Source organism: Oryx dammah, unplaced genomic scaffold, assembly GCF_014754425.2.
Source record: "Oryx dammah isolate SB20612 unplaced genomic scaffold, SCBI_Odam_1.1 HiC_scaffold_5, whole genome shotgun sequence".
Lineage (NCBI taxonomy): Eukaryota > Metazoa > Chordata > Mammalia > Artiodactyla > Bovidae > Oryx > Oryx dammah.
This window is the reverse complement of record NW_024070189.1, coordinates 69,005,327-69,077,415: the sequence shown is the minus strand read 5'-3', so window position 1 is coordinate 69,077,415 and position 72,089 is coordinate 69,005,327. Positions and strand designations below refer to the sequence as shown.

The 72,089-nt window shown below is 39.9% G+C and overlaps 2 protein-coding genes across 3 annotated transcripts; one reads left to right on the top strand and one right to left on the bottom strand.

The window, feature by feature from the left end:
* Positions 1–12,129: 12,129 nt before the first annotated feature.
* On the top strand, positions 12,130–58,342 carry NLRP3 (NLR family pyrin domain containing 3). Of its 2 annotated transcripts, XM_040240363.1 has the most exons (10): positions 12,130–12,511; positions 12,697–12,999; positions 14,940–15,044; positions 15,552–17,307; positions 22,947–23,114; positions 30,077–30,247; positions 31,284–31,454; positions 52,362–52,532; positions 53,003–53,173; positions 56,064–58,342. In XM_040240363.1, exons 2-10 carry the CDS (start codon positions 12,717–12,719, stop codon positions 56,161–56,163), a joined length of 3,096 nt encoding a protein of 1,031 aa, XP_040096297.1. In that variant the 5' UTR covers positions 12,130–12,511; positions 12,697–12,716; the 3' UTR covers positions 56,164–58,342. The 2 variants fall into 2 exon arrangements, with proteins under 2 accessions (XP_040096297.1, XP_040096296.1); XM_040240362.1 differs by having other exon boundaries at positions 12,130–12,999.
* A 7,824-nt stretch (positions 58,343–66,166) lies between these two features.
* Positions 66,167–67,054, bottom strand: LOC120863797 (olfactory receptor 2H2-like). Its single transcript, XM_040240361.1, has one exon. The coding sequence runs from the start codon at positions 67,037–67,039 to the stop codon at positions 66,167–66,169; it is 873 nt and encodes a 290-aa protein (XP_040096295.1). The 5' UTR covers positions 67,040–67,054.
* Positions 67,055–72,089: the final 5,035 nt, after the last annotated feature.

Below are 72,089 nucleotides of genomic sequence, written 5' to 3'. Positions count from 1 at the left end.
AAGGTCCTCTTACCTGAGGATTTTATGACGTGCTTTGAGGAAAGGTCAGAAAGTCCTTCCTGCACATCCCATTTCTAAATTACTTCAGCTCAAAATATTCAACATACCAAGGTGCTACATTCTGGGGAGGATGAACTGAGTTTCATCACAGGAGTCTTTAGTGCCCTTCCTGGATATGTAGGAGGTGATAAGGAAACCCAGGAGCCTTTCATGGCTCAATGAAACTATGAGCCATGCCATATAGGGCCACCCAAGTCGGACAGGTTATGGTGGAGAGTTCTGACAAAACATAGTCCACTAGAGAAGGAATTGACAAACCACTTTAGCATTCTTGCCTTGAGAACTCCATGAACAGTATGAAAAGGCAAAGAGTTAGGACACTGAGAGATGCACCCCCAAGTTTGGTAGGTGTCCAATATGCTACTGGAGAAGAATAGAGAAATAGCTCCAGAAGGAATGAAGAGGCTGAACCAAAGTGGAAAGCTTATTGTGGTGGCTTCTCTTGTTGCAGAGTATGGGTCTAGGGTGAGTGGGCTCAGCAGTTGCAGTTCCTAGGCTGTAGAGCACAGGCTACATAATTGTGGCACATGGGCTTAGTTGCTTTGTGACATGTGGGATCTGCTCAGACCAGGGATTGAACTTGTGTCTCGTGCATTGGCAGGTGGAGTCTTTGCCACTGGCCATCTGAGAAACTCGAAATCATGTCTTATATTTAAGACTTTTGGCCGTTTTGAGTTTATTTTTTATATGATGTGACGAAGTGTTCTAACATCATTGATTTACATGCAGTTGCCCATTTTTCCCACACTGCTTGCTGAAGTGACTGTTTTCTCCACGTTATATTCTTACCTCCTTTGTTGAAGATGCATTTTTAAAATTAATTAGTTAATTAATTTTAAATTTTTATTTATTTGACTGCACCAGGTCTTAGTTGCAGCATGTAGAATCTAGTTCCCTGGCCAAGGATCGAACCTAAGCCCCCTGCATTGAGAGCCTGGAGTCTTAGTCACTGAACCACCAGGGAAATCCCCAAAGATTAATTGATATGTGGGTTTATTTATATGTGATATGTGAGTAATTGGTATGTGGGTTTATTTCTCTATTCTGGGAGAATTAGAGGTTATCTATTTATTCATTTATTTTTGGCTGTGCTGGGTCTTCATTGCTGCGCATGGGCTTTCTCTAGTTGCAATGAGTGGGGATTACTCTTCATTGTGTTACACGGGCTTCTCATCATGGTGGCTTCTCTTGTTGGGGAGCACAGGCCCTAGAGCACACAGGCTTCAGCAGTTGTGGTATGTGGGTTCTAGATTGAGGGCTCAATAGTTGTGGTGCAGGGGCTTAATTGTTCCACATCATGTGGAATCTTCCCAAACCAGGGTTCAAACCTGTGTCCCCTGCATTGGCAAGGTGGAGTCTTATCCACCGTACTATCAGGGAAGTCCCAGAAGTAGGGGTTCTTAATTGTATTCATTTTCTATGGCTACCATAACAACTTGGCACAAATTTATTGACTTGTAACAATAAAAAATGATTATCTTATGGTTCTGCAGGTCTGAATTCAAATATGGGTCTCGCAGTGTTAAAATCATGGTGTCAGCAAGGCTGCCTTCCTTTCTAGAGATTCTAGGGAAGAATCTGTTTCTTTGCCTTTTCTAGCTTCTAGATGTCTCTTTTTCCATGTGTCCTTGTATCAGATCACTTTGAACTTTTCTTCATTCCTCTTCCACTTATAAGGACCCTTGTGATGATATTAGTCCCACCTGGATGATCAAGGATACTCTCCTCAATTTTGTCACCTCATTAGAAAACTTGATTTATTCGCTGCCTTAATTCCCTTTTGTCATATAAGGTTATATACTCATGATTTATGGGGATTAGCATGTGGATATGCTGGGAGGGAGTGCATTATTGTGCCTGCCTCACTAACTTCCCTTCCTTTGGAATGCTACTAACTTCTACCATGCTACTATATTCAAGTGTTTGCCATTATCTTTTATTTGCCAGATGCCTTTACTTCTTTTGTTTTTCCCTCCTGCATTTTCTTTACATAGTTTTCATGATCATTCTTTTTAAAAAAAATTATCACTTTTCTTTAAAATAATGGAGTTTTTCCTGGACAGCTTTTTTTTGGAAAAACTGAATGCGCTGCAACGCAGGAGACCTGAGTTTGATCCCTGGGTTGGGAAGATCTCCTGGAGAAAGGAAAGACTACCCACTCCAGTATTCTGGCCTAGAGAATTCCATGGACCACAGTCCATAGGGTCTCAAAGAGTTGGACATGACTGAACGACTTTCACTTCACTTCACTTCACTTCACTTCAATTGGAGGAAGAGGTAGCATATATCCCTGAGGCTTCTGTGGTTGTCATCCGGGGGGTCTGTTAACTTGGATGGGAAAAATTTTGATCTTGATTTTTCTCTAATGCAGGCAACACACTCCATGTATCCTATACATTTGTCACCAGTGGAAATTAGAGTTATTTTCATATCACTTTACAGAAAGGCCGACATATCAGTTACTCTCATCATTTTTTCAAATTATGAATTATTGGGCATAAATACCACAAACTTAAAAAGTATTTTGGTACCTCTATTTCAACGTCTTCCTTTGTCATCTTATGTGCTTTATTTTATGCATTTGAATATATTCTTCTAAGAAGGGACCCATGCACATCAGCAGGCTTGCAGCATGGGTACAACCTTCCTGCTTTTTGTCCCATTCTTGCTGTTCCTCTCAGCTGGGTGTGGGTCCCTTTCAAAAAACAGGAAGTTCCTTGACATGTGTCAAAACTCTGCACATCACAGATTTTGGGTGGTTTAGCTTGGATTTCTCCTTAGCTGACCAGTGTCAGCAAGAATCAGTCTTCTATTAGCTCACTCACAATTTCTCCCCACACTAGTAGCAGATAACCACTCACTCTTGAAAATGTATGTCCCCATTATATCCCAACATCCTGCCACTACTGTGGTCCACAGGATTCAAAGATGTTTGGTGATTTGCCCAAACACTCAGACCTTGAAATTGCAAGGAGGGTGGGACTGGGGTTGCTGTTTCCCACTCGGGTGTCTTCCCTACTCTAGAAAACTCTGGATTCTCTTTATTTTCCTGAAGATGGTCTCTCTCATTATGTCTTTCTCACTCCAGTTCTAGGCTTCAAGAGCCCTGGGCCCTCTCGTGATTGGTGACTTCATAGAAGTAGAAGTTCTTTTTTTGTTTCTCTCTTGTTCTGGATTAATTTCAGAGGAGACAAGAGTTAGAGGTTTCTCTTCCTCCTCTCTTTAATAAGAAATCTTTTTAGCTTTTTTCCATAACTTTTAAAAGGTTACTAAGGTTCATCATGTCCTTGCTTTCTATGGACAATGTGCTCAGTTGCTCAGTCTTGTCCAACTCTGTGACCCCATGGGCTGTAGCCTGCCAGGCTCCTTGGTCCATGGGGGCTTTATCATAATAGAAACAATACAGAACTGCATGAAGCAGAAATGTCTTCTTCTTCCCACACAGTAACCTTTTGAGGGATGATCTCAGAAGCAAAAATGTGGTGTGTGTCTGTTTTTGTCTTTTCTCTGTCTCTATATAAACATTTTAAGTATTGTAGCTGATCCACAATTGCAATATACCAGCTATAGAGGTAGCTGGTATAGCGAAATATAATTGCTTATTTTAAACTGAGTGCTAGGAGTAGAGTTTATACTTCTTTATTCTTCTGGGTTAAATGAGAGAGAAAGAAAATGAGGAGTGGAAATGTATAACATAATTGATATTCTTTTTTATTGTAGAAAGTATATATAGCACATAATTTTCCATTTTAATGATTTTTTAAATTTAAATTTATTTATTTTAATTGGAGGCTAATTACTTTACAATATTGTATTGGTTTTGCCATACATCAACATGAATCTACCTCTGGTGTACACATGTTCCCCATCCTGAACCCCCCTCCCACCTCCCTCCTCGTACCATCCCTCTGGGTCATTCCAGTGCACCAGCCCCAATCATCCTGTATCCTGCATCAAACTTGGACTGGTGCTTCATTTCTTATATGATATTATACGTGTTTCAATGCCATTCTCCAAAATTATCCCACCCTCTCCCTCTCCCACAGAGTCCAAAAGACTTACCATACATCTGTGTCTCTTTTGCTGTCTTGCATACAAGATTATCATTACCATCTTTCTAAATTCCATATATATGCATTATATAGTATACTGTATTGGTGTTTTTCTTTCTGGCTTACTTCACTCTGTATGATAGGCTCCAGTTTCATCCACCTCATTAGAACTGATTCAAATGTATTCTTTTTAATGGCTGAGTAATACTCCATTGTGTATATGTACCACAGCTTTCTTATCCGTTCATCTGCTGATGGACATCTAGGTTGCTTCCATGTCCTGGCTATTATAAACAGTGCTGTGATGAACATTGGGGGACACATGTCTCTTTCAATTCTGGTTTCCTCGGTGTGTATGCCCAGCAGTGGTATTGCTGGGTCATAAGACAGTTCTATTTCCAGTTTTTTAAGGAATCTCCACACTGTTCTCCATAGTGGCTGTACTAGTTTGCATTCCCACCAACAGTGTAAGAGGGTTCCCTTTTCTCCACACCCTCTCCAGCACTTATTGCTTGTAGACTTTTGGATCACAGCCATTCTGACTGGCATGAAATGGTACCTCATTGTGGGTTTGATTTGCATTTCTCTGATAATGAGTGATGTTGAGCATCTTTTCATGTATTTGTTAGCCATCTGTATGTCTTCTTTGGAGAAATGTCTATTTAGTCCTTTGGCCCATTTTTTGATTGGGTCGTTTATTTTTCTGGAATTGAGCTGCAGGAGTTGCTTGTATATTTTTGAGATTAGTTGTTTGTCAGTTGCTTCATTTGCTATTATTTTCTCCCATTCTGAAGGCTGTCTTTTCACCTTGCTTATAGTTTCCTTTGTTGTGCAGAAGCTTTTAAGTTTAATTAGGTCCCAGTTGTTTATTTTGCTTTTATTTCCAGTATTCTAGGAGGTGGGTCATAGAGGATCCTGCTGTGATTTATGTCGGAGAGTGTTTTGCCTATGTTCTCCTCTAGGAGTTTTATAGTTTCTGGTCTTACGTTTAGATCTTTAATCCATTTTGAGTTTATTTTTGTGTATGGTGTTAGAAAGTGTTCTAGTTTCATTCTTTTACAAGTGGTTGACCAGTTTTCCCAGCACCACTTGTTAAAGAGATTGTCTTTAATCCACTGTATATTCTTTCCTCCTTTGTCAAAGATAAAGTGTCCATAGGTGCATGGATTTATCTCTGGGCTTTCTATTTTGTTCCATTGATCTATATTTCTGTCTTTGTGCCAGTACCACACTGTCTTGATGACTGTGGCTTTGTAGTAGAGCCTGAAGTCAGGCAGGTTGATTCCTCCAGTTCTATTCTTTCTCAAGATTGCTTTGGCTCTTCGAGGTTTTTTGTATTTCCATACATATTGTGAAATTATTTGTTCTAGCTTTGTGAAAAATACCGCTGGTAGCTTGACAGGGATTGCATTGAATCTGTAGATTGCTTTGGGTAGTGTACTCATTTTTACTATATTGATTCTTCTGATCCATGAACATGGTATATTTCTCCATCTATTAGTGTCCTCTTTGATTTCTTTCACCAGTGTTTTATAGTTTTCTATATATAGGTCTTTAGTTTCTTTAGGTAGATATATTCCTAAGTATTTTATTCTTTTTTGTTGCAATGGTGAATGGAATTGTTTCCTTAATTTCTTTTTCTACTTTCTCATTATTAGTGTATAGGAATGCATGAGATTTCTGTGTGTTGATTTTATGTCCTGCAATTTTACTATATTCATTGATTAGCTCTAGTAATTTTCTGGTGGAGTCTTTAGGGCTTTCTATGTAGAGGATCATGTCATCTGCAAACAGTGAGAGTTTTATTTCTTCTTCTCCAATTTGGATTCTATTGCAACGAAAAGAATGAAATACTTAGGAATATGTCTACCTAAAGAAACTAAAGACACTTTGAAAATAAAGTATTGCAACCATCTGGCATTGCTGCATGTGTTTCTCTGCTGCTGCTGCTGCTGCTGCTAAGTCGCTTCAGTCGTGTCCGACTCTGTGTGACCCCATAGACAGCAGCCCACCAGGCTCCCCCATCCCTGGGATTCTCCAGGCAAGAACACTGGAGTGGGTTGCCATTTCCTTCTCCAATGCATGAAAGTGAAAAGTAAAAGTGAAGTCGCTTAGTCGTGTCCAACTCTTAGCGACCCCATGGACTGCAGCCTTCCAGGCTCCCCCGTCCCTGGGATTCTCCAGGCAAGAGGACTGGAGTGGGGTGCCATCGCCTTCCCCGTGTGTTTCTCTAGTTGCAAATCCCACAAGCTGTGGAAATACTAAGCCCATACTCCACAACTATTGAGTCTGTGCTCTAGAGACCAGGAGGCACAACTACTGAGCACACGTGCTGCAACTACTGAAGCCTGTTACCAGCTTCTCATTGTGGTGGCTTCTCTTGTACTGCACAGGCTTCAGTAGTTGCAGCACGTGTGCTCAGTAGTTGTGCCTCCTGGTCTCTAGAGCACAGACTCAATAGTTGTGGAGTATGGGCTTAGTATTTCCACAGCCTGTGGGATTTTCCCTCATCAAGGATCAAACCCATGTCTCCTGCATCAGCAGGTGGATTTTTTACCACTGAGTCACCAGGGAAGCCTCATGCAAACTCTTAGTTGTGGCATTTGGGATCTAGTTCCCAAATCAGTTCTCTCTGATCAAGGAGCAAACCCCCTGCTTTGGGGGTGTGGAGTCTTAGCCACTGGACCACCAAGGAAGCCCCCCTGAATCATTAATTTTAATTAATTTAAGTTTACATTTCACTAGCCATGCGTGACTAGACTAGTAGCTACTCTATTGGTTAGTGCAGAGTTGACGACTGGAAAGTGATAACAATGCCTGCAGCCTAAAAGAGTATCTTTGCCAGGAAAGCAATGTGCCTTCTGGCTTCTGTAGAACTGAAACTACTTTCCCCACAGGCTCAGGAAGGGCGATTAGCATATCGCGTTAACTGTGTGGAGGTCAAGGGAAGGGCAAGATGGGTGAAGACTTGGAGGCATTCAGGCCCAGAGATACATGCAGTATTTGGGGTAACTTGAAATGGCAACCCACCCACTCCAGTACTCTTGCCTGGAAAATTCCATGGATGGAGGAGCATGGTAAGCTACAGTCCATGGGGTTGCAGAGTCGGACATGACTGAGCAACTTCGCTTTCACTTTTCACACTGTTATTGCTGTTTTGCTTTGGACTTTTCAATAGAATCTTGAGTTTAAATGTTTTAGATCTTTGTCACAATGCCTATACTTTCATGTCTCATGTCTGGATTTTTTTTTTTTGGTTCAGAAAATCCCTTATCTCATTTCCTCATTTTGCTCCCACCTGTACAATCAGGGATGGCTCATATGTACTTGGAAGTGGGTTGGGGCAATATGTGGATTTACTTTCATTTAGGTTTGGTTTCCTGTAGATTATTCAATTAGAAAGAGTTTGTGGCAAATTTGGGTTTGGAACCCAATACCCAGAACTCCAGTCAACTCTGCTTTACAGAAGTGAGTTGCAGGTGTTTCGTGGGTATAATTGTTTTTCTTTGGTACACAGTATTTCATTGTTATTCACCAAGGTTTTAGGAGGGAGTGATGAATAGATAAGAAGAGAAGTGTTGTATTCTATTTTTATGGCCTTCTTTGTTTATTATTGGTATTGATTTTGATAGTTCCATATCTGAAACAATGTTTTCAAAATGCAGAATAACGGGCAGGCAAAGCATTTTTTTTTTTCTTGATTAGTTTTTATACATGATTAGAGTATCGTTTCAAAATTCTGGAATGACATTTGAACTCTGCTTTCTACTTTGTATTTCCCTCTCAGATATTGGTTGATTGATTTGCTATCTCTCTCTGTAGCCTCAGCATCTGGAGTCCTCACAGTTCCTGCATGCACCCTGGCCTTTAACAACGTGCAGAGCTTGAGACTCAGGTCTGCTATCCTGCCCTTGCTTTAGTGGGAGTAGATGTCTCTCTTTTGTCTCTCAGAGTGATAGCTTACTGTGAACGATGTTGGATTCGTGATCTCCAAAGAAGATTTAGCTTCAGGACCAGGGACCAGCCTTGATCACTCAAAAGCTTTTGTATAGCAGAGTTTTATTAAAGTAAAAGGTACAGAGAAAGCTTCTGACATAGACATCAGAAGGGGGATGGAGAGTGCCCCCTCCCTAGTCTTAGCAAGGGAGTTAAATACTTTTTAAGTTGATTATTACAGTAAATCAGAAGAACGTATCAAGCTTTTAAGGGTCTTACTAGACCCATTCTCACAATTTACATTTTAAGATGACAGAATTAGAACCAACAATAAAAAGGTCTTACCAGACCCCCTCCCATTATATACATTTTAGGATAACAGGATTAGTCAGAAGGTATTCAAGAAGGAGAAACTGTCCTCAAGCTGGATATATTGTTATATAATCCTTAGTACAGAGTTTAAGCTGAGCTGTTTTATTACATAATCATCAGCTCTGGGCTTAAAGAAAAAATGTTTTATATGACTAAGGAATGTAGAAAAAATGTCCTTTTCTCCTCCTTGGGAACTCCAGATCTCTATCTACTCTTTGAGAGCCCCAGACCCCTCTCTCCTCCTAGGGGACCCTGGACTTCTTATCAACCTGCCTAGGAACTGACTCGCTCAAGAGCATTTTGCACACCATTCTGTAATAGCAGTAGGAGGAGGAGCTAACCACTGATACCAGTTTCTGTGATTCAGGCTCTGTTCCAAAGGCCTCACATTTACCCATTTGCTCAATTTTTATGACAACCATCTCTGATTGGTGCTATTGTTATCCCCATTTTACAGATGAGGAAACTGAGACACAAAGAGACAAAGTCATCCACCAATGCCCCAGTATCCTTATGTTAGACTTGAATGCTTTTCCTTCTTGCTCCAAGTTTCCTGCACTCTCTGGGGTGCTGAGTGCCTCTCACTTACCATGTTCCATGGAACTTATGCTATTATTGCACTGTGGTCCTGCAGACATGGTAACAGTTAGAAAAGCAGGTCTGGGTGTATCTATCTTCTCTAGCTCTTCTTGGGTAAGGCAAGCTGCTATTCAGCTTTGTGTTCATGCTTGACACACACTCAGTACTCCATAAATTTTAGTTGAACAAATAAATCAGTGAGTCAGAGAGCAGAGTTTGTGCCTATCCAAAGGAATTGAAATCAAGATCTGTTCTTGAAGAGATAAGTGCTTCCATGTTCACTGTGGCTTTATTCACAAAATCCAAGACACAGAAACAGCATAAGTGTTCATAATCAGAAGAATGAATAAAGACCACTAAAGCATCCATCAGTAAATGAATGAATAAGAAGACGTGATATATATATACATACATATATATTTAGAATGTTGGAATATACGTATATATATTGGAATATATTCTGGACTATATATATTATATATATATGGAATATTTCATATATTCATATGAATATTTCATATGTATATTAGCATATACATATATGAAAAATATCACAATGGAATGTTATTCAGCCATGATAGATAAGGAAATCCTACCATTTGCAACAACATGAATGGATTTTGATGACAAAATGAAATAAACGAGGGGAAAGATGAACATCAAATGAAATCACTCATGTAGGATCTAAAATAGTCAAACTCATTGAAACAGAGTAGAATGACAGTTTCCAGGGGCTGGGGAGAGACAGAAAGAGGGAAATGTTAGTCAGAGAGTGGGCAGTTTCTATTATGCAAGATGGATAAGTCCTGGAGATCTGCTCTACAGCACATATCCTGTAGCTGATAATACTAAATTGTGTGCTTAATATTTGTTTATGGTAGATCTTATATTGTGTTCCCACCACACACATAAAGTCAATTTTCCTCATATAATAGGGTGGGGAGAAACTTTGGGAGGTGATAAACATGCATATAGCCTTGATGGTGGTGATGGTTTCACAGGTATATACTTACCTCAATTAAGTGGTGAAGAAAAATAACAGTCAGTGGTTACTGTATTGTCTACTGACCTCCTCCATGTGACAGCTTGGAAATGAATGGGATCTGCAGTTTGATAGCCAGGTTATGCTTTCGATTATCTGTTTATGCTGCTATGGTATTCTCCATCACAGCCCCCTCTGTGTCATCAAAACACTCACATGGCTGCTATCAGAGTCAGAGGGAACATTCATTGAGCAGCAGTTGAATTTCCTCCCCTTTTCTACCCGAGTGGCCATCGAGGGGAGGCCAGGTATCTCTGGCTGCAAGCAGGCTCAGCTTTGAGAGCTTCAGTTTGGAAAATCCAGTGATGTGAGTAACCGTTAGTCTCTGCTTTTGCCTGTGATGCAAGCCTGTTTGTTCCAAACTGAGACCACATCCTTCCTGCTGGGTTGTGACTGCTATAAATTCGTCTAGTTTCTTCTCCGGCTGTTCCCGAGGCTGACGTCTGGGTGAGTCCAGCTCTGGAGCCGGGTGGCTGAAATAGCCTGGGGAAGAGTGGGGAGATTGTTTCAAGGGGCAGAATTTGACTAGAGGTTCCTTCTGCCAGCCTTCAAGTCTATCCCTCAACAATGTTTCTGGAATGTTTCTTTTATGTTTATCAATATTTGGTTGCTGTGTGTGCCAGTGCATGTGTGTGGGGAGTGGGGGTCAGGAACAGTGGTCATGGGTCACACTCACTCCCCTAGAAAGTGGATAGATGGGATGCATATAAAGAAATGAGCATATTTAGAAACCAAGGGACAGAGGAGGTAAAGGTTAGGGTGGGGGTGTGCTAAGGTTAGGGATAGGGTAGCACAGAGGAGAGGCAGAGTCCTGATGTGGATGGAAAGATTGATGCAGTGGTACCTGAGAGGGTTGGCAAAGCTGGTGGATCTGTCTGGAGTAGCCCCTCTCCTCCTGCCCGCTGCCAAATGCATAGGGGGTGGACTTGACAGGGGACGGCAGGGGCTGGGCAATGCGTGATGCGAGGAGTGGAGAGGCAGGAATGGAGACAGGAGTGTTGAACATGTTTAAAATGTCTTGAACATTAATCTGGGTTTTTATGAATTCCAGTTTGGAGAGTTCAAAACTTCATAAGCTTTCCCTGGTGGCTCAAATGGCAAAGATCCGCCTGCAATGCAGGAGTCCTGGGCTCATAGGGCTTGTCCCTTCCTATGATCATTTTCTAAATTCAATAATATGAAGAGATCAATTCCAAACAAAGCCAATGTGCTCATCCATCCAAAATCTAGAAATTGTGTATGATCAAGAGATATAGCAGCTGATTTCAAGTCTTTGTGGAACTTGAAGTCTAGTTAGGAAACCGAGACATTGAACGTTACAATGTGATTGAACACTACTCTGTGTGATAAAACCTGGGAAAGTGCTTTTGTTTAACAATCTGATTTTTGGTTTTCCCTGGTGGCTCAGACGGTTAAGAATCTGCCTGCAGTGCAGGATGGGTTTGATCCCTGGATCAGGAAGATCCCCTGGAGAAGGAAATTGCAAACCACTCCAGTATTCTTGCCTGGAGAATTATAAAAGAGCCTGGTGGGCTACAGTCCATGGGGTCACAAAGAGTCGGACACAACTGAGCAACTAACACTTTCACTTTCATCAATATTTTGTTATCATCTTCAACCATTTTTTCCTCCTACTTGAGTGAGATACCTACTTAAATGGTGGAAGAAATGTTCTCACACTTTTAGTGCCGAATAAAATGCAGTTAGGGGCATGACTCAGAAATCAGTGACCCTAGTGTAAATCCTGGCTGTGAAACTCTGGGCAAGTCACTTAGCCTAAGACTCAGTTTCTACTTCCATACCATGGAACTAGGAATATAATTATTCAGTTTTGTGCAACAGTATAGCACCTAACTCATGAGAAGCTCTCAATAAATGTGAGTTCTAATAATTACTGTAACTGTGAATTTTGCAAGGAGACATTAAAGAAATGTATATATTTATCATTCTTCCTTATCACCCCAAGTTCCATCCCATTTCAGTTTTAATCAGTCAATGTGTTGATAAAGGGTTTGTGGCAGATTATGCCTTCTTCTGCATGCTTCTATGTTCTCTTTCCTTCTCTCTAGACATATGCTGTTCTGTTATCACCATAATTACTCATTCCTGGCATCCTTTCTTCTCTTGTCCCTCATTCATCTTTCCTTGGTTCAAAACAGAAACAAGAAACCAGAGTCTTTCAGGTGGAAGGTGGAAGGAAGATGAAAAAATCTTTTTCACTCTGCCATTTTATAGATGAGGAACCTGAAGTTGAAAAATAGTGGAGAGACTGCCCAGGGTCACACATAGCCAGTAATCAGTGGGATCAAAGTTCTCTTGGTGATACATCAAGAAAGCATCAGGAAGCGGTTTAAGACTAGATTGCACTGTTAATGTGATTGTGTTGGTGGTTTTATTTTTCTCCATAGGGGCACCTTTCTTCCATGGCTCAGGACACACACCTGGGTCGAGCCAATAGGAAAACTTTCTGGTAAGAATTTGACTCACTTTTAAAGGCTAAAGATGGCAACTTGTTAGAATCCAGTGATATTTTTTTCCTTTCAATTTTCTGGGTTTTTGATACTTTAGTTCTCTCTGAGGGTAAATTTCTGAAAAGGCTTCTTAGCCATATGCTGTTTGTACCACCTAACTTGCAAGTGTGGATTTATGCCCAAGGACTCTGAGCAGGTCTGCAGATGAGCATGGCAAGTGTCCGCTGCAAGCTGGCTCGTTACCTGGAGGACCTGGAAGACATAGACTTTAAGAAATTCAAGATGCATTTAGAAGACTATCCCAGTCAGAAGGGCTGCACCTCAATTCCTCGGGGTCAGACAGAAAAAGCAGATCACGTGGATATAGCCACCCTGATGATTGATTTCAACGGGGAAGAGAAGGCATGGGCCATGGCCAAGTGGATTTTTGCTGCAATCAACAGGAGAGACCTTTATGAGAAAGCTAAGAGGGATGAGCCAGAATGGGGTGAGTGGAATGAAGACAATACTTTTTAAAAATCGTGATAAAATATACATAAGATAAAATTTACTATCAGCCATTTTTAGTGTATGATGCAGTGGTGGTAAGCTCATTCACAGTTGTTCAATCAATCTCCAGAACTCTTTTTCATCTTGCAAAACCCTGTACCCAAGAAACAATTCTACCCTCCCCTCAGCCCCTGACAACCACTTTCTGTCTCTATGAATTTGACTATTCTAGTACCTTTTATAAGTGAAATCATAGAATATTTGTCTTTTTGTGTAGCAGCATAAACTTCCTCAAGCTTCACACACCTTGTCTCATATGGCAGGATTTCATTCTTTTTTAAGGTGGAATAATATTTTGTAGTATGTGTATACCACAGTTTGTTCTTTCATTCATCCATCAATGGACTTTTTAATTGCTTTTAGCTTTTGACTATTGTGAATAATGCTTCTATGAACATGTTTTCTTTTTTTGATAGTAGCCGTCCTAATGGGCATGAGATGGTATCTCATTTGTATTTCCCTATTGACTAGTGATATTGAACCTCTTCTCATATGCTTGTTAGTCATTTGCTTATCTTTGGAGAGATGTCTATTCAATTCCTTTCCCATGTTTTAAATGGGTTGTTTGTCTTTTGCTGTTGACCTTTAGGAGTCCTTTATAGATATCCTAGATATTAATCTCTTATCAAATGTATGATTTGCAAATATTTTCTCCCATTCTGAGGGTTGTCTTTTCACTCTGTTGGTGGTATCCTTTGACAAATCAAAGCTGATATGTTTGTTTTTTAATCACTTATTATCTTGGCTTTATCATCTAATTTTTCTTCTCATGATAGTGCTATGAGAAGATGGAGGAAAGCAGTTTTCTTTTTTCTAACTCCTTTAAGGGCTCACATACCCATAAGAACCTTCTTTAATTAGTTACACTTTATTCACATCTCCCCTGGGCCTGGACTTCTTCCAAGTCTTCATCTAGCATCTAAGTATCTACCTTCATGGTCAACAGACTTGGATCTCTGCTTCCCATGGCTTGGGGGCAATCTCTCAGCTTATAGAAGTATGTAATTTCTGCAGAAAAGCTTTTCCTATGGCCATTAATTTGGGCATTGGAATTGGTGAAAGAAATCCTCTTCATCTCTGCAGACATATGGTGAGGTTCTTCCTTCTGGCTTGGTGTTCTTTGATGCCTCATATGTTTGCCTTCTGATTTCCAGGCTTGGGAGATAGATTCCAAGACTGGATACAATGAGGACACAATATTAGTTGGTATCCATTGCTTTGAAATTAGGAGTACAGGAATGCCTCCAACTGGACATTCAACTGAGCTGTATTTTGGTTTGGGAGATGTTCAGGGCAGGTGGCTTTGACCTGTGCCAGGTGTTGGCTATTGGATTTCAATTGTTTTTGTTGTTCAGTCCCTCAGTTGCGTCTGACTCAGACTCCATGGACTGTAGCACTCCAGGCTTCCCTGTCCTTCACCATCTTCCGGAGCTTGCTCAATTTCATGTCCATTGAGTCCGTGATACCATCCAATCATCTTGTCCTCTGTCATCTCGTTCTCCTCCCGCCTTCAATCTTTCCCAGCATCAGAGTCTTTTCTAATGAGTTGGCTCTTTGCATCAGGTGACAAAAGTATTGGAGTTTCAGCTTCAGAATCAGTCCTTCCAATGAATATTCAGGGTTAATTTCCTTGAGGATTAACTGGTTTGAACTTCTTGCAGTCCACAAGACTCTCAAGGGTCTTCTCCAATACCACAGTTCAAGAGCCTCAGTTCTTTGGTGCTCAGCCTTCTTTATGGTCTAACTCTCACATCCATACATGACGAGTGGAAAAACCATCTTTGACTAGATGGAACTTTGTCATTGGGTGTCAATGACATAACCTTAATCAGGAGTCCTGGTTTTTAACACTTTGTATTTTCTTCCTTTGTTTCTCAGAAAATGCAAATGTTTCTGTGCTAAGTCAGGAAGAAAGCCTTGAAGAAGAATGGATGGGTTTACTGGGATACCTTTCCAGAATCTCTATTTGTAGAAAAAAAAAAGGTAAACAATCTAGTTGGTACTTCTGATTGGGTTTAGAGACCTGGTTCTATAGGTACTCGAAGCTCAGAAGGTGGATAACTTGGTGATCCTAACATGTTCCTTGGGGTGAAAAGGTCTGTCTTAGGAAATCCACTTTAGCTTAAGAAATAGATGCATGTTTCACTGCTTGCAGTCCCAGAACCATGGGTGGGCAACTGAATGTTTCAGGTTTTATAGGGCATGAGCTGCAGACTACGTAAAGTAGTAAGATTGAATGAAAAAAGACTTTCTGGCCAGGGCCAATGCATATGGCACTTTGCTGTTCTTCTGTTCAACTGTGTCTAGGAAGATTTTGACACCCTACATTTTCTAGGGCTATCCATACCCCAGGCAGTGGCGAGAAATTGCAACTCCCATTCTTCAATATCAGTTTCCATTCCTTAAAGACCACCAGCCCCCTCTTGATAGCTTGTCTCTGTTGATGTTATCAAGCTTCTTCTGAAGTCTAACTTTCTGTCTCTGACATAGATTACTGTAAGAAGTACAGAAAATATGTGAGAAGCAAATTCCAGTGTATTGAAGACAGGAATGCCCGTCTGGGTGAGAGCGTGAACCTCAACAAACGCTTCACCAGGCTGCGTCTCATCAAGGAACACAGGAGCCAACAGGAGAGGGAGCATGAGCTCCTGGCCATTGGTAGGACCTGGGCCAAGATACAGGATAGCCCCGTGAGTTCTGTGAACTTGGAATTGCTGTTTGATCCTGAGGACCAGCACTCTGAGCCTGTGCACACGGTGGTATTCCAGGGAGCAGCAGGCATTGGGAAAACAATACTGGCCAGGAAGATCATGTTGGACTGGGCATCAGAGAAACTTTACCAGGATAGATTTGACTATTTGTTTTACATTCACTGCCGGGAGGTGAGCCTTGGAACTCAGAGGAGCCTGGGGGACCTGATCGCCAGCTGCTGCCCTGGCCCAAACCCACCCATAGGCAAGATTGTAAGCAAGTCTTCCAGGATCCTCTTCCTCATGGACGGCTTTGATGAGCTGCAAGGTGCCTTTGATGAGCACACAGAAGCACTCTGCACAAACTGGCAGAAGGTGGTGCGGGGAGACATTCTCCTGAGCAGCCTCATCAGAAAAAGACTGCTTCCTGAGGCCTCCCTCCTCATCACCACAAGACCTGTGGCCCTGGAGAAACTTCAGCACTTGCTGGGCCAGGCTCGTCATGTGGAGATCCTGGGTTTCTCAGAGGCCAGGAGGAAGGAATATTTCTTAAAGTATTTCTCAGATGAGCAGCAAGCAAGGGAAGCCTTCAGGCTGATTCAGGAGAATGAGATCCTCTTCACCATGTGCTTTATTCCTCTGGTTTGCTGGATTGTGTGCACTGGGCTGAAACAGCAGATGGATAGTGGCAAGAGTCTTGCTCGGACATCTAAGACCACCACTGCAGTGTATATCTTCTTCCTCTCCAGCTTGTTGCAATCTCAGGGAGGGAGCCAGGAGAACCACAACTCTGCTACCCTCTGGGGTCTCTGCTCATTGGCTGCAGATGGAATCTGGAACCAGAAAATCCTATTTGAGGAGTGCGATCTCAGAAATCATGGCCTGCAGAAGGCAGATGTGTCTGCTTTCTTGAGGATGAACCTGTTCCAAAAGGAAGTGGACTGCGAGAAATACTACAGCTTCATCCACATGACTTTCCAGGAGTTCTTTGCTGCCATGTACTACCTGCTGGAAGAAGATAATCATGGGGAGATGAGGAACATGCCTCAGGCTTGTACAAAACTTCCCAACCGAGATGTGAAGGTCCTTCTCGAAAACTATGGTAAATTCGAAAAGGGATATCTGATTTTTGTTGTCCGTTTCCTCTTTGGCCTTATAAACCAGGAGAGGACTTCCTACTTAGAGAAAAAACTGAGTTGTAAGATCTCTCAGAAAATCAGGCTAGAGCTGCTGAAATGGATTGAAGCAAAAGCCAAGGCCAAAACACTACAGACTGAGCCCAGCCAGCTGGAATTGTTCTATTGTTTGTATGAGATGCAGGAGGAAGACTTTGTGCAAAGGGCCATGGGCCATTTCCCCAAAATTGAGATCAAGCTGTCCACCAGAATGGACCATGTGGTTTCTTCTTTTTGTATTGAGAACTGTCGCCATGTGGAATCCCTTTCCTTGAGGTTGCTCCATAACTCACCCAAGGAGGAAGAAGAAGAGGAGGAAGTTAGACACTCTCATATGGACCATTCTATTCTCTCTGATTCTGAGGTTGCATATTCTCAGGGGTAAGGAGATCTTGCTTCAGGCAATTGGTACTATATGTCTTCTACTTTCTAGTCATCTGATTCTTGGCACTTGCTCTCTCTCCTTTGTTTTCAACAGTCTTGCAAATGCAGTTTCCACATCTACAAAACAATCCCATCATTACTCATTTCTACCAGATCCCTTCATTGGCAGATATTGACTAGTAGAGGAAGAGTAGGTGGACAAATGACATGAGAAAAAAGCCAATGAAACAATAAGCAAATGTTTGGTGGATGCCAATTTAGCACAATGCATTATGTGAAAAAAATAATGGAAGAAAATGTTCATAAACTCAAATTGCTTGTAATGTACTTGGGACTTTATTGCTTAATAGCCTGTCACCTAAGGGGCAGAACAGCCAGTATGACTCTGCCCAGGAACACAGAGGACAGAGGACCTCAGTGTGGGATGCTTGGGGGAGATTTCTTGGAGGAGTGAAGTTTGAGCTTGCCTTGAAAGATTGAGAGAATGTAGGTGGGTGGCAGAGAAGGAAAAGGAATTTTTTATTACCTAGACAATCTCTTTAAAAAACTAATTTATTTTTGGCTACGCTAGGTCTTGCTGTGTGTAGGGTTTCTCTCATTGCTGCAAGTAGAGGCCAATCTCTAGTTGTGGTGCACAGGCTTCTCATTGGGGCGGCTTCTATTATTATAGAGCACAGGCTCTAGGCATACAGGCTTCAGTAGTTGTGGCACGTGGGCTTAATTGGCCTGTACAGATGTAATCTCTCAGGAAGAGGGATGGAACTCATGTCACCTGCATTGGCAGGCAGATTCTTCACCACTGGATCACCAGAAAAGTCCTGGCAGTGGGGTCTTATATGAAGGAGACATGAATGTGGTCTGAAGAAGAGTATTTATGTAGGAGAAAATGGGGAGGGACATGGCTTCACTGGAACAACCAATGAGGGGAAATAGGGCTGGAAAGGAGAGAGTGCTCCAAGGCCCTCACCTTGTGCTTGCAGCCAGGCATTTGTCATCAGCTAGGGCTTCTCTGGTGGCTCAGATGGCAAAAAATCTGTCTGCAAAGCAGGAGATCCTGGTTTGTTCCCTGGGTCAGAAAGACCCCCTGAAGAAGGGTATGGCAACCCACTCTACTATTCTTGCCAGGAGAGTTCCATGGACAGAGGAACCTGGTGACCTACAGTCCATAGGATCACAAAGAGTTATACATACTGAAGAACTAACACTTTCATTTGTCAACAGCACCCACTTCAAGGTCTGTTTACTCAGTTGCTAGAGGGTTGGAAGTCAGTTGTGTGTGTTCATTGGAAGGGTTGAATTCCTTGACTTCTAAATCTTTGGGCAGAAACTACCACAGCTTCAGTGGCTGTGGGGAGGTATCTGCTCTGTGAAGGCTTGGGTTTGACCTCTACAGGGGGTCAAACATGGGACAAAATTAAGGAGAAAAGGAGCTGGTACTTTCACTGGCAGCAATAAGCTTTTAGCTCCTTCTCTTTTCCTTGGCACTGCTACCAGGATGACTTTTCTATTTATTGTTGGGTCATCAAGGACTACCTGCTGAGGCTTCAGTAGTGGACCCAGGTTCTGTTCACAACAACTTACAGTTGGGTTGTGGGGCCAGGCAGGAAACCAGGGCTGTTGGTAGAGGGGGCGGGCTTTGGCAAGAATATTGGTGGAATGCATCTGAAGCATGCAGGGGGAGCACTTGACCAGCTGGATCCTGAAGGATGGAGTATGAAAGAGCCAAGGATGCACAAGGGGTAACCCAGACCAAGGGGACGGTGGGTTCAGAGTGGGATGGGAAAGCAGGGTACATTTTAACAATGGCAAATCGTTCAGAATAGCTAGAAAGAAGATGGAGGAGGGAGAGAGTGAGAGCATGGGGCACTACAGCACCTACAAAAGAGCCTAATATAGTTTGCAAATCTTGTGAACTTTCATTTTCAGTCTTTAGAAAGAAGCATGTATGTTATGACTGCAAGAAAGATTTTCGCTTAGTTTGTTCAGTCTTATAAATCAAATCTCCACAGATGTTCCACTTGTCACTTATTACAAGAGATGGCCTTTCAGTGCTCTCAGTTAATGCAACTGAAAGAGAAGGATCTGTGGCAGTATCTCATTCTTAGAAGCATACCAATTGATACCTGTTGAGAGAAAGAAGACTTGGTAGATTTGGTACTGTGCCACCAGGGGCTCAGTTCTGAGGACAACCTGGACATAAGCAGTCTGAATTCCTCAAGGTCCCAGACTTCTAGATTTTTACATATTGATTTTTTTTTTCAAACTATACAGCTCTGTCTGCTACCATGTCTTGAGAGATCTCACTAGGGCACTAAAAATGAGGCTCAGAAAACAAGATACCTGACTAAGATCACAGGATTGCGAAGAAGGCTGGCAGAAACTCAGACTAAAACCTTGAAGAAAAGCCTGATGCCCATCATGGTAGATGACAGCTACCTTCTTCGGAGGACAGGAGCTTGCTTGGTGTGTTGGAGAGCCTTTGAAGAATTAGCAGCATGACACCCACCTGGTGCCTCTTAGAAGTGAAGGGTTACAGCCCCGATCCTAGACCCACGGAACCAGAATTTTCATTTTAACAGGAGTAGCACTTTGGAATCACCTGGAAGTCTTAAAAATATCAATATGCTTGGTCCTACCTCAGAGATTCTGGCTTTATTCCTATGATGTGGCCTGGCATAGGGATTTTTGTGATCACTACTGATGCTATTATGCAGCTAATGTAAGAACCAGCCTCTGGGTCATTTAGCAGAGTGTCCAGGGCCATGGGCAGGGCAGCCAATTGATGAAGGAGGAGAAGGATTCCTGAGGGAGGAACCAGAGGCTCTTTACAGTCAGCCAAAGTCACAGGCTGTTTTGTACTTTTAAAAATATTATTTTTTTTTCATTGAGATATAGTTGATGTACGATGTTTCCAGTGTATAACATCGTGATTCATAATTTTTTTTAAATCGTTTTTTTAATTAAAAAAATTTTAAATTGAAGGATAATTGTTTTACAATATTGTGTTGGTTTCTGCCATATATCAACATGAATCAGCCATAGGTATACATGTGTCCTCTCCCTCTTGAACCTCCCTCCCACCTCCTTCCCCATCCCACCCCTCTAGGTTGTCACAGAGCCCCCAGTGTGAGTTCCCTGAGTAATACGGCAAATACCCATTGGCTACGTATTTTACATATAGTGATTCATAATTTTTAAAGGTTACATTCCATTTATAGCTATTGGCGATATTCCTTGTGTTTTACAACTTATTCTTGTATTTTATTTATTTTACACATAGTAATTTGTACTTCTTTTTTTAACTTTTTGTTTTGTATTGAGATATAGCTAATTAACAAACAATGTTGTGATAGTTTCAGGTGAAAAGAGAAGGGACTCAGCCATATATATACATGTATCCATTTTCTCCCAAACTCCCCTCCCATCCAGGCTTTCATACAGCATTGAGCAGAGTTTCATGTGCCATGCAAGTAGATCCTTCTTGGTTATTCATTTTAAATATAACAGTGTGTACATGTCCATTTCAAACTCCCAAATTATTCTCTCCCCTCATCCTTTTCCCATTTTAGTTTTTTAAATTGAAGTACAGTTGATTTGCAATGTCATATTAGTTTTAAATCTATTGCACAGTGATTCAGTTATATACATATATATATATATATATGTTTTATATATATGTATATGTACATATGGGCTTCCCTGGTGGCTCAATACATATACTTTTTCAGATTATTTTCCAAATAGGTTGTTACAAGTTATTGTTGTAACATTACTGTATACCTGTGCTATACAGTAGATCCTTGTTGGTTATCTATTTTATATATAGTAGTTGTGGTGGCTTAGTTACTGTCATGTCTGAATCTTTGTGACTCCATGGACTTTAGCCAACCAGGCTCCTCTGTCCACGGGATTTTCAGGTAAGAATACTGGAGTGGGTTGGCAGTTCCTTCTCCAGGAGATCTTCCCGACCCAGGGATCAAACCCATGTCTCCTGCTTGACAGGGGCCTTCTTTACCACTGAGCCACCTGGGAAGCTGTATATAGTAGTATGTGTATGTTAATCCCAATCTCCTAATTTATCCCTCCTGCCCCTTCCCCTTTGATAACTGTAATTTTGTTTTCTATGTCTGTGAGTCTTCTTCTGTTTTGTAAATAAGTTTATTTGTATTATATCTTAGATTCCACATATAAGTGATATCATATACTATAATACCCTCAAGTCCATCCAAGTTGTTGCAAATGACAAATTTTCATTATTTTTGTATTTTTCAATTGGAAAATAACTGTTTTACAATGTTGTATTGGTTTCTGCCATACATCAACATGAATCAGTCATACCTCTCTTTCTATATATATATATCCCTTATCTCTTGAGCCTCCTCACTCCCATCCTACCGTTTAGGTTGTCACAGAGTGCCAGGCTGGGCTCCCTGTGTTAGATAGCAATTTCCCACTGGTTATTTATTTGACACGTGTTAGTGTATATATGTCAAAGCAAGCTCTGGGAGTTGGTGATGGACAGGAAAGCCTGGTGTGCTGCAGTCCATGGGGTCACAAAGAGTCGGACATGACTGACTAAGCAACTGAACTGAACTGAACTGAACTGATATGTCAATGCTACTTTCTCAGTTTGTCCCACCCTCTCCTCCTGCTGTGTCCACAAGTCCATTCTCTATGTCTGTGTCTCCATGGCTGAGTAGTATTCCGATGTGTGTGTGTGTGTTTGTGTATGTATATATCACACCTTTTTTATCTATTCATCGCAGGCTCTTTTTCTTTTTAAAATTAATTAATTTATTTTAATTGGAGGCTAATTACTTTGCAATATTGTAGTGGTTTTTGCCATACATCGACATGAATCAGCCATGGGTGCACATATGTTCCTCATGCTGAACCCCCCTCCCACGCCCCTCCTCATCCCATCCCCCAGGGTCATCCCAGTGCACCAGCCCTGAACACCCTGTCTCATGTATCAAACTTGAACCGGCGATCTGCTTCACATATGATAATATATATGTTTCAACACTGCCCTCTCAAATCATCCCACCCTTGCCTTCTCCCAAAGAGTCCAAAAAGACCGTTCTTTACATCTGTGTCTCTTTTGCTGTCTCACATAGGGTCATTGTTACCATCTTTCTAAATTCCATATATATGCGTTAGTATACTGTATTGGTGTTTTTCTTTCTGACTTACTTCATTCTGTATAATAGGTTCCAGTTTCATCCACTTCATTAGAACTGATTCAAATGCATTCTTTTTAATGGCTGAGTAATATTCCATTGTGTATATGCACCACAGCTTTCTTATCCATTCATCTGCCGGTGGGCAGCTAGGTTCCTTCCATGTTCTGGCTCTTGTAAACAGTGCTGCTATGAACATTGGGGTACATGTGTCTCTTTCAATTCTGGTTTCCTCAGTGCATCACAGGCTCTTTTAATCATAAAATGTGCAGAACAGCCTTACCAGGACTCCTCTGGCCTTTTACATTCCTCAGGGCCCAGTCTTTGGTTCTGTGATTCATTTCTTAATTCCTAGGATGCCTTTGCAGTAGTGTCAGCCACTTCTGGCCCTAACTTCAGTTTGCTATTCTTAGAGATTCACTTTGTTTTCTCTTCTTCATTCCTTCCAATTTCTAGATTGGTGAACTATTTGACCTCCAGCATTTGCAGGGGCATCTTCTCAGTCCTGAGCAATAACTGGAATCTCACTGAATTGAACCTCAGTGGCAATACCCTGGGAGACCCAGGCATGAAGGTGTTATGTGAAACACTCCAACAACCTGGCTGTAACATTCGTAGATTGTGGTAAGAATCTGTGTGTGTATATGTGTATATGTGTATGTGAGAAAGAGAGAAAGGGAGAAGAAAGACCATTTTAGCAGTTTATTAATTTTCTAAGGCTGGCATAACCAAGTACCACAGAGTGGGAGACTTAAATATAGAAATTAACTTTCTCACAATCCTGGGAGATGGAAGTCCAAGAGGAAGTTGTCAGAAGTGTTGGTTTCTTCTGCTGCTTCTCTCCTTGGCTGTAGATCGCTGTCCTCTCCCTGTGTCTTCACATGGTCTCTCTGTGTGTCTGATCTCTTCTTCATACAAGGACACCAGTCATGCTGGGTTAGGGCCTGCTCTAATGACCTCATTTTAACTTAATTACCTTTTTAAAATCCAATTTAGTTATATTCTAAGGTGCTAAGGGTTGAGACTTCAACATGAACTTTTTGCAGGGGACACAGCTCAGCCTATTACAGATGGGAAGGCCAAATGGTTTGGAGGACAGTTATTTGAGAAATTTCAGATGGGGAAGAATAAAGGGGAACTGAAAATAAGTCATTTGTTGGTGGTAGGAAAGGGCATGACTTTTAGTGTCTTCCATATCTTCATTAGTCACACTTATAGATGAGAATAGAAGAGTTTCATGAAATATAGAAATGGCTACCTGAGCTGGAACCCATCAAAATATTTTGCATGGATTAAATTGTCACAGGGCATGTCTTGTGGGTCTATAATAAAGTGCTTGCTATGAGCCCACACTGTGACAAACACCCTCTCCTAACAACACAAGAAATGACTCTACACATGGACATCACCAGATGGCCATATTGAAATCAGATTGATTATATTCTTTGTAGCCACAGATGGAGAAACTATCAGTTCAGTTCAGTCGCTCAGTCATGTCCAACTCTTTGCGACCCCATGAATCGCAGTATGCCAGGCCTCCCTGTCCATCACCAACTCCCAGAGTTCACTCAGACTCACGTCCATCGAGTCAGTGTTGCCATCCAGACATCTCAGCCTCTGTCATTTCCTTCTCCTCCTGCCCCCAATCCCTCCCAGCATCAGAGTCTTTTCCAATGAGTCAACTTTTCACTTGAGGTGGCCAAAGTACTGGAGTTTCAGCTTCAGCATCATTCCTTCCAAAGAAATCCCAGGGCTGATCTCCTTCAGAATGGACTGGTTGGATCTCCTTGCAGTCCAAGGGACTCTCAAGAGTCTTCTCCAACACCACAGTTCAAAAGCATCAATTCTTCAGTGCTCAGCCTTCTTCATAGTCCAACTCTCACATCCATACATGACCACAGGAAAAACCATAGCCTTGACTAGACGGACCTTAGTTGGCAAAGTAATGTCTCTGGCTTTTGAATATGCTATCTAGGTTGGTCATAACTTTTCTTCCAAGGAGTAAGTGTCTTTTAATTTCATGGCTGCAGTCACCATCTGCAGTGATTTTGGAGCCCCCCAAAATAAAGTCTGACACTGTTTCCACTGTTTCCCCATCTATTTCCCATTAGGTGATGGGACCAGATGCCATGATCTTCATTTTCTGAATGTTGAGCTTTAAGCCAACTTTTTCACTCTCCTCTTTCACTTTCATCAAGAGGCTTTTTAGTTCCTTTCACTTTCTGCCATAAGGGTGGTGTCATCTGTATATCTGAGGTTATTAATATTTCTCGCGGCAATCTTGATTCCAGCTTGTGTTTCTTCCAGTCCAGCGTTTCTCGTGATGTACTCTGCATAGAAATTAAATAAGCAGGGTGACAGTATACAGCCTTGACGTACTCCTTTTCCTATTTGGAACCAGTCTGTTGTTCCATGTCCAGTTCTAACTGTTGCTTCCTGACCTGCATACAGATTTCTCAAGAGGCAGGTCAGGTGGTCTGGTATTCCCATCTCTCTCAGAATTTTCCACCATCAGCAAAAACAAGACCAGGAGCTGACTGTGGCTCAGAACATGAACTCCTTATTGCCAAATTCAAACTTAAATTGAAGAAAGTAGGGAAAACTACTAGATAATTCAGGTGTGACCTAAATCAAATCTGTTATGATTATACAAGGGAAGTGAGAAATAGATTCAAAGGATTAGGTGATAGAGTGCCTGAAGAACTATGGACAGAGGTTTGTGACATTGTATAGGAGGCAGTGATCAAGACCACTCCCAAGAAAAAGAAACACAAAAAGGCAAAATGGTTATCTAAGGAGGCCTTACAAATAGCTGAAAAAAGAAGAAAAGCTAAAGGCAAAGGAGAAAAGGAGAGAGATACCCATTTGAATGCAGAGTTCTAAAGAAGAGCAAAGAGAGATAAGAAAGCCTTCTCCAGTGATCAATGCAAAGAAATAGAGGAAAACAATAGAATGGGAAAGACTAGAGATCTCTTCAAGAAAATTAGAGATACCAGGGGAACATTTCATGGAAAGATGGGCACAATAAAGGACAGAAATGGTATGGACCTAACAGAAGCAGAAGATATTAAGAGGAGGTGGCAACAATATACAGAAAACTATACAAAAAAAGATCTTAATGATCCAGATAGCCACGATGCTGTGATCACTCACCTAGAGCCAGACATCTTGGAATGCAATGTCAAGTGGGCCTTAGGAAGCATCACTACAAACAAAGCTAGTGGAGGTGATAGAATTGCAATTGAGCTATTTCAAATCCTAAAAGATGATGCTGTTAAAGTGCTGTACTCAGTATGCCAGGAAAGCTCAGCAGTGGCCACAGGACTGGAAAAGTCAGTTTTCATTCCAATCCCAAAGACAGGCACTGCTAGAGAATGTTCAAATTACTGCACAATTGCACTCATCTCACATGCTAGCAAAATAATGCTCAAAATTCTCCAAGTCAGGCTTCAACAGTATGTAAACCATGAACTTCCAGATGTTCAAGCTGGATTTAGAAAAGACAGAGAAACCAGAGATCAAATTGCCAACATCTGTTGGATCATAGAAAAACCAAGAGAGTTCCAGAAAAACATCTGCTCTATTGACTATGCCAAAGTCTTTGACTGTGTGGATTACAACAAACTGTGTAAAATTCTTAAAGAGATGGGAATACCAGACCACTTTACCTACCTCCTGAGAAATCTGTATGTAAGTCAAGAAGCATTAGTTAGAACCGCACATGGAACAACAGACTGGTTCCAAATTGAGAAAGGAGTAAGTCAAGGCTATATATTGTCACCCTGCTTATTTAATGTCTATGCAGAGTACATCATCTGAAATGCTGGGCTGGATGAAGCATAAGCTGGAATCAAGAGTGTTTGGAGAAATATCATAACCCTAGATACACAGATGACACCATCCTTATGGCAGAAAGCAAAGAAGAACTAAAGAGCCTCTTGATGAAAGTGAAAGAGGACAGTGAAAAAGTTGGTTTAAAACTCAACATTGAAAAACTGAAGATCATGGCATCTGATCCCGTCACTTCATGGAAAATAGATGGGGAAACAATGGAAATATGACAGATTTTATTTTCTTGGGCTCCAAGATCAATGCAGATGGTGACTGCAGCCATGAAATTAAAAGACGCTTGCTCCTTGGAGAAAAGCTATGACCAATTGGTACAGGATATTAAAAAGCAGAGACATTACTTTGTGACAAAGGTCTGTCTAGTCCAAGCTATGGTTGTTCCAATAGTCATGTATGGATGTGAGAGTTGGACTATAAAGAAAGCTGAGTGGCAAAGAATTAATGCTTTAGAACTGTGGTGTTGGAGGAGACTCTTGAGTGTCCCTTGAACTGCAAGGAGATCCAACCAGTTTATCCTAAAGGAAATCAGTCCTGAATATTCATTGGAAAGACTGATGCTGAAGCTGAAACTCCAATACTTTGGCCACCTGATGCAAAGAACTGACTTATTTGAAAAGACCCTGATGCTGGGAAAGGTTGAAGGCAGGAGGAGAAGGGGACGACAGAGTATGAGATTGGTGAGATGGCATCACTGCTCAAAGGACATGAGTTGGAATAAACTCTGGGAGTTGGTGATGAACAGGGAGGCCTGGTGTGCTGCAGTCCATGGGGAAGCAAAGAGTTGGACATGACTGAGCGACTGAAGTGATGAGCCCACATTGTGAATTAGATTGACATGCCCTGAATCGAGTACATAGTTGTACGGGCCATCCCTCAACCCTCCTGCATCATAGATCTGGACTTAACAGCCAGTTTTAAAGCCCACCACTTCAAGACATTTTCATACCTTTCTGTGTTGCTCTTAATAACCACCCTATCACCAGTCTTCTTAATTTCATCCTTGTATAAGCCATTTTCCACTTTTCCTCATTCTCATTTTGTTACCATCCATCCAGGGTCCTTAGACTGTATTTTTTTTTGACTGTGCCACGCAGTATATGGGATCTTAGTTCCCTGACCAGGGATTGAGCCCATGTCCTCTGTAGTAGAAGCGGAGTCTTAACCACTGAATCACCAGGCAAGTCCCTTAGACTCTTTTTGCCTTTTGTTTGGCTACACCACTGGGCATGTGGGATTTTAGTTCCCTGAACAGGAATTGAACCCATGTTCCCTGCATCAGTAGAAATCAGTAAAATGCCAGATAAAAAACTTTAAGTTAAGTAAATAAGGAAGTAAAGCCATGGCTTTACTGGGGGTAGTGCTGTATCATGAGGGAGCAAAAACAAGTAAAGTTACCCTTGCTGACTCTCTGAGGTGGGTGAGTTAGTTTCTTAAACCCAGTGAGGGTAGGGGCAGATCAGTGGGTGGTACCAGAGGAATGGCTTAGATGGTCTGCTCACCCCCTTAGTGGTACTGTGTGCAGGGATCATGTGCAGTTACCCTACTTTGCTCCTGGTACTTCAGAAATGGCAGTTGGGATTTTGGCCTTTTTGTATCTTTTTATTCATAATTTGTCTCAACTATGCATGCATGCAGTTATTTTTAGTCCCTTATAGTTTCTTTCTTTCTTTTTTTTTTTTTTTTAATATCCTTTTCTTGCACTATCTTGTGTGGCCAGGCCCCTTCCCCTACATAAGAATTGTGGAGTCCTAACTACTGGACCACCAGGGAATTCCTCCCTTATAGTTTCTTTTGTATTCTATCGCCCGAGGAGACTTTCATCCAGGTGCAAGCACTGCAGTAAAGGGTCCCGGGTCCCAGGCCCCAGCCTGTCTCAACTCCAGCAGCCCAGATGCAATAAGCACAATTATTTGCTTAGATATTGCAATGCCCTCCAAGACCATTAACTTCTCATGACAGGATTCATGTTTGTCCTTAAATTGTCTCTATAATGTCTGGACAAGCTCTTACCATTTGTTTGTGCTCAAAAATACATATCAGATGAATATTGTCTGTTTGGTGTCCCTGCATCTACTTTTTCCACCCACCATTCATTCTCTGTACAGAAGACAGAGGGTTACTTAATATTTAAAAAATTAGGCTTTGATCATGGTATTTCCTTGCTTAAGAGTTTTTTCTTACCTGTTTTGATAAATTATAAAATGTTCTTTTTGCCTTCGAAGTTCTGACCAATTTTAACATTTAACATTCCTCTCTATACCATGCCACTCTCTCCATCACCCCTGTGGATGTGATGCCCCTCTGTGATTTTAGAAAGTGAGACACAAACAGGGAGATGTGTGAGAATGAGATGTTCTGCAGATAAAGACTTAGTTATCTATTTGCTTCTAGTTGGTGTGGAAATGGAGGCAGAAAAGGTAATCCAACAAGCTCCTAGGACATTTGAAATGAGCTGGAATACTGTTCTTGCTTCTCGGACCGCAATAATTGTTTTGGTGGTGGTGCTGATGGTGGTGATGATGGTGATGGTGTGTGTCTGTGTAAAGCAAATGAAGAATCAGAGATGCTCACTCCTTCAGTGTAGATGGAGGGCTGGGATTAAAACATCAAACAAAACAGCAGGGACAAGATTGTCCAAGAGAGAAGGAAGATGCATACAGCCCTAGAGAGAGCAGCATCCATCTGAGGGAGTTTCAGCTGTTAGGAACATGTGGTAAAGAGGTGGAGCTCATCGGCTAACCATTGTTTTCATTTATGAAACAGGAACATGCCATTTAAATACTTGAGAATTGCCCATTATTTAGAGGGTGCTCCCTGGCAGCTGTGGTCACAGATTGTGAGCCACAGAGCCTGAGAACTATCTTCCTAATATGTCGTCTTCTCTTTTTTTTGTTTACTTATTTTTTAATTGAAGGAAAATTGCTTTATAATGTATTGGTTTCTGCCATATTACAAAGCAAATCACTCATAATTATGCATATATCACTTCCTTCTTGAGCCTCCCTCTCCTCCCCTCAACCCACCCCTCTAGGTCATCACAGAGCACCAGGCTGGGCTCCTTGTGTTGCATAGCAACTTCCCACCAGCTATTTACTTTAACAGAGTGTGTATATGTCAATGCTACTTTCTCCATTCATCCCACCCTTCTCTTTCCCCCACTGTGTCCACAAGTCCACTCTCTATGTCTGTGTCTCCATTCCTTCCCTGCAAATAGGTTCAACAATACCATTTTTCTAGATTCCATATATATGTGTGTTAATATACAATACTTGTTTTTCTCTTTCTGACTTACTTCACTCTGTATCACAATCTCTAGGTTCATCCACTTCACTAGAACTGACTTGAATTTGTTTTCACAATATGTCTTGAGCTGTAGTCAGGAGTTTCTGATAAAATGATAGTTTCCTTTTTTTAAAAAAATATTTATTTATATGTTTGGCTATGTCAGGTCTTAGTTACAGCACTCAGGATCTTTGATATTCAGAGTGGCGTGTGGGATCTAGTTCCTGACCAGTGATCAAACCCAGACCCCCAGCATTGGGAGCACAGACCCTTACCCACTGGACCACAAGGAAAGTCCCAAGATGATACTTTCCTTCACGAAAATTTAGTTATAAATTGAGTTTAATTCTCTTTGTAACATGAGAACACATTGCCCTTGCCTGGTGCTAAAACCCAGCAGAGACCAGAAGGCAGCCTATGCTCTGAGATTTTTCTGTTCTGTGCTTGTTATGAAGGTTGGGACAGTGCTGCCTTTCCCATCAGTGCTGCTTCAACATCTCCTCAGTCTTGAGCAACAACCAGAAGCTGGTGGAATTGGACCTGAGCCACAATGCCCTGGGAGACTTCGGGATCAGACTTCTGTGTGTGGGACTGAGGCATCTGTTCTGCAATCTGAAGAAGCTCTGGTGAGGCTGAACTAATTTCCCTCATGAAGTAATAGCTGTGGCTTTAATGAGCCATGATGTGTTAGAATTTTAATGTGAAAATGGCCTTGGGCTACTCAGAGGATTCCTTGTGTTTATCTTTGCATGTTTGTCAATAATTAATTTAGTTAGCATTTTTTTTTTTTGTGGGAAAAGTCACATAGTCGGCCTTGGAGGGGAACTTAAAAAAAAATCAGAAATATTATGCTTGCCTTTAAGGTATTTACAATATAGCTAAGAAAATAAAACCAATGTATTTTGCTTTAGAAGAGTTTTGGGACTTGATGATAAGGCCTTGGTTCACGTTAAATAGGAAAAATGGGGCTAAAGCAATACAGTTGCTTGACAGTCTAGGTAGCTCTTCTCTGAATGCTTGTGGGAGACTTGAATTCTGAAGAAGACAAAAAATCACTTGAAAATGGTAGGGCTAATTTATACTTGTTAGGGTGACTATTATAAAAAAGCAAAACACAACAGGGCTATATATTCAGTAAAATGAGCCAGAAGCAAAAGGGAAAATACTGTATGATTCCATTTATATGTAATAACTAGAATAGTCAAATTCATAGAGACAAAAGGTAGAATGGTGGTTTCCAGGGTCTTGGGGGAAGGGAATTTGGAGTTATTGTTTAATGAGTACAATTTCAGTTTAGGAATATGGAAAAGAGTTCTGGTGATGGTTGCACAGTTATGTGAGTATACTTAAGTGCTACTAAATTGTAACACTTATAAATGAACACATGTTTCCAATGGTACAGTTTATGCTATACATATTTTACCTCAATAAAAATAAATGTAGAGATCTAGGAAGATGTAACATTGCATGGGCTTTGAGAGTGTTTTCTTGCTATTACACCAAACAGAAAAAGAAACAAAAAGTTAGTAAAGAGCTTGGATATACTCTTCTCATGTGCAGACTGGACTATAGGCAAGGACAGGACAAGTGCTTTCTTGACTCACAGCAGTGTGTGGACTGGGGTGAGAGAGGTGTTGTAACCATCTGCCATCTCTCTGAAAGGTTGGTCAGTTGCTGTCTCACATCGGCATGCTGTGAGGACCTTGCATCCGTCCTAAGCAGCAACCATTCCCTGACCAGACTCTACCTGGGGGAAAATGCTCTGGGAGACTCAGGAGTTGGGATTTTGTGTGAAAAAGTAAAGAATCCACACTGTAACTTGCAGAAACTGGGGTAAGTCTTCATGAACATCTCAGCAATAAAGCAACTTATTTTCAGTGATACATTTTATTTGGAAAATATGAATGGGGTTGCTCTACAAAAGATTAATCAGATGGAGTTGAGGGTAGAGAATGGAAGAGACAATATCTGAAGTAGTTTGAAGTACTAGATACTACCTACTGCTAATAAGTTTATGTCTCAATTCAGTTCAGTCACTCAGTCGTGTCTGACTCTTTGTGACCCCATGGACTGTAGCATACCAGGCCTCCCTGTCCATCACCAACACCTGGAGTATTCTCAAACTCATGTCCATTGAGTCAGTGATGCCATCCAACCATCTTATCCTCTGTCGAGGATATCCTTTGTTCTTACAGTATATCCAAGCTCTTCTCCTCCTGCCTTCAATCTTTCCCAGGATCAGGATCTTTTCAAATGAGTCAGTTCTTTGCATCAGGTGGCCAAAGTATTGGAGTTTCAGCTTCAGCATCAGTCCTTCCAATGAATATTCAGGACTAATTTCCTTTAGGATGGACTGGTTGGATCTCCTTGCAGTCCAACGGTGTCTCAAGAGTCTTCTCCAACACCACAGTTCAAAAGCATCAATTCTTTGGCTCTCAGCTTTCTTTATAGTCCAGCTCTCACATTCATGACAACTGGAAAAACCATAGCCTCGACTAGACAGACCTTTGTAGGCAAAGTAATGTCTTTGCTTTTTAATATGCTGTCTAGGTTGGTCATAACTTTTCTTCCAAGGAGCAAGCGTCTTTTAATTTTATGGCTGCAATCACCATCTGCAGTGATTTTGGATCCCCCCAAAATTGTTATGTCTACATGTTACTGAATGCAAGTTCCTATGCCCAAAGCACAGTGAGGCCAAACAAATCGAAATGTTGGAGTTTGGAACAGAGAAAGATTTATTGCAGGGCCATGAAGGAGATCGGTGGCTCTTGCACTCCAAAACCCTGCACTCCATTAAGGGTTTCAGCAAAGCACTTTTAAAGGCAAGTTGAGGGAGGGATGCAGTTGGTTGTTGCAAACTCCTTAGTGTCAGAATCCTTTGTTCTTACAGTTGTCCATGCAGGGCAGGTAAAGCTGTTCTTGTAAACCTCTAAGACAAATGTTATTCTCTGTTCTGCAACTCTTTATCTCCAAATGACTCTTAAAGATCAGAGTCTTGAGAATAGGCTATTCTGTATATTTCAGGCAAAGGAAACATTTTTTAACAATAATTTTAAAAAATTAATTTATTGTTATTTTTTAAACTTTTTATTTTGTATTAAGGTATAATCAGTTAACAATGTTGGGGTAGTTTTAGGTGAATAGTGAAGGGACTCAGCCATACAGATACATGCATCCATTCTCCCCCAAACCACTCTTCTATTCATTCTGGCACATAACATTGAGCAGAGTTCTATGTGCTATACAATGGGTCCTTAGTGGTTATCCATTTTAAATACAGTAGTGTGTACATGTGGAGAAGGCAATGGCAACCTACTCCAGTACTCTTGCCTGGAAAATACCATGGATGGAAGAGCCTAGTAGGCTGCAGTCCATGGGGTCGCACAGAGTCGGACATGACTGAGTGACTTCCCTTTCACTTTTCACTTTCCTGCATTGGAGAAGGAAATGGCAACCCACTCCAGTATTCTTACCTGGAGAATCCCAGGGATGGGGGAGCCTGGTGGGCTGACGTCTATGGGGTTGTGCAGAGTTGGACATGACTGAAGTGACTTAGCAGCAGCAGCAGCAGTGTGTACATGACCTTCCCAAAGTCCCTAACTTCTCCTTCCCCCAGCAGCCATAAGTTTGTTTTCTAAGTCTGTGAGTCTCTTTCTATTTTGTAAGTAAATTCATTTGCATCATTTCTTTTTAGATTCCACATATGAGGGATGTCATATGATATTTTCCTTCTCTATCTGACTTCAATCAGTATGAAACTGTCTAGGTCCATCCATGCTGCTGCAAATGGCTAAAATTAATTAATTTTTGTTTGTTTTGGTTGTGTTGGGTCTTCGTTGTTGTGAGGGTTTTCTCTACTTTTGGTGAGCAGAAGCTACACTTCACTGTGGTGCATGGACTTCTCACTGTGGTGGCCTCTTTTGTTGCAGAGCATGGGTTCTAGGTGTTCAGGCTTCAGTAGTTGCTCTGAGGCATGTGAAATCTTCCTGGCCCAGGGATCAAACCCCTGTCCCCTGTACTTCCAGGCAGATTCTTAACCATTAGGCCACCCAGGGAAACCCAGGAAACATTCTTTTACAAGGGTACAGAGCCAGCATGACTAAGCACAGTCAACAGGGCCCAAGGTTAAAATGAAAGAACTAGGTCTAATATGGAGTCAGATTTGTTCTTTCCTTATTACAGATAGAGTCTGGAGACTCTTGGAGTCCAAAGAAACCTTAGGAATTGTAGAGTCCAGTTCATCATTGAACGAACGCTTGCTTCTAAGACATTCACCTGTTTTATGTGTGAAAACTTCTAAGCATGCTAGTCATTGCTGCAATGCCTGCAGTTCTTGTTTGGATACAGCCCCTTTTATTGTTTTGCGCATTGGCCCTTTTCTGCTCCTCAGGGTCTGCTAAGAGATGCTGATCTTGATGCCTTAGAGGCAACACTCACACTCTAGTTCTTCTCATCTTTTACTTGGATGTCTCTAAATATTTAACTAGGACATGGCTTAGTACTTTCACCTGTTTAGTTATGCTCTCCTAGGTAAGAGTTGGTCTTTTAATGTCCCTATTTGAAGTGCAGTACTCAGACCTGAACGTGACACTCCTAATTATGCGTGGTGGAACTTTTACTTCTTATGGTAGGGCACTATGTTGTCAGTGGTGAGGACTGAGGTTTCCTTATATTTTTGGCAGTCACATCAGATCATGAGTTCTATTGGAAGTCTGTGGGAAATAGTAACACACAACTCTGGAGTGTTTTATAATACCAATAACCAATTCTCTTCAGACATCAGTTGGGTGTCTTGCAAGTCAGTTAGATTTTGACACTAACCCCATAGCTAAGGGCTCAGTCCTACAAGATTGCCTCCCTAGCCCTGCCAATGCCAGACATCAATTTTTAGTAATGAGTCCCAAGATTACTCACACTTTTATCTGACTTGGTTACAAATTGGGGATTCCCACAACCCCCTATTCAGGTGTGAAACTTTGCTAGATTGACTCACAGAAATCAGGGAGATACATATGTTTACAGTTTTAAATAAAAGATGTTATAAGGTATACAAACAGATGAAGAGACACATAGGATGAGGTAAAGAAGAGTCTGGAGCCCAGGGGTTTCTCTCTCAATGGAGTTGGGGTGCTCCATCCTCCTGGTATGTAGATACTAGGTTGGTTAGATTCACCAACCCAGAAGGTCTCCAAAACTCATTGTTCAAGAGATTTTATAGAGCCTAATCTCCAGCCTTCCTTCCCTTTCCTGCCTGGAGGTTAGTGGGTGGGGCTGAAAGTTCCAACTTTCTAACCACTTGGCCTTTCTGATATTAGCCCTATCTTGAGCCAATCTAAGAGCCCCACTTTAAGTCACCCCATTAACATAAACTCAAATGTGATCCAAAGAAGCTCCTTTGATTAGCAATAGACACTCCTGAAAGTGAAGTGCTCAGTTGTGTCTGACTCTTTGTGACCCCATGGACTATACAGTCCATGAAATTCTCCAGGCCAGAATACTGGAGTGGGTAGCTTTTCCCTTCTCCAGGAGCTCTTCCCAACCCAGGGATCAACCCAGGTCTCCTGCATTGCAGGCAGATTCTTCACCAGCTGAGCCACAAGGGAAGCCCAAGAATACTGGAGAGGGTAGCCTATTCCTTCTCCAGTGGATCTTTCTGACCCAGGAATTGAACCGGGGTCTCCCACATTGCAGGCAGATCCTTTACCAACTGAGCTATCAGGGAAGCCCCCAGGAAATTCCAAGGTTTTTAGGACCTCTCAGATAGGAATGAGGGACAAAGACCAAACATATTTCTTATTATACCACAGAAATACCCTCTGTTACATGCACTTGACCATGTAACACTGCCCTTCTGTGTTTTTTGCATGATTTATTCTCCATTGGCCTCATAAAAACTGACAAGTAGATATCAGTATCTCTAATTTAAAGAGGATAAAATGAGGCTCAGAGAGTTTAAAACCTTTGTCCAGGGACACCCAGATAAAAGGCAGTGGAACCCAATGCAGACAGAGTCCAGTGTGACCCTCCAAACCCTCCCTTAACTCCAGCAAAACCTCATAATGAGTTGGCTAATAGGCTCTCTGGAGAAGGCAATGGCACCCCACTCCAGTACTCTTGCCTGGAAAATCCCATGGATGGAGGAGCCTGGTAGGCTGCAGTCCATGAGGTCACTTAAGTGTCAGACACGACTGAGCGACTTCACTTTCACTTTTTATTTTCATGCATTGGAGAAGGAAATGGCAACCCACTCCAGTGTTCTTGCCTGGAGAATCCCAGGGACGGGGGAGCCTGGTGGGCTGTCATCTATGGGGTCGCACAGAGTCGGACACGACTGAAGCAACTTAGCAGCAGCAGCAGCAGCAGCAGCAATAGGCTCTCTAAAGGGCTTCTATATCCTGCTCTATCCAACTATATAGGTTCTCACATTTAGCTCTGTTAATTTTCATCTTATCTTTCTTTTGACTCATTGTCTAGGTGTTTTTGAATCATGATCCTGTCAATATTACCTAGAAATATAACAAGCAAACTGTAAATGTCTTCATTCACATTACTGACATAAATACCAACTAGATCATTACTAAGTGGAGCAGAAAAGGTCTTTGCTGAGGAATAATCTGTTAGTCCATAATTAAAATCTATACAAACAATGCCCTGTTACCTCCCTGAGCCTCTCCCCGTTGCCCTTCCTCAGATATTGCCACTTCAATTTACTAAAAGAGTCTACATTCACTGCCTTCATTCCCTTCCCTTATATTATTGCTCTGCCACAACAATTTGCTTCTGCAACTCTTGGTTTCTCCAACAGACATGATTTGGTCGCTTTATTTTCTAGGTACTCTGGGGGCTCAGTCATGAGTGCTGACAGCAGCAGTGACTAAAACAAAACAAGAACTTGTTTTCACAAACATTCTCGCATGGAATGATGATAGACACTAGACAATAGACAAGCAAAATAATATATATATAGTATAATAAAAACTGGAGTGGCAGAGAGAGCTACATCCTTGTCCAGGTGTTCAGTAAGTGCCTCTCATGCAGGTGACATGGGATCCGTGAAGAAGTCAGGGGAAAACACTCCATACAAAGCAAATGGAAGTGAAGAGGCTCAGAGCATAAACTCTCAGTTGACCTTCAGTGATCCTATTTCTGACTCTTGTAGATCCTTCTCAATCCTAATCCTAGCTGAAACCTGCTGCCTTTAATTCTGTTTATCTCCTCCTTGAAATCCTTTTCTCTTATTTTTAGGAAGTTGCTAGAACTTGCCTTGTGGAGACGTGGGTTTGATCCCTGGGTCGGGAAGATCTCCTGGAGTCGGGGTCATGGCAACTCTGTCCAGTATTCTTTTTTTTTTTTTTTAATTAGTTAATTTATTTTAATTAGAAGCTAATTACTTTACAATATTGTGGTGATTTTTGCCATACATTGACATGAATCGGCCATGGGTGTACATGTGTCCCCCATCCTGAAACCCCTGCCACCTTCCTCCCCATCCCATCCCATCCCTCAGGGTTGTCCCAGTGCATCTACTTCGAGTGCCCTGTTTCATGCATTGAACTTGCAGTCCAGTATTCTTGCTGGGAAAATCCCATGGACGGAGGAGCCTGATGGGCTCTGGTCTATGGGGTCACAAAGAGTCAGACACAACTGAATTGACTGAGCAGCAGCAGCAGACTTCCTGCTAATTTTATAGCTTCTGCTTCTCTGGGTTCACCTTGACTTCTCTTCCTGTGGTCTGGGGAATTCACTGTTGGTTTTCTTTTTCACTAAATGTTTCCATACTCCTTGGGAATTCTCGTATGAGCCTCAGCTTTGAAAACAAAGCTCATCAAACTTAGATATTGCTCTTGTGCTTTTTTCTTTTTAAATAGACAGTTTTTTTTAGAATCAACTTAGATTCACAGCAAAATTTAAAGGAAGATGCAGAGATTTCCCATATGCCCCCATACCACATGTGCTTAATTTCCCCCATTATCGACATGTCCCGCCAGAATGGCTGTTTGTTACAACTAATGAACCTACATTGACACATCATAATCACCCAGAGTTCATAGCTTACATTAAGGTTCACTTTTTGTTTTGTATGCTGTGTTGAATATTGAAAACATTATTTCGAAGTGTGTTATTTAGTGTCCACATGTTTTGGAATTTTCCAGCTATTTTTCTGTTATTTGTTTCTAGTTTCATTTGATTGCAGTATGATTTCTGTTTTTTAAGCTGTTAAGATAGATTTTATAATCCAGAATGTGGCCTGTCTCGGTAAATGTTACGTGTGAACCTGAAGAGAATGTGTATTCCTCTGTTGTTGGATGAAGACGTCCGTTGCTGTTGTTCAGTCACTCTGTCACGTCCAACTCTTTGTAACCTCAAAGACTGCAGCACACTAGGCTTTCCCATCCTTCACTATCTCCTGGAGCTTGCTCAAAGTCACATCCATTGAGTTGGTGATGCTATCTAACCATCTCATCCTTTGCTTCCCCCTTCTCCTCCTGCCCTCAGTCTTTCCCAGGGTCTTTTCCAGTGAGCTGGCTCTTTGCATCAGGTGGCTAAAGTATTGCAGCTTCAGCTTCAGTCCCTCCAATGAGTATTCAGAGTTGTTAAATTAGGGCAAGAAGGATGACACTCCCCTTACCCTGGAATAAGAGTGGTTATGAGTGTGGGCTCTGAAGTTGGACAGCCTGGGTCTGAAGCCCAGTATGAATCTGTTCTTGGCAAATATCAAATACACAACATATTAGCTACAGTCACCATGCTGTACATTGTCTCCAGCACTCACTCATCTTAGGACTGAAAGTTTGTACCCTTTGATCAGTATCTTCCTTTATCCCCCATCCCCCTATTCTCTGGTAACCCCTATTCTACTCTGTTCACTATGAGTCTGACTTTTTTTTTTTTTTTTTAAGATCTTTGGCTTTTATCACTTAGCAAATGTCCTCTGGGTTCATTCATGCTGTCACAAATAGCAGGATTTTCTTCCTTTTTAAGGCTGAATAATATTACATTGCATATATGTGTATATACTCCACATAGTTTCTGGCTCCTTTGTTCCCCCCTGCTTTCTTTTGGTTAGTGTTAGCATGGTATATCCTTCTCTATCCCTTTACATTTATTTTATTTTTTGTATTTTCTATTCCTATGCTTTTAAACTGTATGTGTTTATTTTTAAAGTAGATTTCTTATGCACAATATACAGTTGTGTCTCACTTTTTTGTTCACTCTCCGATATATGCTTTTAATTGATTCATTTAGATCATTGATAACCAAGTTGATTATTGACTTAATTGAACTAATATCTCATATTTGTTCCTGTTTTCCATTTGTTGCTCTTGTTCTTTGATCTTAGTGTTGTTTTCATCTCCTTTTCTGCCTTTTGTGACTTTAATTGAACCTTTAGTATAATTCCATTTTGCCTCTTTTTTTTTTTTTCGGCCTTGCTGTCCAGCTTGTGGGATCTTAGTTCCCTAACTAGGGATTGAAGTTGGCCCACAGCAGTGAAAGCACCTTCCTAATCACTGGAAGGCCAGGAAATTCCCTCCATCCTACTTTTAAAAAACTTTTCTTGGTGGTTGCTCCAGAGTTTGCAGTACATATTTAGGACTAATCTACTTTCAAATGACCCTAAACAACATTTACAATGTAACTAGTTTATAATAACAAAGTAATTTTAATTCCTTCTTTCTATCCTTATATAATTGCTGTCATTCAGTCAATTTATGAGTGTATATATACACATAAATATAAATAATTGAATACATTATTGCTATTATTTTGAACATGATACTATCTGTTTGATCAGTTAAAAACAAGAAAAGTAAATTTTTATTTCACTTTCACTTGTTTCCTTTTTGGTGCTCTTTTTCTTTTTTTTTGAACATCTTTTGTGTATTGTTTCTTCTCTCTAAAAACTTAGGAAAATTTCATTTCTTATGAGGTGTTCTATTGGCAACAAATTCACTCAATTTTTGTTTGTCTGAGAAACTATTTCTCTTTCATTTTTGATGGCTAATTTCAAAGGGTACAGAATTCTAGAAATTTTTTTCCCTCAACACTAAATATTTCAGTCCACTCTTTTCTTGTTTACATAGTTCTGATAATAAGTCAGTTGTAATTCTTATCTTTGCTCCTAAACAAAGATAAGAATTATCTTTTTCTCCTCCCCTACTCTGGCTTCTTTCTGAATTTTTCCTTTACCTTTGATCTTCTGTGTTCTGAAAATGATATGCCAATCTGTAGGATTTTTTCTTCCCCCCATTTTTTGGTATTTATCTTACTTGGTGTCTCTAAACTTCCTGGATCTGTGATTTGGGGGAAATTCTTGGTCATACTCCTTGCCTGTAATTCTTCTGTTCCTTTCTTGTCTTCTTCTAGTATTCCCATTATGTGTATCTTATACTCATATGACATCTTTTATAGTTATTTCACAGTTCTTGGATATTCTGTGTTTTTTTTTTTTCCTGTTTACTTTTCAGTTTTGGGGGTGTTTTTGAGATATCTTCATACTCAGAGATTTTTTTCTCAGCTGTGTCCAGTCTACTACTACTAACAATCCCATTAAAGACATTCTTTTTTCTGTTACAGTTTTTTTTTTTTTAATTTACTATTTGTTTTATCACTAGTATTTCCTTTTGTTTCCTTCTTGGAATTTCCATCTTTCCTCTTACTTTGCCCGTTTGTTCTTCCACACTGTCTACTTAATCCATTAAAGCTCCTAGGGTATTAATCATAATGATTTTAAATTCCTGGTCTGATAATTTCACATTCGTGCCATCTTAGACTCTAGTTCTGATGTTTTCTCTGTCTCTTCAAACTTTATTTTTTCGCCTTTTAAAATGTCCTGTAACTTATTTTGAAGACTGAACATGTTGTACTGGTAAAGGGAACTACTGTAAATAGAACTTCAATAATGTGGTAATGCAGTCTGAGGAGAGAGGAAACAGTCTTGTGATTAGGTCTCAGTTTTAGTGAATTTATACCTCTGGACTGTGACTTTTCAGTGTTTTTCGACTGCCTCTCAGTTCTTTCCTCCCTTCTCAGCAGAACAAGATGGCCAGAGAGGGCCGAAGCTGAATGTTTCTCTTCCTTAAGATCAATTAGACTAATACTATCCCAGCAGGTTAGGCTTTGGGTAACTAGTTTCTCCTGAGGACAAGTATAGGTGAAAGGAACAGAGTACTCTGGTATATAGACATACCTCTATTTTTTTTTATCTCCGCTTTATTATGCTTCACAGACATTGCATTTTTTACAGATTGAAGGTTTGTGGCAACCCTGTATTGAGTAAGTCTTATTCACACCATTTTTCAACAGCATTTCCTCACTTTGTGTCTCTGTGTCACACTGTGGAAATTCTCTCAGTATTTCAGACTTTTTGATTGTTATATTTGTTACAGTGATCTGTGATCAGAGATTTTTGAAGTTTCTGTTAGAAATGTTTTGGGAGCACCACAGACTACATCTGTATAAGTCAGTGAACTTAATCAATAAATGTATGTGTTCTGACTGCTCTAGTAACTGGTTGTTTCTATGTCTCTCCCTGTCAATGGGCCTGAGACACAATATTGAAATTGGTCAATTAATAACCATACAGTTCTTCTTAGTGTTCATGTGAAAGAAAGAATCAATTGATGTGGCAATCCTCATTGTATTCTCTTTGTAAAAATTTTATTGAAGTATAATTGATTTACAATGTTGTCTTAATTTCTGCCATACAGCTAAGTGACTCAGTTATACATATATATTCATTCTTTTTCATATTCTTTACCATTATGGCTTATCACAGAATACTGAATATAGTTCCCTGTGCTATAGAGTAGGACCTTGTTGTTCACTGTTGTCTTATTTCAGGAAATTGCCACAGCCACCCTAACCCTCAGCAACCACTACCCTGATCAGTCAGCAGCCATCAACACTAAGTCAAGACCTCCTACCAGCTAAGATTATGGCTCACTGAAGGCTCAGATGATGGTTAGCATTTTTCAGTAATAAAGTAGTTTTTAATTAAAGTATTCGCATTGTTTGTTTAGACATAATGCTATTGCAGACTGAATTATAGGATAGTGTAAAAGTAACTTTTACATGCACTTACTGTTGTGCTCAGTTGCTCAATCCTCTTCCACTCATTGCGGCCCCATAGACTGTAGCCTGGCAGGTTCCTCTGCCTGTGGGATTTCCTAGGCAATAATATTGGAGCAGGTTGTCATTTCCTCCTCCAGGGGATCTTCCTGACTGGGAAACCAAAAAATTCATGTGACTCACTTTTTTGAGATATTTCCTTTATTATGGTAGTCTGGAACTGAACTCACAGTATCTCTGAAGTATGTTTGTATTTCTAAATGGTTTCTGGGATTTCTTTGACTGTCTAGTGGTTAAGACACTGTGCTTCCACTGCAGGGGGGTGCAGGTGTGATCCTTGGTTGGGGACCTAATATCCTACATGCCACGTGGCATAGCCAAAAAGGAAAAATAAGTTGGAGGAATTTATCTTAAGTGTATTGCTTCTAGTCCATCCCAAGCCCTTCAGTGCCTGTCACTCAGCTCTACATATCAGTTATGGCTGGGCACCTGGCTTCTCTCCTCCATTCTTTTTATTCTTGGAGCCATAGCATCTTGCCTGCAAGACCAAACTCAGGAAGACGCTCAGGACTACAGACCCTTGAACAACTCTGTCCACCCTCAGAGTCCCAGGTCTGAGCCACAAATGGTTCTCATGTGTATGTCCTTCTCCTCTACTCCCTTCCAATAATAAACTGAACATTCTCTAAAAAACAAAACAAAGTAAAACAAAGCAAGGCAAAGTAAAATAACCAGCAACCACTACCCTGAAGCACAGAGGGATTTTTCTCTTATATTTAGTGTGGGAACCTGGTTGAGCACCCTTGGAAGTAAAACTCACAGAAGTATGTAGATCCCTCTATGACTGGGTCCTCCTAATGTTTTTAATCTCTCAGACTTGTCCACAACTAGCCTTTGAAGTAAAGTGAAACTGTTAGTTGCTCAGTTGTATCCAGCTCTTTGCGAGTCCATGGACACTAGCCTGCCAGGCTCCTGTGTCCATGGAATTCTCTAGACAAGAACACTGGAGTGGGTATCTATTCCCTTCTTCAGGAGATCTTCTTGAGCCAGGAATCAAACCCCAGGTTTCCCACATTACAAGCGGATTCTTTACTGTTTGAGCCTACCTGGCCCCAGTGATTCCCATGGAGGTTTAAGCTCATTGGTTTCTGATCCAGGAAGTTGTGATTCTTTGTATTTGCCTCTGCGTCATTTTAGGATCAGTGGGTTGTGCTGTGACCACATTTCTCTTGTGGATTTAAGAAGAATTGATTTGTCAACTTATTCAGCTTTTAACTTATTGTTAGGATGGAACAGCAACTTCTAAGCTTTCTACATGCTGGTCTGGAAACTGAAAGTCCTGCTTGTAAAGTTTTTAATTACAAAAGTAATACATGCTTAGGGTAGAATATTAAATAATAGAGATATGTGAAGTAAGAAGTGAAAGCTCCTTTTCAGCTCACTTCCTGAGAGAACTATTTGCAACAGGCTGATGTGCAAACTTCCAGACATTTTGTTATGAATGAGCAATTACCCACCCATTTATCTGTCCATCTACCCGCCTGTTTTAATATACTGTGGGTGTTAGATTTCTAGGGCTACTGTAACAAAGTATAACAAAGGGAGTGACTTAAACAACAGACATCGTTTTTTAAATTCTCTTTTTAAAATTAACAATCTTTTTTTTTTTTTTTTGTCTGTGCTGCCAGGCATGTGGGATCTTAGTTCCCCAATCAGGGGTCAAACCTGAGCCCCTGCAGGGGAAGTGTGGAGTTTTAACCACTGGACTGCCGGGGAAGTCTCTGTTTTTACTTTTTTTCTTTCAAGTTTTTTGATATAGACTTGATGTACAGCACTGTAAGTTTAAGGTGTGTAGCATAATGACTTGACATACATATATTACAAAATGATTACATAGATAATATCTATCACCTCAGCTACAAAAATGTTTTAGAATGACTCTCTTAGTAACTTTCAAATACACCAGACAGATAACGTTGCTTTTAGTCACCAGGCTGTACATTATATCCCTAGTACTTATTTATCTTGTACGTCCCCACCTCCTGCCCCTCCTGCATTCCCCTGCCTCGGTAATCACAAATCTGATCTCTTTTTCTATGAATTTAGTTTGAGTTTTTTGTTTTAGTTTCTGTTTTAAATTCTAAAATATTCTGTTTTAAATGAGGTCATACAGTATTTGTCTTCCTCTGTCTGACTTATTTTACTTAGCATGATGCCTCAAGATCCATCCACATTGTTGCAAATTGTGACCTTTTTTTTTCTTTATGGCTGATGAGCATTCCATTGTAGATATCTATACTTTTATCATATCTCTTTGACATACTAACTTCAAGTCCTTAGAGATAGTGGTTTCATTTTCTTTGGATATATACTCAGAAGTAAAATTGCTGGATCATATGGTAGTCCTATTTTTAAGTTTTTAGGATCTTTCATACTGTTTTCTATAGTGGCTATACCAATTTACAATCCCATCAACAGTGTACAAGAGTTCCCTTTCTGCACATTCGTCCTAGCATTTCTTATCACTCATCTTTGATGGTAGGTTTCCCAGGTAGCACTAGTAGTAAAGAACCCGCCTGCCAGTGAAGGGCACATAAGAGATGTGGAAGGTCGCCTGGAGGAGGGCATGGAAATTCACTCCAGTATTCTTGCTTGGAGAATTCCATGGACAGAAGAGCCTGGCAGGCAACCGTCCATGGGATCACAAAGAGTCAGACACGACTGGAGTGGCTTCACACACACACACACACACACACACACACACACACATTTGATGATGGTCATTTTAACAGGCATGAGGTAATATCTCATTGTGGTTTAATTTACATATCCCTGGTGAGTAGTCATATTTCAATATGACTTTGCATGTGTGTGTGTGTGCTTAGTCCGCTCAGTCGTGTCTGACTCTTGTGACCCCATAGACTGTAGCCTGCCAGGCTCCTCTGTCCATGGAATTCTCCAGGCAAGAATGCTGGAGTGGGTTGCCATTTTCTCCTCCAGTCCAATTCTTTAGGACCCCATAGACTGTAGCCCTCCAGGCTGCTCTGTCCCTGGAATTTTCTAGGAAAGAATACTGGAGTGGGTTGCCATTCCCTTCTCCAAATGACTTTACATGTACCCATGGGCTATTTGAATATATTTGGGAAAATATCTATTCAGGTCCTTTACCCATATTTAAATTGGATTGTTTTGTTTTTGTCTATTCAGTTGTATAAGTTCTTTATGCATTTTGGATATTAACTATTAACCTCTTATCAGATACATGATTTGCAAATATTTCCTCCCACTCTGTAAGCTGTCTTTTCACTAATTGTCTCTTTTGCTAAGTGAAAGCTTTTAGTTTTATGTGGTCCCATTTGTTTATTTTAAAATTTGTTCCTAATGCTTTAGGTGTCATATTAAAGAAAATGATCACTAATCCCATGTCAAGGAGTTTTGCAGGAGTTCTATGCTTTCATACATTTACGTCTTTTATTTAAAAAAAAAAAACTCCCTTCTGTGACCCTTTCAATCTTTTTTTTTTTTTTTTTTTTTAATGGCTGTGCTGGGTCTTTGTTGCTGAGTGCGGGCTTTCTCCAGTTGCTGTGAGTGGGGGCTGCTCGCTAGTTGTGGTGTATGGGCCTCTCATTGTGGTAGTTTCTCTTGTGGTGGAGCTCGGGTTCTAGGGCATGTGGGCTTCCCTAGCTGTGGCTCCTGGGTTCTAGAGCACAAGCTCAATAGTTGGGACACACAGATTTAGTTGCTCCATGTTATGTGGGATCTTCCTAGGTCAGGGATCAAAACATTGTATCCTTCATTGGCAGGTGGACTCTTTACCTCTGAGTCCAGGGGCACCCCTACATTTAAGTATTTAATCCATTTTGAGTTGATTTTGGGGAGTAGTATGTGACAGGGGTCTAGCTTCATTCTCTTTACTATGAATATCTTATTTCTTCAGCACCATTTATTGAAGAGATTATCTTCACCACTGAATATTCTTGGCTCCTTTGTCAAATATCTGTTGATTGCATATTTATGGATTTATTTCTGGGATCTTGATCCTGTTACGTTGACCTATTGTCTGTTTTTATGCCACTGCCATACTGTTTTGATTACTATGATTTTATAATATACTTTGAAATTAGGGGGCTTCCCTCATGGCTTAGCTGGTAAAGAATCCACTTGCAATGCAGGAGACCTGAGTTTGATCCCTGGGTTGGGAAGATCCCCTGGAGAAGGGAATGGCCTCTCCAGTATTCTGGCCTGGAGAATTCCATGGACTGTATAGTCCATGGAGTCACAAAGAGTCAGACATGAGTGAGCAACTTTCACTTACACTTTCATTCTGAGAAAAAAAGAACAAAGTGAGAGGTGTTACACTTCCATTTCAATCTATAGTATAAAATTAGGGAAATTAAACAGTATGACACTGGCAAAAAAAGAGAAAAAAACAGACAAATGAATAATTGGAACAGAATATAGAGCCCAGAAGTAAGTTAGTATGTACTTTCAACTAACATTTGCCAAGAGAACCAATAATACTCAAGAAGAGACAGTCTCTCAATAAATGGTGCTAGGAAAATTGAATATTCACATGTAAAAGAATGAAACTTTTTGAATCAGCATTAGGTATACCTATGACCCCTCCCTCTTGAACTTTCCTGCCACCTCCCTCCCCATCACACCCCTCTAGGTTGTTACAGAACCCCAGTTTGAGTTCCCTGAGTCACACAGCAAATTCCCATTGGCTAGCAAATTCCTGTTGGCTATCTATTTTACATATGTAATGTATGTTTTCCAGGTTACTCTCTCCATATACCCCACCCCCTCCTTCCTCCCTTCTACCATGTCCATAAGTCTGTTTTAATTTTTAAATTTTGTTTCATTGATGTGATACATCAGGCTTCCTAGGTGGTGCTACTTGTAAAGAACCTCCCTGCCAATGCAGGAAACCTAAGAGATGTGGGTTCAATCCCTGGGTGGGGAAGATGGGTTCAATCTCTGGGTGGGGAAGATCCCCTGGAGGAGGGCAAGGCAATCCACTCCAGTATTCTTGCCTGGAGAATCCCACAGACAGAGAAACCTGGAGGGCTATGGTCCATAGGGTCACAAAGAGTCAGACAGGACTGAAGCGGCTTAGCAGCAGAAGTAGCAATGTGATATACCACATTGATTGATTTGCATATGTTGAACAGTCCTTGCATCTGAGGATAAATTCCACTTGATTATGGTGCATGATCCTAATAATGTGTTGCTGAATTTAGTTTACTAGTGTTTTGTTGAGAATTTATATTCATCAAAGAGATTGGCCTCTTGTTTTCTTTTCTTATAGTGTCCTTTTTGGTATCAAGGTAACTGGCCTCATAAAATGAGTTAGTGATTTGTCCTTTCTCTTTGATTTTGGGACGAATTTGAGAAGAATCGGCATTGATTTTTCTTTAAATGTTTACTAAAACTCACCAGTGAAGTCATCTGGTCCTGGGCTTTCCTTTGTTGTGAGTTTTTTTTGAGTGTTACTTTATTCTCTTTGTTAGTGTTAGTCTGTTTAGATTTTCTATTTCTGACTCAATGGTATTTAGCATGTTTCTAAGAATTTTTCAGTTTTTTGTAGATTGTCCAAGTGGTTATAGTTGTTTATAGCTGTTCTTATGATCCTTTGTATTTCTTTCTGTGGTATCAGTTTTAATGTCTCACCTTTTTTTATAATTTTATTGATTTGGGTTCTCTCTCTCTTTATTATTATTATTTTTTTCCTAGCTAAATGTTTGTACATTTTCTAAAGGCCAACTTAATTGGCTAATATTTTTCCTATTATTTCCCTGTTCTTTATTTTTTTTATTTCTGCTATAATCTTTTTAATTTTCTTCCTTTTGTTAACTTTGGGGCTTACTTTATTCCCCTTCTTCTAGTTCCTTGAGGTGTAAAATTAGTTGTTTAATTGTTGCTGTTGTTTAGTAGCTAAGTTGTGTCTGGCTCTTTTGGATCCCATGGACTGTAGCCTGCCAAATTCTTCTGTCCATGGGATTTCCCAAGCAAGAATTCTGGAGTGGGTTGGGATTTCCTTCTCTAAGGAGATCTTCCTGACCCAGGGATTGAACCTGTTTTTCCTGTATTGACAGGTAGATTTATTTTTTAGTTCTGAGCCATCAGGGAAGTCCAGCTGCTTAATTAAGATCTCTCAATTTTCTTGATGTGTGCATTTATACCTAGAAACTTCCCTATCAGAAATGATTTTGCTGCATCCTATAAGTTTTGGTATATTGTGTTTTAATTTTTGTCTAACTCAAGCTATTTTTTATTTCCTGTAACATTTTTTCTTGGACCCATTGGTTGTTTAGAGGAGTCTTGTTTAAATTTTCATGTATTTGAGTTTCCTCAGTTACCCTGCTGTTATTGATTTCTAGTTTTGTACCACTGTGGTCAGAGAAGATACTTGGCATAATTTCAATCTTATTGAATTTTTTAAGATTTGTTTTTTGGCCTAACATGTGATCCTAGAAAATGTTTCAAGTGCTCTTGAGATGAATGTGTATTCTGCTGTTAAAATAGTTCCAACCAAAGTTTATTTTATTTCAATAGCAGAAGCTAAAAGGCCAAGATCAAGGTGTTGTCAGGGCTGGTTTCTTCTGGTGGCTGTGAGGAAGCATCTGTCCATGCTTCTCTTCCAGTTTCTCATTGTTTGCTGGCAGTCTCTGACATTCCTAGACTTGTAGGTGCATCACTTCAATCTTAGTTTTTTCAGCACATGGTATTCTAACTGTGCTGATGTGTGTCTGTCTCTGTGTTTGAATATCCCCCTTTTATAATGATATCAGTCTTATTGGACTAGAGCTTACTTTAATTACCTCATCTTAACTAATTACATCTTCAGTAACCATATTTTTAAATAAGGTCACATTCTGAAGTACTGAGGGATAAGACTTCAACATATGAAATTTTGGGGGAATGGTTCAACCCATAACACTATGTCTGTCCAAACAGTAATCATTATGTGGATACTTCTCCATGATTTGCTTTTTTCGTTTATTGTGGACACATTGCCATGCTGCTATATACAAATCTACAGATTTTGGTAATGCTCTGTAGATTACATTACAGTAATGTAGTTAGCTGCTCATTGAATGATGTACTATTGGATGAGTTTCTTTTTTACTGTTACAAATAACTCTGAAAAAAGCATATTTCTATATACTTTATATAAGCATATTTCTTTTGAGACAGAAACCTATAAGTAGAATTAATAAGGCAAAACTTAGGCATTTTATATTCTGTTAGATACAGTCAAGTTTTCTTAGTTTGAACTTTAGACCTTTCTTTCTGACCGCATATTGCCCCTGCCCCCTCCACAGTGTTACACAAGCATCACATACTAAGCATTTGCAAATCTTTATTTCTTGTAACTTATTTCTCATCCCTCTCCTTTGCCCTCTTCTTGCCCTGTCTATTCCATGTTGTTGAATAGTGGGACTTTCCAGGGGGCTGACAAGTAAACAGAGGATAATTTTTATTTTGTTTTTACTTTCAATCCCCTCTGCCTTTCATCTTTCTTTTACATAACACTGCAGGGAATTTTCTAAAGTGCAAATTGGTTAATATTGGACTTTTGCTCAAAAAAACCTTCAGAAGTTTTTCTCTGAAGTCAGCCCTAGATCACTGTTCCTTCCCTTTTGCCTACCAGGCTCTTCACTCTGTTTTGAGTCATACTAAATTAATTTTTAATTCTAAGAACCTGGCCACTTTTTCACCCTTCCTCACCCTTGTGTAGCATTTTCCTTTTGCCTGAAGGGTTACCCTTACTCTCTCATTCCCACCATCCATCTAGAAAATGCCTTCTTATTTTTCCATTAATTTCTCTGATTCTCAGTTTTTCTATTTAAAAATAAAGCTAAAAATAACACCTGCATCTTGGTTTTGTAATACTTCAATGAAATAATCCTATTTAAATTTATCATCACACAGCCAGGCACTTAGTAGACACTCAGTAGATGTTAAACCTTCTTCCTCAGTTTTCTTTGTGAGACATTTTTGTGACATAAATCACAAAATCATTAGTAATTAAAAAAAATCAATCACCATATAATACATGGTGAAATATCTATGTTCAGTAAATGTAAATGTAGATCTGAGTTGAATGGATTGGGTGAAACCAAGATATGTGATGTTGGTTACATTCCTCAAATCTAATAGATTGTTTGGTAGGCCTTGGTGGTTTGATTTTCTAAACATTTCACTATATGCTCTGTGTACCCTTCAGTCAATCTCAGTGGTTTTGATAAGCCTGATGTGACTTATTCTTAACAAAACCACCCTATCTGCTGGTAATTGCTGCCACTTCATTGTGTACTTCTCCTCAGACATCTGTTGTATAATACCTTCCAACCCTTTTTTGGAAACAGTGGTAAAAATTACTATTCTGTAACTTTCAAAATATTCTTCCTTTCCTTTTTGATGACTATCTCTAGACTTCTGGAGCATTCTTCATCTTTGCCAGTATCTTAGTCCATTTGGAATGCAATAACAAAAATAAATACTACAGACTGGATGGCTCAAACAACAAATATTTATTTCTCACTGTTTTGGTGGTTGGAAATCCAAGGTTAGGGTTAGGGTTAGGTCTGTAGATCACCTGGTTCCTGATAAGAACTCTGTTCCTGCCTTGCATACAGCCACTCTTGTGTTTTCACATGGTATTAGGAGCAAAGCAAATCTCTGGGGTCTCTTTTATAAGGGTGCTAATTCCATGATGAGGACTCCACCTTCAAGACCTAATCACATCTCAAAGGCCCCACATTCTAATACTATCACATTGGGAGTTAAGATTTCAATGTGTGAAATTTGGGGGTAGAGGACTACAAACATTCATTCTAATAGCCAGGAGTCCTGAAAAACCCTTCTGCATGTTCACTAAAGATCCTCTGATAAAATTCTTCTTAGCTGGAGATAAAAACTTGCTATAAACCACTCAGTTTGTTTTGCTCATCCCTCTCGGGCTTCATTTCCCTCTTTGTCTTGCTTGCTCAGTCTTTGTTGTGATTCATCCTTGACGAGGAAGATGGAGACCAGTGGGTGGGTAAGTACTTCTGTTTCCTTTTGGTCATCTGTTCATGCTACACTATCTGAATGACTTCCTTCTATTTTTCCTGATTTCAAGACACCTTAGAATTTAAAAACATATCATGGTTAAGGGTTCTGGCAGAAAGGAATGTGCCTGCATGAGATACTCTTAAATCAAGGCTTTGTTCAAGGTCTCACACTGTGACTTTCTGTATGCTGTATACCACCCTCTCAGCTTTTCAGGAGTGACACAGATCTCTATTTCAGAGCCCTCATGCTGTTGTTGGGTGATAATGCTATATTATAGTATTATTTAGTTATAAAGTTGAGCAGCTTGTGAAATGCTTTTTCACAAACGTATGGTATACGTTTCACAAATGTATGGTGTATGCTCAACTTGACCCAAGAGTAGTAGTACATCAACAGTCTTAATTTTACTGAGTATAATGCAAAACTAGGGTTTATGCTCTGAGAGGCCCTTTATAGTGCAGAACATAGTATGAGGTAGATAGAAGGGGCAACAGAGCAGGGGATGACTCTAGAAGGTGTTAGTATAGGTTCCTTCTCTTCCAAATACTTTCTCTTTGACCTTAAGGGGAACATGATTTGATGAGCTTCAGCTTTCTCATCTGTAAAAAAATATTCTATAGTTAAAGCTACACTGCCTCCTTGCCCAGTTGATAAAAAAATCAAATAATGTAGTCTCTGCACTGTTAATATAAAAATAATGAGAATAGTTGGAGAAGGCAATGCACCCCACTCCAGTACTCTTGCCTGGAAAATCCCATGGACGGAGGAGCCTGGTGTGCTGCAGTCCATGGGGTCGCTGAGAGTTGGACACGACTCAGTGACTTCACTTTCACTTTTCACTTTCATGCATTGGAGAAGGAAATGGCAACCCACTCCAGTGTTCTTGCCTGGAGAATCCCAGGGACAGCGGAGCCTGGTGGGCTGCTGTCTATGGGGTCACACAGAGTTGGACATGACTGAAGCGACTTAGCAGCAGCAGCAGCAGTATTAATAGTAAGAGATAATCTGGGATGTCTTTCTTGAAGTGGTTGTGAGGAACATGTATAGCCAGAGGGAATATATGTAGGAAGAAGGAGAAATGTGGAGGTAATGTGAATCAGTTTGCTTTTGCTCTGTCTCTTCTACTGACCCCAGGAAGGCATCTGCTTAGACATCATCTGTATCTTTCATGAGGCCAGAGATAGGGAGTCATACTCTACAGGTTATATTCAAGATGCTGGCTTCTGGCCTGTAAGTTGAGGGTAAAACTTTTCAGATAAGATGACGTTCCTATGTTAAGACAGCTGTGTGATGTCCAAGAAAGGTTGGGCACTGAGAACTGTTTTTTTTTTTTTTTTTAATTTTACTTTTATTGGAATATAGTTGATTTACAATGTGTTAGCTTCAGGTGTACAGCAAAGGGATTCAGTTATGCATATACATATATTCATTCTTTTCTAGATTCTTTTCTCATATAGGTTGTCACAGAATATTGAGTAGAATTCCTTGTGCTGTGTAGCCCTTACTGGTTATCATCTTATATATAGTAGTGTGTGTACGTTCATCCTAAGCTCCTGATTTATGCTCCCCACCCAACACTGAATTTTCTTTTCCTCATCCCTTCCACAGGTTGGTGAATTCTGGCCTTACGTCAGGCTGTTGTCCAGCCCTATCCTCAGTGCTCAGTACAAATCAGAATCTCACCCACCTTTACCTACAGGGCAATGCTCTTGGAGACATGGGGGTCAAGCTACTCTGTGAGGGGCTCTTGCACCACAACTGCAAGCTTCAAGTGTTGGAGTAAGTCTCTTAGCTTATTATGGTGATGGGAATGCATAGTGGCCCCAGGGAACGGGATAGTTTGGGAGAATGATGAATCTATATCTGAGAAGTGATAATGTCTTCCTAGGGTTTGGATTATTACATGATTATGGTACTGGGAGGAGTTGTACTTTTAGATAGTGTAAAGGTAAATACTAGAGTTCCTTGGGGTTGGTACGCAATTTTGTTTTAGGAAAATTTGTGGGAGACACAGAATTTGGGAAGAACTGTTTCACAAACTGCTCTTACTAATTTGATCTGCATAATCTAGTAGATTGGAAAAAATACTCTCACTTGAAGAGGAGAGAATAACTCTTGGCATATAAAGCATTTCCAAGCTTGTTAATCCTGAGCTTTCCCTACATTTGAAACATTACAAGCTAACATCTGTGAGACCCGTGTAGGATAATTAAGGGGACATTTTTAAAAAATCACCTTCTTTCTTGCAGGTTAGACAACTGCAGCCTCACATCACACTGCTGCTGGGATCTTTCCACACTTCTAACTTCTAACCAGAGCCTGCGAAAGCTGAGCCTAGGCAACAACGACTTAGATGATCTGGGAGTCATGCTTCTCTGTGAAGTGCTCAAACAGCAGGGCTGCCTCCTGAAAAGGTTGAGGTAAGTGTGCCCTGCAGAGACTTGTATGGCAGGGCTCACAGTGCTAAAGAAAGATTTTGCAGTTTCCAAAATCCAGGATGGCTTCATTTGCACTCTGGGCAAGGTTGTTCAGTTCAGTTCAGTTTAGTTGCTCAGTCTGAAGGCTGAGCCTTGTCCAGCTGCAGATTTTTTTTTTTTTTTAATATATACTGTGTGTGAGTCATGAACTCCATATTCAACTTTGTCCAGATGTTTGGAATAATGAAATTTCAGTTGGGTGTGAAATATTCTTTAAAGAAACACAATTCCCAATGAAAGTAGCTAAATAGAATTATATTTCTATACAAGGTATTGTACTTTGTAAAATTAGACCCATCTATCGTAAAAGTCCTTGCATAGTAGGGTGTTGTGCATCTCGTTTATGAGAATTTCCAGTTGAAAAGTGCTCCAGCAACATCAAGATCATAAATTCGTAAAATTTGGCCTATCTGCAGGGTGTTGGGACCATCTGCTCCCTTCCATCATCAATGATACCACTAAGTCACTCATTGATTACCTCTCTAGTAAGAGCTTCCTAATTAGTTTTGTAACTTCTGCTAGCATTGGTAATCACATCCTTCACTAAAGACATTTCCTTCACTTGGTTTTAGGGACAACATACTCTATTCTGAATTTTCTCCTGTTACATTGGCTATCTGCTCAGTCTCCTCTGGTTTCTCTTCATCATCTTGACCTTTGCATGCTGAATACTCAAAACTCAATCTCTGAGTTAATTTTTCTTCTCTATGCTTTCTGCTTTTTTTTTTTTTTAATATCATCTAGTCTTCTGGTTTGACCACATATGTGCTGTACCCCTCCCTCCAGTTCATATCTCCCTGAATTCCATGTCTAAATGCTTGTTTCACCTTTCTGCTTGGATATATAATAAGCCACCCAAACTTGACGTGTCCAAACCCAAACCTGTGCTGTTACCCTCTGTGTAAAATCCATTTCTCACCCATCTCAGTCAATGGCAGTTCAGTCTGAACTATTCAGGTGCAGAAAGCCTTGTGTTGTCTTTGACACTTTTTCTTTATGTAAACATCCAGTCCATTGGCATGTCCTTTTAACTCTGTTTTCATAGCATGCCCACTCATTGACCACTTTTTGCCAGCTTCACATCTCCTTTCCTGGCTCAAGCCATTGTCACCTCTTGTCTGGACTGTCCTGGTGGCATTCTACTAGGCTATTCTGCATCTACCACTGCAGATGGAGGGTATAGCTAAAACGTGAGTCAGAGCATATCACTCCTACTAACATGCTTGTTTCACAAAGGAAGAGCCACAAAGTCATGGCAGTGTCTAAGGCCTCACATAATCCTGCTATTTCTATAGTCATCTTCTAACCCTAGTTCCTTCTCCATTCACACTGTTCTCTTTACTGTTTCAAAAAACACTGTCACCTCCGACACCATACTCTTGCTGTTCCCTCTGCCTGGGACTTCTTACACTTTGATGTCCACATGTCTTATTCCTGTGAATCCTTAAATTCTTTGCTCAAAAGTCTTTTCTGTGAGTCTGACTATAACCATCCTACTGAAAATAGCAACCCAGCAATGCCTTTCCTCTTCTCTGCTTATTTTCCTTCACTGTGTTGAGCACCATCATATAAGCTATATCATTTTCTTGTTTACTTATTATCTATATCTTTAGGACACTCTGGAGATGAGGGACAAGCTCAACACAGACTGGGGAATCCATGGATGCATCAACCTGCCTTGTGAACTCAGGCTGCCATAACAAAATAGAATAGTCTATATGCCTTAAACAAATCATAGTCATTCATTTCTCATAGTTCTGGAGGGTGGAACATCCAAGATCATGGTGCTGGCTGATTTGGTTTCTGGTGAGAGCTTTCTTCTGGGCTTGTTGTGTTCTCATGTGGTACGCAGAGAGAAAGACAGAGACAGAGATAGAGAGTACGTGCTATGGTGTGTTTTCTTATAAGGGCACTAGTCCCATCTTGAAGACTCATCCCCATTAACTCATGTAACTCTCATTATATCCTGAAGGCTCCATTTCCAAATACCATCACATTGAGGGTTAAGGCTTTAACACATGAATTTTGAAGGAACATAAACCATTCATAACACACCCAAATCAAGATTACTAGGAATGATACAGGACAAATAGCATAATTTCTTACTTAAGTTGTAAGGGAGATTAAAACCAAAAAAAGAGAGATGGAGGAAGAACTCATATCATTGATAGGTGTACCAAGCAATTATAATATGTGGATTTTTTTTTTGGCTGAGTGGAGGAGTGGGCTTGTGGGAACTTGTTTCCCTGACAAGGAATTGAACCTAGACCACAAGAGTGAAAGCACCAAATCTTAACCACTGGACCATCAGGGAATTCTCAATGTGTGGGCTTTATATGGCTCCTGATTAAATTAACATAATATAAAAATTTTATCAGACCACTGAGGAAATTGAAACACTGATTTCACATGTATTGATATGTGAAATTTATTGTTAACCTTTTTGGGTGTGATAATTGCATTGTAATTCTCTTTTAAAAGTTGTTTCATTTCACACATTGATATATTTATAGATGCTTGAACTGCTGTGCTTACAATAATCCACTGATGTGAGGAGTTGGGTGGGTAATAGATGAAACAACACTGGCCATGAGTTGTTAACTGTCAAAGCTAGGTGGCAGGATTAATTATACTATTCTCTTTATATTTGCATGTTTAAACATTTCCAAACTTGAAGGTTAAAAATGTAACAGAAACCACATTAGGCATGATGTGCAGCACTGGAAAGTTTAGAAGTGTGAGTTTAAGAGAAGAGACAAGATTTTTAAAGCCCAAAACTCTGAAAGTGTTCATTTGAAGAGTGTAATCCAAGGGTCTCTTTTTGCTTTTATAGGTTGTGTGAAATGTATTTCAACTATGATACAAAACGTGCCCTAGAAGCACTTCAAGAAGAAAAGCCTGAATTAACCATTGTCTTTGAGCCTTCTCGGTAGTGGCGGAAGCACTCTGGCATTTGGCTGTAGACAAGTGGTAGTGAGCATTCCTCCTTCAGCATTAAGGTCATCTCTGCAGTTCTTCTGGTCCAGTGAGGAAGAGTGAAAACTTGCTGATGGTCCTTCTGCCTGGTGAATGTGAGCCTCTCCTTTACCCCTAGGTTGAAGACACAGTGCAGTAAAACCATCAGATGATACAGTTCTGACTGCAGTGGCTCAGTCAGAGGACGTGCTCCTCTTGTGACCTCATGTATCTAACTCATTCCAGAAAACACTTTTTCTTTCTTTTTGTCTTTTTACTCTAACTCTCCTTTTTTTTGTACCTCTCCCCACTTTTTTCCTTTGACTATATCATCTTTCCTGCCATCTTTCTTGTAACTGACCATAACAGAATGAGTTAACTATATATTATGCTGCAATTTTGTGGCAGCAAGTTATTTATTTTTAATTTTTGAACTGTTATATATTCTAATAAAATAATTGATGTTTATTGTATTGTAGCTGGTTGGAAATTTTGAAAATAGAAAAAACTTTATTGTATTTATTGAGTTAAATTGTTTCCTTTCCTTGGTTTTAAGAGAGGGTGCCTAGAAAGCCTTTTACTTATTTATCTAAACTACTAAAGATAAATTAAATTGCTTCATGTATTAAAAAAATCTCTTTGCCAAATGATTCAATTGTAATGAATGAGGAAAAAAATCCCTCTAACTCTGATGGTTGAAATTTCAGTTCTGGTAAGACAGGAGATTGAAAATCATGCGAAGGAAAATTTTAGAGTAGATGGAGACTATATTCATAAATAGAAGTATTATGTAGAAAATGCATTTTGCCTTCAGTTTTAAGAATTTGTCTCAGATTTATCTCATCACAAGAGCATTTCATCTATCACACTTCACATAGCATTAACTCATTAATATGTATTGATTAATTACTTTTCCACACATGGAGAATCTCTCAAACCACATGGAATTGTTCAAGATAGAAATACTACTTCCTTTTTCAAGTGAGTCATCTAGACCTTGCTTGTCAAAGTGTAGCCTATGGATTTCTAAAAAGAGTGAAAGTTAGTCACTCAATCATGTCCAACTCTTTGCAACCCCATGGAGTATAGACCTCCAAGCTCCTTTGTCCATGGAATTTTCCAGGCAACAATACTGGAGTGGGTTGCCATTTCCTTCTCCAGAGGATCTTTCAGACACAGGTATCAAAACTGCTTTTTCAGATGAGCTAACTTTTTTTCGTGGTAAGACTCTTTCAATAGGGAAGCAGTATGTAATTTATATTCTGATGCAAAGTCTTTGTCTTTGTCTTCTGTAGGACCAGCACTTTTGAGTAACTCTAGTCTCAATATTTATATTTTTGCATCTTAGTAAAGTGAGGTATTGCAGACTGCCTTTCTGCTGAAAATACCTTGACATTCAGGATAAAATATAATTAGAAACACACAGCTAAGCTGGAAAGATAGAAAAATTTCTCTGCACTAGGATTTCAAAATTGAATTAAGAGTTTACCTCTCAAAGGTCAAGAGAAATATCTGAATAAAGACCCCACAGTATAACTATTAACTTGGAAAAATCCATGAAGTTTTCCTCACTAGGAGAGCTAAAAAATAAGTAAAGATGATGGATAGAAAATAAATATGCGAACATCAACACAAGCAGTTGGAAAGAGATCATTCTTTCCAATCATCATAGTAAAAATTAGGTCAGGCATGAAGCAGCAATGGGTGCTGAAACCTAGTAGGAAATTTAAATGATGAGCAGGATTCTTATGTAGTCTGAAATTATCTTTTTACATTGGCTAATCAGTTCCAAAAGAAAAATACTAACTATATAAAAAGCAGAAACTAGACAGTACCCTGACCGTCTAATAACAAATATCAGGGAGGGCAGATGGATGCCTTCTTTCAGGTAAGATGACTTGAGGAGAAACTGATATCACTATTGTGTGTTTCTGGTTGAGAACCCAAAATTTAATTAGCAAACACCATACAAACTCCAAATGAGGAAGTTCTATGAAAAGGGAAAGGAGACTATATTCTTCAAGAATGTCAATGTCAGTGTTAATAATGGGTAGATGTTGGGGTGAGGGAGTTATTAAATTATCCTTTAAACTGTTCTTATTCATGCATCTTTTATGTACATATGATGTTATTTCCAAATACAAAGTTTAAATAATTAAAAAAATGGTATTTCTAAATACCTGCAACTTAAAATATAACAAAATCCTATTAATCATAGCAATAAAAGTTATTAAGTGTACAGGCAAAAGAAAAGCAAAGATAATTTTTGTCACCATCCAAATCTACAAAGATTCATCCACTGTAGTCATTGACCAACAGTGCACTCTGTGCTTCAGACAGAGGAAATTAAAGATGACTACAAGATGCTTTGTGTTGTGGGCAAACAGGTTTCTTAGTTAGATGTATCTCAGAAAGAATTTTAATAAACCCAGTTTCTTTCATCTTACCTTACATAAAAAAGCACAGTAATCATTAACTTGAGATATTTTTTCTTTGTGACTAGCAATAATCTTTTACCAAGATGTATTCTTAGGTATACTCATTCCCTAAGGCCTTCAGTTTTAAGAATTTGTCTTGGATTTATCTCATGTATACTGGCTTCTTCCCCTACCTCTTTGGAGCAGTTCCTCAGAGGTATCTGAGAGGCTATCTCCTGGACTAAAGTCCTCAGTAAGATCTTGAATAAAATTTAACTTGTACATTTTTCTTTCAGTCAATATTCACCTGGAATAAATTTCTTAAAAATTATGTAAAAATCATACAAAAGAAGACCTGAATGAATGGAGAGATTGAGAGATATGTCATATTCATGGATGGGAAGATTCAGCAGCATTCACTGCTCGTTATCCTTCCCCTCAAACTAAAATTCAATGCAATTGTTATTAATATACTAACAAGAGATTTCCACAGAATTGAGCAAGATAATGTTTAAATGAATCTGAAAAATAAGAATCAAAGTATCTGGGAGAAACTCAACAACGTAGCAGAACTTGACACACTAGAGATTAATAACTGGTTGATGTAATATAGACAGGATAGAATTCATGCACAAGCACAGGCATGCATGGAAATATCATTTATGACACCAAAAATGTTGAGAAAAGCAAAGACTAGTCAATGAATCTACTGGGACAAGCAGCCATGTACATAGAAACATTATATTTCTGCCTTATATAATATAAATAAATTACAAATGTAATGAAAACACATTTTAAAAACAAAGCTATGTGTACAACAGTGTGACTACAGTTAACAATACTGAATTGTATCCTTGAAGTTTGCTAAGAGGGTAGGTTTTAAATGTTCTCATCTCACACAAATACACATATATACACAAAAGGAAAAGTGCAACTATGTGAGATAATGAATACGTTAATTAGCTTGATTGGGATGATTGTTTCACAATGTATGTATGTGTGCATGCTCAGTTGCTAACTGACTCTTTGTGACCTCATGGACTGTAGCCTACCAGGCTTCTCTGTCCATGGAATTCTCCAGGCTAGAATACTGGAGTAGGCAGTCATTCCCTTCTCCAGGGTATCTTCCTGATCTAGGGATCAAACCTGGGTCTCCTTCTTAACAGAGAGAAAAGCCACATTCAAGAATACTAGAGTGGGTTGCTATTTCCTTCTCCAGGGGATCTTCACAACCAAGGGATTGAATCCTGGTCTGCATTTGCAGGCAGATTCTTTACTGTCTGAGCCACCAGGGAAGCCCATTCAAGTCTTACATCAGCTTACTTTTAAAATTCATTACTCAGTTAAATTTATTCCAAACTCAGTCAGTTCTGACAATGCACAAAATGCTTTTCTCAGGGTCCACTTTCCAAAAACCTTCCCATCATTTTCTATATACATCACTTATATTTTTTTCTATTCAGAAATAGCTTTAAGACAGAGTTACTTTCTTCTCCCTTAATAAAATACAATTCGATTCTTTATATCTTCTTTACTGAAAACACACATTCTACTTTCTTTAAAAGTTTTTTCCACATTAAGTTTACCTTTCCTGTTAACAAATTTGTAACAGAATAAGGTCTTATTTGATCTCTAGTAAATATAGGTACAACAGAAGTTCTGTACTTAACTGATTATTCTAAAGACATGTCTATATTAATCCAACAAGCTTAAGCCACATTTAGTACTAAATATGAGTTTAGTATTGAATATTTTCCAGATGACATGAACCTGAAATTTATTCTGGCCAGATTATTTTCTGTTTCTGAGTATTTGTACAAGCACTCAATTTCCTTTAAGCCAATTAAATAGAACTCTTTTGAACTAATTTTTGGCAATACCATGTAGCTGTAACACACATACAAATTCTTAACAATCACACACACACAGAGGTCTCATAGTTCCCATTACAAAATTTCAGCCTTGAGTCAGGTACAATATCATAGTTGCAGGATATAAAAGCAACACACAGAAATCCCTTGCATTCCTATACACTAATAATGAGAAAGTAGAAAAAGAAATTAAGGAAACAATTCCATTCACCATTGCAACAAAAAGAATAAAATACTTAGGAATATATCTACCTAAAGAAACTAAAGACCTATATATAGAAAACTATAAAATACTGATGAAAGAAATCAAAGGGGACACTAATAGATGGAGAAATATACCATGCTCATGGATTGGAAGAATCAATATAGTGAAAATGAGTATACTACCCAAAGCAATTTACAAATTCAATGCAATCAAGCTTCCAGCGATATTTTTCACAGAACTAGAACAAATAATTTCAAGATTTGTATGAAAATACAAAAAACCACAAATAGCCAAAGCAATCTTGAGAAAGAAGAATGGAACTGGAGGAATCAACCTGCCTGACTTCAGGCTCTGCTACAAAGCCACAGTCATCAAGACAGTATGGTATTGGCACAAAGACAGAAATATAGATCAATGGAACAAAATAGAAAGCCCAGAGATAAATCCACACACATATGGACACCTTATCTTTGACAAAGGAGGCAAGAATATACAATGGAGTAAAGACAATCTCCTTAACAAGTGGTGCTGGGAAAACTAGTCAACCACTTGTAAAAGAATGAAACTAGATCACTTTCTAACACCGCACACAAAGATAAACTCAAAATGGATTAAAGATCTAAATGTAAGACCAGAAACTATAAAACTCCTAGAGGAGAACATAGGCAAAACACTCTCCGACATAAACCACAGCAGGATCCTCTATGATCCACCTCCCAGAATTCTGGAAATAAAAGCAAAAATAAACAAATGGGACCTAATTAAAATGAAAAGCTTCTGCACAACAAAGGAAAATATAAGCAAAGTGAAAAGACAGCCTTCCGAATGGGAGAAAATAATAGCAAATGAAGCAACTGACAAACAACTAATCTCAAAAATATACAAGCAACTCCTGCAGCTCAATTCCAGAAAAATAAACGACCCAATAAAAAAATGGGCCAAAGAACTAAATAGACATCTCTCCAAAGAAGACATACGGATGGCTAACAAACACATGAAAAGATGCTCAACATCACTCATTATTAGAGAAATGCAAATCAAAACCACAATGAGGTACCACTTCACACCAGTCAGAATGTCTGCGATCCAAAAAATCTGCAAGCAATAAATGCTGGAGAGGGTGTGGAGAGAAGGGAACCCTCCTACACTGTTGGTGGGAATGCAAACTAGTACAGCCACTATGGAGAAGAGTGTGGAGATTCCTTAAAAAATTGCAAATAGAACTACCTTATGACCCAGCAATCCCACTGCTGGGCATACACACCAAGGAAACCAGAATTGAAAGAGACACATGTACCCCAATGTTCATCACAGCATTGTTTATAATAGCCAGGACATGGAAACAACCTAGATGTCCATCAGCAGATGAATGGATAAGAAAGCTGTGGTACATATACACAATGGAGTATTACTCAGCCGTTAAAAAGAATACATTTGAATCAGTTCTGATGAGATGGATGAAACTGGAGCCAATTATACAGAGTGAAGTAAGCCAGAAAGAAAAACACCAATACAGTATACTAACACATATATATGGAATTTAGAAAGATGGCAATGATGACCCTGTATGCAGGACAGCAAAAAAGACGCAGATGTGTATAATGGACTTTTGGACTCAGAGGGAGAGGGAGAGGGTGAGATGACTTGGGAGAATGGCATTGAAACATGTATAATATCCTGTAAGAATCTAATTGCCAGTCTATGTCCGATGCAGGATATGGCATGCTTGGGGCTGGTATGCGGGGATGACCCAGAGAGATGTTGTGGGGAGGAGGGTGGGAGGGGGGTTCATGTTTGGGAACGCATGTACACCCGTGGTGGATTCATGTCAATGTATGGCAAAACCAATACAGAATTGTAAAGTAAAATAAAAAAATAAATAAATTAAAAAAAAAATTAAAAAAAAAACAAGTTAAGGAAATTTCCAGATTATGATGTAAATTATTGGTTTCCACTGGATTTTTTGTAAATGCTTTCTTATCTTCAGCACCCTCTTTTCTGGCCAAAACCAGAATTGTTAGCAAACAACATTATCTTATATGAAAACATTTATTTTATGTGATAAGTACTGAAAATAGATAATTTTTAAAAGCACAATCAAGTAATCAAGGGAACCTCGTCTGTGATCACATACATTTCTCCCATAATTCAATAAAGTTTATCATTTGCATCAAAAAAAAAAAAAAAACCTCATCAGTTACAAACTGTTGGATTGCAATTAGGCTTCTGGCAGATGGAACAAATCAAACTCATTTTTCTAGATGGCTAAATCTTTTTACTAATATTTACAGAAAAAACTGGCTTACCTGATGGTACAGTGGTAAAGAATCCACCTGCCAGTGCAGGAGAGGTGGGTTTTATCTCTGGGTCAGGAAGACCCCTTGCAGGAGGAAATGGCAACCCACTCCAGTATTTTTGTCTGGGAAATCCCATAGACAGAGAAGCCTGGAGGGCTATAGTCCCCAGGGTCACAAAAGAGTTGGACACGACTTAGCAATTAAACAACAGAAAAGACTCTTAGGATTTCTATTTATCCTTGACAAGTCAAGTTCTAAATTATTTTACTTGCTTTTCAAAATTTGTCTTGAAAAGGTGTTGGAGATAAAGGTTCCTGGGAAGACCAGGTAGGACATTTGCATCTCAAAGGTACAGGCAAATTCTTCCCTTTTGTTTAATGCTTAGAACCCTCTTAAGATAAATAGGGAAGATTTGGGGAGTGGTAGAAGGATTGATGGGCTTTGGATTATTTTTGAAGCCATACCTTTGGTCCTATAAAGACTGCATTTGTAAAATAAGGACAGTTTTTTTTTTTCTTTCAAAGAATCAGATAGCCACTTCAATGATTATCAAAGGACTGATGCACCCATTCATCTATGGTGTAAGATTTTACATTCCCTCATTTACCTTAGGGGAGAAAAACATCCCCTCCAAACTTCTGTCAGGCTCCAAATATCAGCTATTGTTAGTCAAACTAGTGACCTCTCATTTTGGTACTCAATTTACAAACATTTTTGTGGATCTTCTCTAAGTTTAAGAAATTTGCACCTTGTATTTAGATACTCTATATAATCATTTTGACTTGACAATCATTGGCCGGATATCTTCAGCCAAGCCCAGAACATTGATATTCCACATTGCAGGGTCCATTAAGGCTTCTATTTTAGCTTCAGATTTTGTCTGTTCCTTTTTATCTTCTGTTAGAACTATTTGGTGATGAGGCTGGTTCCCTTGCCCCTTGAGAAACAGAGTGGCCCCTAATATAGTGTCATCCCACTAAAGGGATGGGAGAGCCAAGACACAAACAGAAAGAAATTTAGAAACAATCAGCCATTGATGCTGCACAAAAGGGTTCCAGGAAAGTGTGCCCCTGCCTCTCTCTGACACCCTCATTACATATTCATTGTGATTACTAAGGTTTCCAGTTCTTTGGGTTAATTCTGAGAGGTTGCTCCAGAATCTATAGGGAATTCTATCAAGTGGTCCATCACATCAAAGACCACCCAAGGCTTGACATTACTTAGGTAGGTGGTATCTTTAGTCAGAGCCACTTTTTGATTCCTTCAGTCTTCTGTTTGCAAAACTATCAATGGCCCAGGGGCCACCCATCACTCTCTGGCATCTGGGGCATTCTTTCTTCTAATGTGCTGCTTGTTTGCCAGGGGCACCTTGATCGCAATCCTTCTTCCAGTGCCCTTTTGTCTGCATGGAGTACACTAGTCCTGCCTGGGTACCTGTATGCCGACTGGTCTTCCAGGGCCAGATTGGATCAGAAAAACCAGCTTCCCCTTTGGGGCTCTCTGAGCAGAAAAAGCCACTGCTGACATTTGGGCCTTTAAAATATTTTTCTGGGTGCATTCAGCATTTAAGGCCATATGGTTATTATTGAAACTGAATAAGCTAATTGGAACAACTCATTCATTGAAGTGATTCAGAAATCACTTTCTGAGTTTTGTGCCTGATGTCTGGGGAAGACTGGCCTATGGAATCCAAAAGGGCCTGTCCTTCAGGAGAGGAGGAATCTGTCTGCATACTTTTAAAAAATCTCCACTTGTCTCCTTTGGAATACGACAGGATTTTCATCCTACCCCTATTGGACCTCTTTTGCCTTTTCATATTTAACAAGTTTTACTGTAAGTTTCTTCATACCTTCTATTAAAAAGGTAATCATATGGTCCCATCTATTTCTATCAATTGAAATCACCAAGTAATTCCATTGTGGGTTTCCCTCACGGATGGCCTCATTCCCTACTAAGTATACTGAATGGTCCTGTAGGGAGATCTATTAAAATGTCCTCTATGTACTTCCTGGATTTATCCCTCCAAGTTACACATGCCTTAAATTCTTTTTGGGTTCTATTACCTAAATGCAAGGCCATGAAAATTTGAACACAGTGTACTTCACTCCATTTTCAATTTCCTAACTGATATTGTGGCCAAACTGGGTGACATAACTTAATAAGTTTTCCCCTTCTTAATTCCTGTTGTTCAAATTGTTCCCAGTCCTGGAATACCTGGCTCAGAGACCTATCAGCCAGAATTGATGCAGCCTGATCCATTTTAGGGCCAAAACTGAGGTGATGTCTTTAGCTGTGAAAATTGGTCAAGATTTCCACTTACTATTATAGATACTATCTCTTCCAAGGCAGTCTCCCAACCAGGTACTAGTGAAAGAAACAGCACAGAAGGTAAAGCCAACAGTGCTGACAATGAGCAGGAGTTGGTCTAACTCGTCTCCTTGAAAGAAAACCTTCGCAGGTAGAAAAAGCCTGTCCAGGTGACCTTGCTTGGTGGCATCTTAAGGTTGCTCTTTTCAATAGTCAGATTTAGCAATTTCAGTCATTTTCTTGTGTTCCCTCAATGCTAGGGGTTGTAGCTACTTCCTTTTGCCTTTCCCTCCTTCAATAGCTAGTTAATAATTCCTTATAATAAGTCCTCTCTTTTAATAGAGACACAGACATAGAGAACAAACTTATGGATACCAAGGAGGAAGGGAATGGGATGAATTGGAAGATCGGGATTAACATACATACACCACTATATATAAAATGGAAAACTAATAAGAAGCTACTCTATAGAACAGGGAACTCTACTCAATGTTCTGTGGTATCTAAATGGGAAGGAAAACTAAAATGAGGGGTATATGTCTATGTATAACTGATTCACTTTGCTGTATGGCAGAAACTAACACAACATTGTAAAGCAACTATACTCCAATAAAAATGGGGGAAAAAAATATATGCTGTCTATTATGTGCTGTTAACCTGATGGGAACAATGTTGCACTTCCATTTAAATTTAAGAACAACATTGCAGGACGCATCAGATTTTACTATTGATGGATCTTCTGTCTGGACAAATCAGGCTTTTGACCTTTCACATTCGTGTTGATAATTGAGAGCCCCACAAAAGAAATACCACATATTTAATGGTGTGAGCAACTGAACTGGACAAAGGCTGACAAATTAGCTCATGAATCTGGGCTGATTTCCTTACTGCACATTGGATGTTCTCTCTTTCCCAAATAGCCTCTTGAGAGCCCCCTTCATGTCCTTGTTCCTCAAGGTATAGATGAGAGGGTTGAGAGTGGGGGTCACCACAGTGTAGAAAAGAGTTAGAAACTTTCCTTCCTTCTGGGAAAAATGGCTTCGGGGCTGGATGTAGACAGCAGTGACTGTGCAGTAGAAGAGGAAAACAACCACCAGGTGAGAGGAACAGGTTTGGAAGGCCTTCCTCCTCCCTTCATGGGACTGGACGGCCAGCACTGTCCAGGCAATGTGACCATAGGAGAGAAGGATGAGCAGCAGTGGTACCATCAGGAAAACAGAGCCAATAACAGAAATCTGGAGCTCATTGGAGTGTGTGTCCCCACAGGCCAGACGGATCAGTGCAGGGACTTCACAGATAAAGTCGTCCACCTGGTGATGATGGCAGAAGGGGAGCTTCATGGTGGTGGGTGACTGCACCAAGGTGCCAAATATCCCACTTGTCCAGACCAAAAATGCTAGCTTGTGACACACGTGAGGCTGCATGATGACTGTGTAGTGTAGGGGTCGGCATACTGCCACATATCTGTCGAAGGCCATGACCAGCAGCAGCACACACTCAGCAGCTCCCAGTCCCAAGAAGATATAGAGCTGGACTGCACATCCCAGGTAGCTGATGGTCTTGTCTGGGCCCCCGAGATGGACTAGCATCTGGGGAATGCAGCTGGTGGTGAAACAGAGGTCCAGGATGGAGAGGTTGGTGAGGAAGAAGTACATGGGGGTGTGGAGGTGGGGGTCTAGGTGGAACAGAAGTATGATTGTGGTGTTGCCCACTAGGGTGACCATATAAGAGATAGACACAGTCACAAAAAGGGTCATTTCAAGGCTGGGGTTATCTGAAAAACCCAAAAGGATGAAGTCATCTGGGATGGTGCCATTGACATGTCCATCTAGTGCCCACCTGGGACTGCAAGAAGCAAGACATCAATTAGAATATCACCTAGAGGTGGCAGAGAAAAGTGATTTGTAATATTAGAAAACTGTATCTATTATCTTATATTAATATTTTTTTTTGGTGTTTTGCTGACTTTTTTTTTTCATCCTGTTAATTTTTGGATATTTTCATCTGTTCCTTTCTTCAAACTTGGATAATTTTCCTAGAAGCCAAGAATATGGTTAAGTGAATGTTCAAAATTAACCCTTGCCACTATGATCAACTACATGCTAAAAACTGGAGAACCTACAAGAAGTGGAAAAATTCTTAGAAATATACAAACAACCAAGACTGAATCAGGAAGAAATGGAAAATCAAAATAGACCAATTACTAGTCAGGAGATTGAATGAGTAATCAAAAATTTCCCAACTAAGAAACACCAAAGGTCAGATGGCTTCACTGGTGAATCTTATCAAATACCTGAAGAACAAATAATGCCAATCCTTCTCAAACTCTTCCAAAAAATCAAAGGTGAAGGAAAACTCCCATACTCATTTTATGAGGCCAGCATTACCCTGATACCAAAGTCAGATTTCAGATATGCTACCAGAAGAGAAAACTAAAACCAATATCCCTGATACCTATATGTGAAAAAATTCTCAATAAAATGCTGGTAAATCAAATTCAGCAGCACATTAGAGAATCATGCACCATGATGAAAAGGAATTTAGCTTGGGATGCAAGGATAATTCAACATAGGTACATCAATCAGTGTGATACACCACATTAATAAAATGAAATGATAAATCATATGACAATCTCAATAGATACAGAAAATCATTTGATAGAATTCCACATCAGTTCATGGTAAAACTTTTTAACAAATTAGGTATGGAAGGAAAGTATCTCAGCATGCTGTGCTGTGCTTAGTCACTCAGTCATTTCTGACTCTTTGAAACCCTAGGGACTGTAGCCTGCCAGGCCCCTCTGTCCACAGGAATTCTCCAGGCAAGAACACTGGAGTAGGTTGCCAGGTCCTCCTCCAGGGGGTCTTCCCAACCCAGGGATGGAACCCAGGTCTCCCACACTGCAAGCAGAGTCTTTACCATCTGAGCCACCAGAGAAGCCCATGAATACTGGAGTGGGTAGCCTATCCCCTTTCCAGGGGATCTTCCCTGGCCCAAGGAAGATTGAGCCAGGGTCTTTTCCTGTATTGCAGGTGGATTGGTTACCAGCGAGCTACCAGGGAAGCCTATTTCAGCATAATAAAGGCCATATATGGCAAGTCCACAGCTAACATCATACTCAATGGTGAAGAGTTTGAAAGCTTTTTCTTTAAGATCAGGAATAATACAAGGGTTCACTCACTTACCACTCATAATTCTATAAGTCCTAGCCAGAGGAATCAGGCATGAAAGATATACAAAAGGCAATAGAATTGGAAAGGATTCCAATTTGCAGATGATTTAATTCTCTGTTGCTGTTCATTTGCTAAGTCATATCTGACTCTTCACAACCCCATGGACTGCAGCATGCCAAGCTTCCCTGTCCCTCACCATCTCTTGGAGGCTGCTCAAATTCATGTCCATTGAATCGGTGGTGCCATCCAACCATCTCATTCTCTGTCGTCCTCTTCTCTTGTCTTCAATCTTTCCCAGCATCAGAGTCTTTTCCAAAGAGTTGGCTTTTCACATCACATGGCCAAAGTATTGGAGTTTCAGCTCCAGCATCAGTCTTTCCGATGAGTATTCACGGTTGATTTTCTTTAGGATTGACTCGTTTGTTCTCCTTTCTGTCCAAGGGACTCTCAAGAGTCTTGTCTAACACACAATTCATAACCATCAATTCTTTGGTGCTCTGCTTTCTTTATGGTCCAGCTCTCACATCCATACATGACTACTATTGCCCGGATTATACAGACCTTTGTTGACAAAGTGATGTCTTTGCTTTTAACATACTATCTAGTTTTGTCATAGCTTTATTCCCAAGGATCAATCATCTTTAATTTCATGGCTACACTCACAATCTGCAGTGATTTTAGAGCCCAGGAAGAGGAAATCTGGCACTGCTTCTACTCTTTCCCCTTCTATTTGCCATGAAGAGATGGGACTGGATGCCATGATCTTCAGTGTTAGTTGCTCAGTTGTGTCCAATTCTTTGTGACCCCGTGGACTGTATCCCACCAGGTTCTTTTGTCCATGGAGTTCTCTAGGCAAGAATACTGGAGTGGGTTGCCATTTCCTTCTCTAGTCATGATCTTGGCTTTTTTTTTTTTTTAATTTTTATTTTTACTTTATTTTGCTTTACAATACTGTATTGGTTTTGCCATACATTGACATGAATCTGCCATGGGTGTACATGAGTTCCCAATCCTGAATCCCCCTCCCACATCCCACCCCATATCATCTCTCTGGATCATCCCCGTGCACCAGCCCCAAGCAACCTGTCAGTTCAATTCAGTTCAGTTCAGTCGCTCAGTTGTGTCCGACTCTTTGCGACCCCATGAATCACAGCACGCCAGGATTCCCTGTCCATCACCAACTCCCGGAGTTCACTCAGACTCACGTTCATCCTGTATCAAACATAGACTGGCGATTCATTTCTTATATGATAGTATACATGTTTCAATGCCATTCTGCCAAATCATCCCACCCTCTCCCTCTCCCACAGAATCCAAAAGTCCGTTCTATACAGGTGTCTCTTTTGCTGTCTCGCATGCAGGGTTATCATTACCATCTTTCTAAATTCCATATATATGTGTTAGCATACTGTATTGGTGTTTTTCTTTCTGACTTACTTCACTCTGTATAATCGGCTCCAGTTTCATCCACCTCATTAGAACTGATTCAAATGTATTCTTTTTAATGGCTGAGTAATACTCCATTGTGTATATGTACCACAGCTTTCTTATCCATTCATCTGCTGATGGACATCTAGGTTGCTTCCATGTCCTGGCTTTGTTTTTTTTTTTAATATTGAGTTTTAAGCTTGCTTTTTCATTCTCCTCCTTCATCCTCATCAAGAGGTTCTTTAGTTCCTTTTCATTTTCTGACATTAAAGTGGTATAATCCACATATCTAAGGTTGTTGATATTTCTCTGAGCAATCTTGATTCCATCTTGTGTTTCATTCATCCTGGCATTTTGCACGATGTGCTCTGCATATAATTTAAATGAACAGGGTGATGATAAACAACATTGTACTACTTTCTTAATTCTGAACCAGTCAGTTGTACCGTACAAGGTTCTAACTGTTGCTTCTTGACCCATATTTAAGTTTCTCAGGAGACAGGTAAGATGTTCTGGTATTCCTGTCTCTTTAAGTGTTTTCCACAGTTTGTTATGATCCACACAGACAAAGGCTTTAGCGTAGTCAATGAAAGAGAGGTAGATGTCTTTCTGGAATACCCTTGCTTTCTCTATGTTCCAACAAATATTGGCAATTTGATCTCTGGATCCTTTGCTTTTTCTAAATCCAGCTTAACAGCCTAGTTCAAGTGGCATGCAAAATTCATAGATGCTAATACCTGTTTGCTGGGCACTTAGTGTTTACAAATCATTTTGCCTCCATTTAATGACCAAAACATTGGTGTTCTAAATAAAACATGTACAATGTGGCAGCTATTTACTTGCCAATGAATGACTGTTGCTTTTTGGTTTTATTGATATGTATTTTCAAGAGAGGAGTAAAAAAAATCCACAGTTACAGCAAATGAGAGCTAATGAAAGTTCTGAACATCCAGAGTCAGATTATTTTAAAATTGTTGACTAGAAGTTAACTTTCTGTGCAATGATATCATAGTAGATCTTAAGAACTAATAAAGATGCTAAATCTTTGGAAATCTCCATGGAAGTATCAGATATTTTGCTCTGTAAGAAATGACCTCCTAAGTTCTAATAACAGAAGGGTCTGTGACAAAAACATAGCCTTCTTTGGAAAAAGCTAGATGAGAAATGAATTGTGTGAGGGAAGAAAAATAATTAATACTTAACAAGAAAGTTGTTTTAATGAGTCTAAGCTATTGTTATTTTAATCAATTCCTATTTTAATAAATATATATATACTGAATCAAATGTTATTTTAATATATGTATGTATGAATCTGATGAGTCTGAATCAATTGTTATTTTAATATCATATATATATGTATGTGTATGTATATATATGAGGTGTTAATATCTGTCTTAGAATTTAAAACTCAGTGAAAAAGTAAAAGTATGTTTGCTCAGTCATGTCCAGCTCTGTGCGACTCTGTGGACTGCAGCCCACCAGGCTCCTCTGGCCATAGAATTCTCCAGACAAAAATACTGGAGTGCATAGCCATTTCCTTTCTATGGAACCTTTCCCCACCCAGGAATAAAACCTGGGTCTCCTGAATTGCAGGCAGATTATTTACCATCACCAGGGAAACCTTAAAACTCAGTAACTACTGAAAAAACACCTTTCATTTTCAGCAATTTATCATATATTTTTTCAGCAAATCAGGCTATTAAAGAAAAGGTGTAATCTGCAAGCTTAGATTCAAAGTACATCTTCTTATTTGCCTCCCCTATGTGTTTTAAAATAAAGAAACCTTAAATATATGGTGAAAAAAAATAAACCCAGCTTGAATATCTGGACGTTCTCAGTTCATGCAATGCTGAAGCTCAGCATGAAGGATTTTGAGTATAACCTTACAAGCATGGAAGATGGGTGCAACTGTCTGGTGGTTTGAATATTCTTTAATACTGCTGTTCTTGGGAACTGGGATGAAGATTTATCTTTTCCAGTTCTGAGACTACTGCCAGGTTTTCCAAATTTGCTGACATATTGAGTGGAGCACTTTGATAGCACCATCTTTTAGGATTTTAAATAGCTCTGCTAGAATTCCATCACCTCCATTAACTTTATTGACAGCAGTGTGTCCTAAGGCTCACTTGACTTCACACTCCAGAAAGTCTGGTTCTGGGTGAGTGACCAGACCATCGTGGTTATCCAGGTCATTAAGTTTTTTTTT

What these genes read in the sequence shown, in the direction of transcription:
- NLRP3 (XM_040240363.1), top strand. Translation starts at nt 12,717, where the DNA reads ATGAGCATGGCAAGTGTCCGCTGCAAGCTGGCTCGTTACCTGGAGGAC. An exon ending in TATTTGTAGAAAAAAAAAAG is followed by an intron (nt 15,045 to 15,551) that starts GTAAACAATCTA and finishes TCTCTGACATAG; the next exon opens with ATTACTGTAAGAAGTACAGA. An exon ending in TGCAAGCTTCAAGTGTTGGA is followed by an intron (nt 52,533 to 53,002) that starts GTAAGTCTCTTA and finishes TCTTTCTTGCAG; the next exon opens with GTTAGACAACTGCAGCCTCA.
- LOC120863797 (XM_040240361.1), bottom strand. Translation starts at nt 67,039, where the DNA reads ATGACCCTTTTTGTGACTGTGTCTATCTCTTATATGGTCACCCTAGTG.